Raw genomic sequence first — 60,948 nt, 5'->3', positions numbered from 1 at the left:
GGGGCTTTCTGACAAACTACAAATCACTTGACAAGAGCTGACAGGGAACGGAGAAATGCAAAGAAGGAACTGAAATCTCCATCATGTGTATCATACATGACTGGCCACGCCCCATCCTCCCCTTCAAAACTGCACTTCTAAACCATTTCTGATAAAGGTTGTTTGAGTGGCTACAAACTAACTCCTCTGAAACCAACTGGAATCATGATTCTTTAAGTGGTTATTTATGGAAGTAGATCAGGTAAGGAGATTTGCCTCACTCCCGCATATCACGCATTTGGTGCTAAATTTAGACACATATTAATACGAATATTCACCCCTGGGGCTATGGGTGTGTGTGCTGTGTACAGCTGAGCAAAAATCTGCATGGATTCAATGGGTGGGGTGGGGGGGTGACATGTTTATGAAAGAGGGTCCTGTGCTGGATATTCTAGAAAGGGATGCTTATTATTTGCATTCATATCAATATCAGTAATGTTCATTGATTTATTATTTATTATTTGTAATAACTATTCTTGGATGTGGTTATGAAATTCCATCTTATTTAGTGTTTATATACATATTATTTTGTATTATATACTGGCCAGGTGAGACTGTCGAAGGCGGGAAGGCCTCAATGTGTGATTATAATTTGGGACAGATTGTGTTCATTATTTGTGCCACTCTTTTGCAAAACGGCCCTGCCCGCAAACTTTGGAAGTCAGTCATAGCCAATCGGAATGGAATTCATATCTGACTCATACATCTTACGCACTTGAGTCCAGAGATAATGTGTAGTTATTTGAGTTTGGGACAAAATATTGGACAAAGAAATGGTAGCAAAAGATTTCAAATATTTGGGGTAGAGGTTTTTCCTTAGCCTACGAGTCTGCATGCAAAAGTTTCATGCCGATCACTCCAGTGGTGCCTGATATTAGCAGTTCACAGATGGACACACGGAAGGACAGGGGCAAAATCTCCGGCCTTTGGCCACCCACGCTGATGGAGATCATTATTAGTTTGTCTACAAAACCAGCAAATAAAAAAGCGAATTTTCTTATCAAAAAAATAATTGCACAAGGAGCAGAAGTTTAAAAACATGTGATTTGCTCAAAATAAAGTGCTTATATTCAATTGGTGGTTATTCTCAATCAAACAACTGTCTCTCTTCCCTTTACAGTCACATTTATCAACAATGTCACGGAGGACAGAAGGTTATCTGGCCTCCTCCCAGGACTCTGACCGGCTAGAAGCCAACCTGGAGAGTGCTGACCCAGAGCTGTGCATCAGGCTGCTGCAGGTCCCTACTGTGGTCAACTACTCCGGGGTGAGGTGTCGCCTGGAGAGCTGTGACCAGACATGGATGGTCCAGTTCCTGGAGCTGAGCGGTCTGGATCTCCTCCTGGAGGCACTGGACCGTCTCTCTGGTCGGGGACGCTCTCGCTTTGCAGACCCTGACCTGCAGCTGACCTGCGTCAACTGCGTGCGAGCGGTCATGAACTGCTCGGCGGGCATCCACTTCATAGTGGAGAACGAGGGCTACACCCGCAAGCTCTCCCAAGGTTGGTCCATGTTAGCATCTGTTGAGCAAATACCAGAGGTGGCTCCAGCGGGGGGCTAGAGGGGGCTTGCCTGTAAGGTTAAGTTGTATTGCAATGGATATTTGGGGGATGGAGGCACATTTTGTACTTTGTAAATGTTTGAAAATTTGAATGATACTGTACAAAAGACAATAATGACAATGAGAAACAGAAAACCTAAAGCAGGAGGTTGGTTGGTATCGTGCCATTATGAGGCCAAATCGAAAGATTTGGGGTAGAGTGGCCTAGTGGCAGACACAAAGACAGGGGTGAAAACATAATGTCTACCTCAGGCCTTTGGCCTGGTTGATCTAACATCCATCCTTCTAAATAGAGTAAGAGCAAAAGAATGGACGCAAGTCACGCTACAATATGTTGTGATTCATTTTGGATACCTGTTCCACAGCCTTGGACACGTCCAACACTATGGTGAAGAAGCAGGTGTTTGAGCTGCTGGCCGCCCTCAGCATGTTCTCCTCAGATGGTCATCGTCTGGCTCTGGATTCACTCGACCACTACAAGGTAAGTACAATGACAAAATGGACCATCTTCACTTGAACCTGATTGGTGCAATATTCATTTTATAAAGTTAACAGCCTTTACACTTCAAGTGTCACTTTCACTGTCTCATTCTTGATTACAAGGTTTTTGTGACTGATAAAAGCTTTACTGGTGCCCTCTAGTGTTGGACTGTGTGCATTAGTTAAGTCACTCTCACTTCTCCACATGGATATTAGGCTACATTCATAAAGTGACATGGATTGTTCTCCTCAGGGCATGAAGACCCAGCAGTATCGCTTCAGTGTGATCATGAATGAGATGCAGGCCACAGACAACGTGCCTTACATGGTGACCCTGCTCAGTGTTATCAATGCCCTCATCTGTGGGACAGACGACCTCAGGGAGAGGGATAGGATGAGGAAGGAGTTTATCGGTAGGCTGTGGCACCTTGTCTCCTTCACTGTTGAACTGCTGCTCAGCAATGTGTCAGCAATCGAGGCTCTCAACCATTAGCATCTGGCAGCAAGGTCAAGATGTGCTGTGCTGAATTAATTGTTAATGCAAAAGGCATTCTGCCGTGGTGAAAATCCATGTGACTGCAGAGGACAATGTTAAAAATACATCTGTCACTGGTTCTGTCTAAGAATAGATCTGATAACCTCGTTCTCAATTAGGTTTCAAAACACCAACCTCACCTTTCCAGTAATGCGTCTTTGTGGGGACATCATGAACAATGACAAACTCTACATCATGGAGAGATGAACAGCAGTTTTGCTGTTATTAACCTGTATATATTTGCCTAACTTGGCTTTTCTATCATATGTTTATGGACATGGACATCATTATCCTTGTGAAGTCAAGTCATTCAAAGAGACATCACTACCTGTGCAATGTTGTGATTGGCCCACCCATTTTGAACTTATCAAACTGCGAAATGTTATTTATTTTTCATTGTCTTGCAGGACTGAAATTACTTGATATGCTGCTCAGATTTAGGTAAGTATTCCCTTCTCTCTGTTATCATATTGGTTAAATCACTTGGTTTCCTATTTCTATATCAATACATTTCATTGAATGTATCATGTATAAATGAACTTTTTAGACAGATATCTTCGTTTACTTTAGACACATTACATTTTGAGAAAATGTTCCCAAGTTGCTTTATTTTCTTTAGTGGTATATTTCTGTCCTCTGAGCTCTGAAGCCTCCCAATGCCCTGTTGTATTTCTGTGCATTTCTGGCTTTCAGTGACAAAAAGGACAAAGACTTGATTATTCAATGTGAAGTTTTTAAAAAGGCCAAGGCTGAGGACGAGGACGAGCTGTTAAGGATCTATGGAGACATTGACATGGGCAATCATCACCTGGAGGTAATTGTCAATGCTGTATCAAACCCTGGGCATTAATATAACTGAGAAAAACAGCACTTGTTGCCTAGATTCAACATCACTGTGCACGCTTTATTAGAATAACATGTAATGACCCAGGGATGGTGTGTGAGTGGGCCTCACCCACCCATGCTTGTAGTATCCCTGTTGGTACCCATGCTCCGACCCTCACTGTCTTTCATCGGTATCTGTAACTCCTGAGCAAGCACAATACTGTATTCAATACTGGTACCAGATACCAGACTGGTATTAACAGTCTATATATTCTATATTCTCCAGTGTGTCACATTGTTTAGCCCTCAGTTTTAACACTGAAGGTGTGGAAAAAAAACTCAAACACAAACATTGTATCCGACAGAGGGTTTTTTGATTGATTGATTGATTGATTGATTGGTTGATTATTTTATTAGACAAAAATGGAGAATAGTACAAGTATAGTCAATACAAGAAATGCAGTACAGTACAAGTACAGTTAAACACCCTTCCTAAAAGGAACATCCCCTTTTACGGTCTTTTTTTACGTTGGAAGTCCAATACACTTTCTGGGTCCATGCTGTATTAGAGTTTATACAACAGGTAGTTTCGACGAAGCCATCTGATTGGCCGAAATAGCTATCTACCCGTGATGATAATGAGCATTAGGGAATGGGTCTCATCAAACAAATAAATCAGCTGTGCCGGTCGCAAAACTATTGTTTCTGTAGGCAATGCCTTCTAAGTGGCTACGCTATAGCAGTTTTCATGTGAAGTTCAGGGACATAGTAGCAAAATCTGTCATTAAAGGATTACACATTTCTATCGAATATCTCAATTACACTGAAATGAAGTTGACATGTTTTTTTTCTTTCTTTTTTTAAGGGTAACTGTTGTATAATCGCAATATTACACTTGAGGGTCGTGCTTTATCATGATTATCGGCACTTCACCCTGAAATCACACCCAGCCATGAGATGTTAATCTAGCCTAGCCAATGTGAACTTAATTTGACCATGACATTACTTAACTCAAGTAAGGTCTAATGAGACCATGCACAATCATGTTATAATCTAAACATGCTGGTTGGCAAAAAAAACACCACAGGTAAAAACGGAGAGCATGTCACTTTATGACATGTGTGAATCAGCTGTTTTTGCTGACCACAGATAATGTTTACGTCATTGCATTTACTGCTATTGGCATTGTCATCTAATAAAACTACTCCATCCAATAAACCTGTCCATCCTACAGATGTTGCTGCATCTGGGGCATAATCACTGTGACATCTGGCAGGCCCTGGAGGCTCTGACTAACAGAGCCAACCTGCTGGCCCAAGACTGTGAGTTTACACATGCATTTAGATGAATACAAACGGAAATCCAGATTTGTATGGTTTGAGACTTTGGTTCAATTTGTGTTTTTGTCAAGTTAAGTCATAGATCATGATATGTTCCGATGTGGTCAACAGACGTATATATATATATATATATATATTGGCCATTATTCACATGATAGTGAAAAGCTAGTTTCCATCCCGATTGTAATTTAAGAGCTACATTGTCTCTGTGTGAACATTGTCAGAGAGTGGAGAGTTCCGGCTCAGATGGAATCCTCTGAGAATATCATGCATGCAACCCTTGTTCTTCTCCAAAAAAGGCGAGAGCGAGGCAGGTCTTGATGAGGTTGATGGCCAGCTGGAGAGCGAGGCAGGTCTTGATGAGGTTGATGGCCAGCTGGAGAGCGAGGCAGGTCTTGATGAGGTTGACGGCCAGCTGGTCAGGAAGACCATTCAGACAGACGAGTTGGATGGTGGTCCACCTCCACCAGCGCCCCCGCCCCCACGTCCAGGGGCGGGGGCAACAAGGTCAGGCCGACGCCCAGACAAAAAGATGAAGAAGCTCAACTGGCAAAAGATTCCTACCATTTCTGGTGAGTGTAGGAACCCTGTGCATTTTCGTAAACTCTTGAAATATCGTCAGAAGTACCGTAGTAGACAATTTGAAACGATTCATCGATCTAATGCAGGGGTCTTCAACAGGGGGTCCGGGACCCCTAGGGGGTCCTCAGAGTTACTACAGGGGGTCCTCTAAATCTTTTTGTGATAGAGAATATTTTTCTCCTTTTTTATATTTACCCTAGCGTCCATATTTGGAGAACTTTAGACAAAAATTGCAGATCTACAAGCTCAAAACGCCTCGCAGCGCGAGGCGTTGTGAGCTTGTAGATCGGCTATTTTCGGCAAAGAGCTTTGGTGTAGAGGGGAAAAAGAGATGACTAATTACAGAGTGAAAGGTCAAGTTTATTAAATGTTGACGGTTCAAGAATCCAAAATACACTGATGATTGTGCTGTCAAAAGATGAACTACGGTATATTGAATCTATTGACAGGTTGTGGGGGTCCCTGCTTCCTCTCTCTCAACTAAGGGGTCCTTGGCCTGAAAACGTTGAAGACCCCTAATGAATGATTAGTCTTATCACCGGGTTAGAGCTCATAGAAATATAAACCCTGGTGTTGGGTATAGGACTCCTACTAGTTGACATTGTCAACTCCTTTTTGCGCCTCAACACAGATCACTCCATGTGGGCATTGGTCCAGAAGGTCCCTCCCCTTCTGGAGCCTGACTACAGCAGCATCGAGGACCTCTTTCACCGTTTCCCAGTGAAAGAGAGCAAAGTCAAGGGGGCAGCTGCTCCGGTCAAGAAGTCTAAAAAGGTAGTCAACACTCAGCGCAGTGTCCCAGAGCTGCAGCACTCCAAAATGATGAGCGATCCAATGATATGATCTATTCTAAGTAGTTTCCCTTCATCCTTTTCTCCTTCTTGTGTAGACATTCTGTGATGATTACACGAAAAACTTGAAACTGAACATATTCCTGAAGCAGTTCAAGTGGTGAGATATTTTCCCAATATTGTTCACGTCACCATGTTGTTCTGTCCCTGGCTGAGTATCCCCACTCTCTCTCCCTTCTACCACCCAGCTCAAATGAAGACTTTGTAGCTATGATCCGGAATGGGGATCGGACAAAGTTTGACGTGGAGATGCTTAAAGAGCTTCAAAAACTCCTTCCAGAACAACAGGAGGTTGGCACGACGAGCACATTTGAATAACTTTGTAAATATTCTCATCCAGAAGGTTACTTTTCATCTAAACGACTCACGTTGTGAATCACTTCTGCTTCCATGTAGATTGAAAAGTTGAAGACTTTTCAAGGAGAGAAAGACACCGTGGCTAATTTCTACATCTCACTGCTCCCTGTCCCATGGTAAATGTTTTTTAATTTTTATCTATAGTCTCTGTCTATAGAATCTGTCTTAAATTTAACTATTTGGTTTCGTGTCTGCAGTCTCATCAGATGCATTTCCCTTCTTGCCTTTCCAGCTATGAGTTAAGGATTGATTGTATGCTAATTTGTGAAGAAACAGATTCAGTGATAGAGATGTTCAAACCTCAAGTCCAACTGGTGGAGGAAGCCTGCCAGTGTAAGTCAACAGTATTCTCTTAAAATACATTTTCCATTGCCGACGTCTCACACTGAACCTTCTGTCTAACATGATTATTCAGTCAGACTTTGAATTAATATTTTTCATAAGTCATTAAATTATGAAAAATTGAAAATACAACCAGTCTGACTTTTCTCTTATTAATGGAAACTCTTGCCATTCCCATGTTTGAACATTAGCAATATACATCTATATTTTCTCAGCCCTCAGGGACAGCAACCTCTTGCCCAGTTTCTGCAGGCTTATCCTGGATGTGGGAAACTTCCTGAACTATGTAAGAAGTGCTCAATTAGATGTAATACTCACTGACATTTCAACTGTGATCTTGATCTTAATAAGATGTCTGTCTACATCCAGGAAAGTCAAAAAAAGAATGCAGAGGGGTTCAAGCTTAGCACTCTGCCACAGCTTTCTGAGACCAAAGCCAACGAGGGTGGCATCACCTTGCTACATCACATCCTGGAGGTTGTTCTTATGAAGCTTTAGAAACCCTACTCCCCAATAATGTGTTTATAAATAAATGGCATATTTGCAGATTTTTAGCCATAATCCTAAATCATTCTAATGTGAGGACAAAGAACTTCCCAGTCTTTGCCAGCCTAAAATAAATAATTTACATGGGAGACTGATAGTGTTTCCAATGTCTTTGAGAGGCATAGAACACGTCTGAAAGTATGACAGTGCCTTGCACAGATTTAAGATTTTTCAAAAATAGCAGATCTACAAGCTCGCAGTGAGGCACTCGGTGCCGCGCTGTGAGCTTGTACATCTGCTATTTTTTAATAGTTAAATCATAATGTAGTGGGTTACAAATGATGGTTAAAATGTGTTTTAAATACCAAAAGTTCCACTTTAACATACTGTCTTGTGCAGAAAGCAGAGAAAAACTATCCACAATTGTTGGAACTGCAAGATGACATTGAGAAATGTGAAGCAGCAGCAGGGTAACCTAATTTCCAGCTACTCTAGTTTAGGTTTTCATTTTCACGGTTCATGGATCTGTAATTGCCATAAAAAGCAACTGTGCCACGATTGTATTTGTCTTCAGAGTTAAGCTGGAGTCTATCCAATCAAAGGCTACTGACTCACAGAAAGGCCCTCAAGAGCCTAGTATAAAGGAAATAATTAAGGCCTTACTAAAACGACTAGAGGACACCGCCAAGAAGGTCTCCAACTCAACCGAAAATGTGAAAAAACAATATGGAAAGGTCATCAAGGTAAGTACAGATGTTCTCCACCTTATCTGCATGGAGATGACAAACAGAAAACAGCCACAGGAATCCTCATGCTCCCCAAATCGTCCCTTTCCTCTTCAATAGGAAAGCATGGAGGCATGCAGAGCTTTAGAGGAGCAGTTATTGAAGATTGACAAAAAGAGAAGAGAGCTGGCTGTGTACCTTTGTGAAGATGCTGATCAGCTCTCCCTGGAGGAGCTCTTTGGAACTATGAGGGATTTCCGTAGACTCTTCATCAAGGCCTTGAAGGTTAGGAAGCTTGCTGTTGATGTTGTTCATGGCTCTGAACGATTTATCATTTGTGTCATATTACATGTGCTAACCCATTGCTGTGATATTGTTTATTTAGTTAACGGCTCCTTGGTGCATTGCTCAAACCACATGGCAACTGAAAAAGGTTTTCTGTCACTTTATTCTCAAACTGTGCAGCAATTAACAACTAGTCCTTGGTACACAGCTCCAACTCCACTGACAGAGACTTAAACTAAATCTTTGACGGAAATCATATTTGTGTGCAGATTACAAAGAAAGAAAAACATGTTGGGGCGGTGTAGTACAAGGGTGTAGCGTAGTAGGGCAACTTAAACAAAATAATGGAACAAACCCAACCCGTCCCTAACTATAACAACTTAACTTTCTTCGTCCTGCGGTCGGCACCCGGGCATGAGGATTGCTCCCCTCCAGCCACCTATGTTGACCTCCAGGATCTGCCGCAAATCAAAACTCTCCACTAAGGGTCAATAAAATAAAGAAACAGACACAGAGACCCTAATCGCCCGCGGTGACTCAGGGGTTTGCTTTTTTTCTCCTTAACCCTTGTATTCACATCCAAAATCTGCAATTTCAGTGGGGCCAAATGCTCCCTCTCCCTCTCCAGCTCCTACGATAGAAAGTGTGCTGTGTGAGTGTTGTATAAGAGGCCGAACACTACCTGCTTCAAGAAAGTATAATGTGACACAACTAGAGGTTCGCGGGCCTTCGGCCCGCTCACATCTAGAGTCCACGCCCGCTAAAAAAAATAATAATAATAAAAAAAAAAAAAAAAAAAAAAGTAAAAAAAAAAATTAAAAAAAAATTGGGGGGGGGGGGACTATTGTGGCGGAACTATTGTGCCGCAGCGCACGTTTCCGGTCGGACATATTTGACCGCCGGACGCACTCGAGAGAAGTGACTGTTAAGCCTCTGCTATTTCTCTGCAGCAGGCACATGCAAACACAGTGGTGTCAAATTTCCCTCTCTCTCTCTCTCGCTTGCCCGCACCCCCTCCCCTGTTGCCTCCTCTCTCTCGTGCTTAGCGAATGAGCGGACGGCATAGGGTTAGGGGCGGTACTCCTTACGTCCTAGACGACTACCTATGAGTTGAAGTCGATGTAAAGGGGGCGTGAAGTGGGATGCGGCTCTTAGAGGAATGTATATATAAGATAAGATGGGACGTTGGAAGGAGAGGTCCTTATATACCCCTAACCCAGCTGTACTCAGATGGTCTGATGGCCTGCACTGAGGCTGCCAGCTAGACCAGTGGTTCCCAACCTGTGACCCCAGGGGGTCCCCAAATTATATTGGTTGGTCCCCAGATGTTTAACTTAATGTGCAGTGCAACATTGTTTTCTCACTCAACAGTAAACAAACCAACATAAAGTTTGAGTCTATCGGGTATCTACACAAGTGACAATTTAAGGACTTTTCAATACCTCTAAAATGACAAGAGACAGAAATTGTGAAAATAACCGATCTACATGCTCAAAGCGCCTCGCAACTTGAGGCGTAGTGAGCATATAGATCGGCTATTTTCACTCTTACAATTCCAAAGTGCTCGTCCAGTGCTCCCCCAAGTTCAAATATGATTATTTTGGGGGTCGCGGCCTGAAGAGGTTGAGAACCACTGGGCTGTCACAGTAGCACATTTCAACAACAAGGCACTTTACTTGCCAGAAAATCCAGAAAGAAGACCTGTCCCAGACAATGAGAGCTTTGGATGGTTCATAATGATCATCAGAGGCACTTTAGAGCAGTTGTTCTCAAACTTTTTACATTTCAAGGTCTTCCCTTAACTCTGACAGTATACAAATGGAACCAAATGGACCCGTTAGGGACCCTTGAGAGTCGATGGAATCTACTTTGAGAACCACTGCTTTAGAGGCTACATGTTTCGAGAGAGTTTTCCTTGTCTGTTGCTCCTATTAATAAGATTGAAGTGATTAAATCATGTTTACTCTCCCACCCCCAGGAAAATGAAACCAGAAGAAAACAAGCAGCCAAGGTGGAGAAGAGAATAAAGCAAGTGACAGAAGAAGAATCCAACAGACCGAACGGAGAGAATAGGAAAATAAGTGAGCTCTCTCTCTCTCTGTTGTCCTTACAGTGCTCTACACGTGAAAGAAACATTAAAATGATCATTTATCTTAATCCCTCTGCCCTCTGTCCCCACCAGACAAAAGAGGCGTTCTGCCACAAAGCGACCGCATCGTCGACCATCTCTTGACAGGCCTCCTGAAAGGTGTCCCCCTCAGTGTGACACGTCCCAGATGTGATTCGGAAAGACTCCCCTCTAGTGGAAAACATAGAGATACTGGCACATCTGGTAAGGACAAGAGGTTGTGGCTTCCATCCACAACTCGATAAAGTAAATAGCACCACTCACTTCACACTAGGTGTGTCAATCTGTCATTGTTGTATAGCTAATTACAACAAGAGCTAATTCCCCGCGTGGGAATCCCTGTGTGGCTGATGTAGACATGGATGAAGAGGAGGGTGATGATGGGACTTTAAAGAAAATGGAAGTGGAGAAAGCAATTGAAGCTACAGAATGGGGTGAAGTTGTGAGTGGGGAACCCTCAGACCCCAATGATGCAGCAGTCAGTAAAATAATCCATGAAGGTAATCCATGTTTGAACTCAAATTAAAATCACATTAGTAATGCTAGTCTCTTCTTGGTGTGTTTTATACTGAGGTCCTTTATTACTGGTTTTGTTTTTATTGCATGTTACGCATTTGGATTTTACATTTGATATACACATTATCATACAATGATTTGTATTTTATGAGTACTTTATTTATCATTGAGTGTGAAATCAGTGTGCCAAACACATTGTTTTATTTGCTATTGTTTATAAAAACCTCACCACTAAAGTAATTTCATCATGGTGTTTCTTTGCCATTTTGTCTCTCTGAAACACAAGGTAACAGTGGAGGCGGACAGAGCTGTGTGTTACTGTGAGGTAGGTCATATGACACTCTAGGGCCCTATTATGATCCAGGTCTTATGCCTTATGCCTTAACTTCTTTGCCTTTTTTTACTATTTTGTTTTTGTTTTTTAAATATTTCAAATAGCTGATCTGCAAGTTCACAACGTGCAGATGTAGATCAGCATTGAAGTATTTAAAAATGTTTTTCAAAATAGTGAAAAAAAGGTAAAGAAGTTAAGGCATAAGGCATAAGACCTGGATCATAATAGGGCCCAACATGTTTAATGAGGACCATAAATCTATTGGCTCCATTGCTACCACAACGTTGTCAATTAACAAATTATCTGTTGGTCTAACTCGGTAGTTCTCAAACCTTTGAGAACCAGGTTGTTCTGGAGACTCTTCCTCAGAGGGGTGGTCTGAGGAAGAGCCTGGTGGCTCGAAATGTTACAACCATTAACATTTTGTCACCTTTTATTGTCGAGAAAAATTTTATTTTTGCATAAGTCAGCTCCTCGTGACACTGGCCACGTCTGGTAAAATCTCCATCTCCTAATTGAAAAGGATCATGCCGTTCCCACCCGTTTAGTATAATGGCAAATTCCCCTATAGTATGACTGGTCCAAAATAGCTGCCTATATTGTTTAACATAGGCCTACTCTACCATACTAATATTATGTTATAATTACATTTTAATCATTAAAATAAGCATTAATTAACAAGTCTTTTGACTGGATTTTAAAAAGGTGTAAAATTTATCTAAGTCTAACTCCATGGTTTCCCCAATTTACAGAGCTTTTCAACTTGTGAAGACTTCAAGAGGGTTGTCCTATTGCAGTTCTCAAAGTGGATTCCAAGGACTCTGTTCCTTTAATTTCTGGACGGTACACATTAAAGTGTATTACCCCCTCAGGCCGGGAACACTTTGTGTGTATTACAGTATGTAGTACAGTATTTTATTTTTATTTTTATTTTTTATATGAAAGCCAAAGGTGTAAGCTATCAAATATCTTTGGAATCTTGTTTCTTTCTAATTGCTACAGAAATCAGACTTAGGTCTTTATAAGGCTTTATTCAAATCGGACTTAGGCCTAAATGGGTTAAAGGGATATTCCACTTTAAAAATAACTTCAGTATTTAGATATTTGATAATTCATTTCCCCCCTTCCAGGACCTTCTTATACAAACCCATTATAACTTCAATCTCCATTCTAACCATTATAGATTCAATGAAAACAACTGTCCTTTTTCTGGTGACTCCTGACACCCTCCGAATATGTGAGCAGGCCGTGTTATTTCAATACGTTTTTACATTTATTTTTTATAATCTTTTATTGTATTTAATAATTTTCAATTCCCCAAAAGATTAATAGAAATCAATGAAAAAAGTCATCGAAAAAACACAGCCTGCTCACGTATATTCGGAGGGTGTCAGGAGTCACCAGAGAAAAGGATGGTTGTTTTCAATTATCTATCATGGTTAAAATGGAGTTTGAAGTTATAATGGGTTTATGTAGGAAGGTCCTGGAAGGGGTAAATTAATTATCAAATATCTAAATACTGAATGAAGAAATTCAAAAACTGTCCTGGGTGTTCCCAAGAGCCTGATTAGACGATAAAATGACAAAAGGTTTTTTTGAAGGTGAAATATCCCTTTAAGGGGGGTCTAAATTGACCCATACAAGTCTGTAACTCTGACAGCAAATGGAACCAAATGAACCCTGACAGGTTCATTTGGTTCCATTTGTACACTGTCAGAGTTAAGGGGAGACCTTGAAATGTGAAAGTTTGAGAAACACTGTCTTATTGTATCTCAGTGCTGTGTCAGTTTTCTGTCTGCCCTTATTTTGTAACCTCCAGTAACCACATACAGTAAATGGTACTGTTTAACCTAACAATATGCAGTCATGTGCTTCCTGAGAATTGTTAATCTGGCTCAGCTGAAAAGATATATGAAATATATTCTCTTAACTTAAAATGATCTTAAACTTAGCAACTTTTGTGTTTGATTATATGACATAATGGTTTACTTGTCTGCCAACTTAAATGCCTCCTTTAATGCAAGAAGTAACTCTAAAGGGGTTGAACTTTTTAGATCCATTCTATCTCTTCGTTTTTTATATCAAGAGGAAAAAGGAATACCAAATAAATAATGGTCTTAACAGTAATACGTTATTTACTGTAAACAAAGGATTACCTGTGTATAAGAGGATAATCTTTGATGCTTCAGATGTGATATTTTGTATAGGTCTATTAGTTGATTGTAAATAAAAACACGTTTTGTAAGCAAGCTATAGTAGCCTAGCTACTAGTAGGCCTATACCAAGGGGAAAATACAATTTGGCGACTTCTTCATGGGATCATTTGATATTTTCATATAAACAGCATATCAATTTGCTATTTCTAATTACATTAGGCCTATAATAAATTGTGATGTTTTAATAATTTCAATAAAAAGTGAGTTTACTCAGTAAATGACCATTTTGTTGGCATTGATCCTTTTTAGCATTGTGTGGCTATCTAGTGACTGTCACTAGATAGCTATTGAAATGCCTGGATCCCGAGGCTACTCAAACAGACTAGATTCTATATGTTTGATCTTTAGGTGGTTACAGTACGCGCCACCAGTCCAGACCATGGGGACAGTTACGCACAGTGGTGTAAAGTACATTTACTTACGTACGTAGCCTACTGTTATGAGGTAGGCTACTTGTACTTCTACCTCACTACATCTCTGTTTCAAATATTGTCCTTTTACTCCACTAAGTGTATTTGAACACTTTAGTTATACTTTGTAGAGTTGAATTATTATTACAAAAACATAGGCCTACATTACCACTTCAGCCCGGCTGTAGGCCTATACATTTATTTCATTTGAAAATAGCCGATCTACACGTTCACAATGCGTCACGATGCTTTTATTTGCATGACAAATAATTTAACTTTTGGTACTTTTTGGCTACATTTTGTTGGCAATACTTGTACTTTTACTAAAGTCAATTTTTAATTCCGGACTTTTACTTGTAAAAGAGTATTTATATTGCAGCTAGGCTATTTTTACTTGAGTAAACATTTTCGAGTAGTTTTTCCACCACTGACCATGGGGACAGACAGTCCGTTACGCACAGCGCGTCTGGCGCTGACATCACGGGCGAGCCTCTTAAGTTACTGATATGGCATCGCTATGCATGGAAACAATCTAGTCTTCTTTCAGACGACTTGCCTTTAAGCCACCATCATGTCGTTTTCCTGGTCGTCTAAAGACCACAAAGGCTATTCGAATCCACCTACAGCCACGGGGGTGAAGCGACCACGGAATGACACTGGGAACAAAGTGACCGTTGTGCTTGGTGCGCAATGGGGCGATGAAGGCAAAGGAAAGGTTGTCGATATGCTGGCGACTGAAGCAGACTTGGTCTGCAGATGCCAGGTAAGCCTATAAACGCATGATTTCATCTCAAAATCCACAGTAGCCTATGGTCTTTACTGGGGGGCGCTCTGACTATCTAATGTAAATGCAGTGGTGGAAAAAGTAGGCTTATACTCACATTTCTTACTCAAGTAAAAGTATCAATACTGCAATATAGAAATTGTACAAAAGTCCAGAATTCAAAATGTACTTGAGTAAAAGCACACAAGTATTGGTATAAAAATGTACTTAGTACCAAAAGTAAAAGTAGACCTACTCATTATGCAGAATGTACCATATTTCAGGTTTTCAAATGTATAACAATCTTTTGGAAATAGCAGATCTACAAGCTCACAGTGGGTCGCATCCCAACGCATTGTGGGCTTATAGATCTGCTATTTTTAAATTGCCAAAATGTATACAGAGCTGAAGTTGTCAATGCAGGCCTATATCCTATGTTTTGTAATCAAAATCTACAAAGTAACTAAAGTTTTCAAATAATAGTGGTGTAAAAGTACAATATTTGCCTCTGTAGTGGAGTAGAAGTAAGAGATATGGAAATATCTCAAAATTGTACTTAAGTATAGCACTTAAGTAAATGTTCCTAGTTACTTTACAGTGCTGTTTAAATGTCACCATACTGTGGTTTTCCCTGGTGCAACAGGTGCGAGAGAGAAAACATGCTATAGCTCTTTGATTTAGTGGGGATGAAAGTTTGTTTCTATTGGATTGTATCTGTTGTTATGGTGGTTACATCGCATGGGCTGTGAGTGCAACTTGTTCATCCGTACAACAATGAAAGAACAACGTTGGACCTTTACACCAGACTTCAAATGACTTGCCATGGGACGTGTTACAAATGCAGCAGCCTAATTTGTCCATTTTTAGCTGTTGTGCATGTAACATGAGCAGGTTGAACTTGATCTTTCTCTCAGAGGATTCTGTTAACTCAACAGGGAAAACTTTTACTGGCTGAACGATTCAGCTGCCACCAACAATATGTACACAAATATTTCTGAAAGGACTTACATACATTCGAATTACATCCAAACACTATATTAACAGATTCAGCAGGTCCAAAGAAGCAATGTAAGCATTCTTAAAACAAGACACTTGCTTTGCATTCACAGGATTTTATATAATATTCTTTTACCCAGGAAACCAGTCCTAACCTGGAGAGTGTGAAACCACTGCACAGTTGCTGTGTTGTATTCTCAACACTGACAGTTGGCACCCTGCGATACGGGGGCTTGGTCACCCCACCCGCTGAGCATGTGCGAGGTCACATTCTCAGGGTGACTTGACATGTGAGAAGGCCAGCTCGTAGCCAGCCCAGAGGGCAGAGAACGGAGGATACACCATGCACCAGCCAAGTCTGTTAAAATAGGTCCTGGGGGGGACATGTTGAATTAGGAAGAGGGGATTTTTCAGATGTTCATTACCAACTCACTAAAATAAAATAAATCAAGATCATAAACACACACACTGTTTTCATTCCCAATCGTTTTGTTGTGCTTGAAATGGAAATTGAGAGCGGGTTCCACTTCTTGGAGGGACATGCCTGCAAGGGTCCATTTGGTTCCCATAGCTGTCATTTAGCCGAGAACACCCTGGAGCCCCCTCGGCACGTTGAGAACCAGAGATGAAATTACAATGCTCATAAAACTATCACTATCAGACTATCCGAGTTTGTTCACACCACATCATGTGCTGTACCTATGTTCTGATTTGCAGGGAGGTAACAATGCAGGTCACACAGTGGTAGTGGACGGCAAGGAATACGATTTCCACCTCCTCCCCAGTGGAATCATCAACAGCAAGAGCATCTCTCTCATTGGTAAGGGCCTCAATGATATATTGTCTACAGCAGGGGTCTTCAACAGGGGGACCGGGACCCCTAGGGGGTCCTCAGAGTTACTATAGGGGGTCCTCAAAATCTTTGTGTGATAGAAAGCTTTTTTCTCCTTTTTCATATTAACCACTTCAACCCTAACGTCCATATTCTGAGAACTTTAGTCAAAAATAGCAGATCTACAGATCGGCTATTTTCTGCAAAAAGGTTTGGTGTAGATGGGGAAAAAGAGCACACTAAGTACAGAGTGAAAGGTCAAGTTTATAAAGTATTGACGGTTCAAGTGGTTACATATCTGATAACACAAATTTACATGAATCCAAAATACACTGATGATTGTGCTGTCAAACTATATGGAATCTGGGGGTCCCTGCTTCATCTCTCTCTCAGCTAAGGGGTCCTTGGCCTGAAAACGTTGAAGACCCCTGGTCTACAGTGGTCAGTAGTGCATATCTTTTTATACTGCCTGTCTTGAGTGATACAACTGCAGTTAACCTTACGTCTGTCTGCTCCCTAAGGTAACGGTGTGGTCATACATTTACCTGGCTTGTTTGAGGAAGGCGACAAGAATGACAAGAAAGGTAATTTGTCCAAAAACAACTGGACTTTAACATAAAGGTCACTGTAAAGATAAGACTGACGTCAGTTCACATGCCCCTTGTTTGCTTTCTCTTACCAGGTCTCAAAGGCTGGGATAAGAGACTGGTTGTCTCAGACAGAGCTCATCTTGGTATGTATACACAGTATCTAGTCGGCTATTTGATGGTCATTGAGAAACTAGAGTTCGGTGGCTTCAATGTGTGCAGGCTGAATAAGTCGTGATTGTTGAAGGTGACCCTTCATTCATTTGTTTTCTGTCTCCTGCGTAACAAAGTCCTGATTGTTGATTTAGCTATGAGAGAGTCCCTCTCAGAGTTAAATCAACACTTTAAATGCTATAAAAGTGAAACTAGCATCTTTCTGTGTCAGTGTTTGATTTCCACCAGGTTGTCGACGGTATGCAGGAAACCATGAGACAAGCAAAGGAAGGAATAAAGTAAGGGTATAAGAGAGACAAAGAAAGAAAAACAGTGTCTCTGTGTGTATAAATAGCCATGCATTTTTGCAACTTGCCAAGGAGCGAGAATTGGAAATATTCTACCAGTATACCAGAGATTTGCCCAAAGGTTTATAAAGCTGTTAGGTAGAACACATATACCAGAGTAAACCACTATACCAGATGAGATCATAAGTCACATTAGTTTATCTTTTGTTTCACAGCATTGGAACAACCAAGAAGGGCATCGGACCCACTTATTCCAGCAAAGCATCTCGCACTGGCCTTCGCGTGTGCGACCTTCTGGGTGACTTCAAGGAGTTCTCTGCCAAGTAGGCATGGTGGTAAACATTCATAGAATAATGACCCTAGTCCATGCACAAAGTGTGATTCACGAGTGTATCCGTGAATCTGTGAATCCTTTCAGATTCAAGAACCTTGTCCTGCAATATCAGTCCATGTATCCAACTTTGACAGTTGACGTTGAGGACCAGCTGAAAAAGCTCCAGGTACAAATTGAGCGCTACGTAATAAACCACTTAAATCCTATTTACAGTACCTACTTAACCAGAGTTACACAAAATCCTTTGCCCTCTTCACCATTGTTTCTCAAACTTTTACATTTCAAGGTACCCAAGCTCCCCTTAACTCTTGACAGTGTACAAATGGAACCAAATGGACCCTCGGGTCCATTTGGTTCCATTTCTATACTGTTAGAGTTACAGACTTGTATGGGTCAATTTAGACCCCTCTAAAAGAACCCACAGAGTCCCTAGAATCCACTTTAAGAATCACTGCTCTACACCAAATCTCCTTTGCCGAAACTAACTCAGCACAACACAACATGTTGTGAGCGTGTAGGGCTGCTATTTCTTTTCCTAATGTGCAGCTATTATGTCATGCCCAGAATATAGGGATGCTTGGGTCCTTGTGGTTAAGAATTGGGCTGCGGTATTTCTGTTTTCTGCAGGAGTACGGTGAGAGATTGCGGCCAATGGTGAAAGACGGGGTCTATTATATGTATGAAGCTCTCCATGGAACTCCAAAGAAAATTCTGGTGGAAGGGGCCAATGCTGCTCTCCTTGACATTGACTTTGGTAAGGCTTTTCAGTGGAAAGATTTGATGAGGTTTTTATTGTTTAGGTGCTGTGAAATGACATTTGAGCTGTTGTTATCTATATCCTCCCACATAGGAACATATCCTTTTGTGACATCGTCAAACTGCACCGTGGGTGGAGCATGCACTGGTCTCGGCATCCCTCCTGTGAACATCGGTGATGTATTTGGAGTATCAAAGGCCTACACTACCAGGGTTGGAATTGGAGCCTTCCCCACAGAGCAACTCAATGTAGGAGCCCACTGACTTTATACATACATGGCCTTTGTTAATCCTCAAGTCACCATTTAACATAGGAATTGGCCTTTATTAAATCCAAGCTGAACTGCGGTACAATATTGGGCTGTTTGTATATCTGGCCATGCTATTGAGTCCAGATATTGCCAGTGACCATTATCTGTTGTTTCTGTGTTTTGTGAGTGAGAACAGGACTCACACAGAATCACACTTTTAGTACATAAATGAATACAAACAAAAGAGATACAACCAATATATTTAAAATCACACCCAGTGTCAAGTGAGCGGTGCTTTTTATGAGTTCATTTCATTAAGCGTCCCGCAAAGTTTGGCCAATGAGCCAAGTGTGGGACATACATACATACATACAAACAGACAACGCCAGATGTAGGAGCTGTTAGCACTGCTCAAAAATGAAATCCTGGTACAATTTCTAATAATTTGGGGGAAGTGAATTGACTATTCATGTTATATTATCCTTGATAGAAGTTCTGTAGTTTAATAAACAACAGTAGTTGAAATAGGGTATTAAGATAAATGTACCAGGATTCCTTTGTTTTATATATTGGCATAATACACTTTATTTACATTTGTTTTTTTATGTTAAAGGTCTGATTTAGATACCCTTGTCTTTCACCAGACAATGTGTAAATGGAGTTACAGAAACAACAGATAAAGATGGACAATATTTGGAGTTCAGCATCACCCAAAATCTCTTCTTTGCTCATTTGAAATCATGTGACATGTATACTGTATGTAACTCATTGTATTGTCTTTGATATGTACAGGATAGTATGTTTGCCATCATGTGATTCAGATGAGCTGTCAGATTTTGTGAGACACATGCCCAAGCATTCTTTACCTCCTATGCAGATCACATGTTCACTGGGATAAATTTAGTACCAGAGGTCAAGAGAGAGGTTACATGTTTTGACTTCCTCAGCTGACATGAGAGCTGGCCAGAGTAATATAGCATGCTTTTTACGTAGTATCCCTCTCTCTTTATACTTATTATACTTTATACTTTAAGGCCTAGAATTATTGAATGCTTTAACCAGTGAAAAATAGCAGATATACAAGCTCACAGCGCGGCACCGAGTGCTGCGCTGCGAGCTTGTAGATCTGCTATTTTTGAAAAATCGTGAAAATTAGAATTTTGACCCGATTCTATAAGTGTCTTTTGAATCCTTCTAAGGTTTTTTTGAATAACCTATGTTTCTATGTCACCAATCCGGCTATAGCCATCGTCAAAGAAAAGGGCCTTTTCACTTAACTGGAGCTCAGTTAGTCTGTTCTTGACTACTATGTCAGAGACTACTATGTCAGTGGTTCTCAAACCTTTTCATGTGAAGGACCCCCAAACTGATATTTATTTGGCCATGGACCCCCATCTCAAAATATTTAGTTCCAGGGACCACCCCAGAAGCAAAATTGAGTTACAAATGTGCGCTTTAAAAATACATATATTCAAAGATTTGCACATAATTTTCACAACTTTTCAAAGATAGCAGATCTACAAGCTTGCAGCGCTGCAAGCTGCAAGCTATTTTATATCTGCTATTTTTTACTGGTTAAAGCATTCAATAATTCTAGGCCTATCACACACAATTTTAAAATATTTTCAGTGACTGGGTTGATTTGGATGAATGATTGATTGATAACCTTTCTATAGGCGGTAGGTGAGCTTCTGCAGACGAGGGGACATGAGGTTGGCGTCACCACAGGAAGGAAGCGTCGCTGTGGATGGTTGGACCTGGTCATCCTCAAATATGCCCACATGATCAATGGCTTCAGCGCGTAAGTGGATAGAGTGGATGGGATCAAATCCAATTAAAAAAAATCTCTTTATTATGTCAGACTCTTTCCCCTGTTTTATACTTGCTTGTGCAGACTGCAGAGCACACACGTGCACACAGACATCAAAGGGGGCTTGAGCCCCTGCCCTTTTACCCGTCTGTAAAAAGTGCTCTCTACAGGCCATGAATCCAGTTTTCGGTATGGTGAAAAAAACGCAATTGCCCTCTTTCCATGCCATACCTGAAGGCGGCATTCAAGAGAATTGCCTTGTCCAAATTCTCCTGAACTTGAACGCAGCATCCTATGTTGAAATAATTGCCCTCTCTGTGTAGAAATCCATGCAGTTACGCCACATTTCTAGTATTCACTTGATTATGCTTAGTTCAGTGTGGTATCAAGTACTGAAAATAGCCGACCTCCAAGCTTAGAGGTCTGCTATTTTCAATATTTTCACCAAAAGGCTCTTTTAGAGATTTCAGCCCCTGCCTCTCTAACATTCTCTGCACGTCCCTGCTGCAGAGTGTCACGCACCATCGTTTGCACTGAGCTTGCGTTGCTGTTTTCGGTTCACGGCACTGGCACACACAAGTATAAAACAGTCTTTAGAGTTCTTCTTTGACACTAACCGTTAGCTTTTCCCACATCTTTGTGATTCAATTTCATAAGAACGAGTAAGCATGTACATTAATACGTACACATTAACAGCGTTGCAACTTCTCCCATATAGCATTGCATTGACAAAACTTGACATTCTGGACGTGCTGGATGAAATCAAAGTCGGAGTTGCCTACAAAATCAACGGCAAACGAGTTCCCCATTTCCCAGGTATGTGAACAGAAGAAACTAGGGGAAACTTAGCTGCCTACCATGATTGTAGAAAACAGCTGCAGTTTGTGCAAGATATAGCCTCTTTTCATTGACTGATTGATTGATTTCATTGCTCCACAGCCAACATGGAGGTTCTGCACAAAGTGGAGGTTGAATATGAAACTTTCCCTGGCTGGAAAACCGACACGTCTGCAGCCAGGAAGTGGACCGACCTTCCACCAAAGGCTCAGAACTACATCCGCTTCATTGAGAACCACATCGGAGTTCCAAGTAAGTGTGATGCAACAGGCAGGTTTAGTTACTTGTGAAGAAAGTAGTGCACACACAATCGCACATCCGTGGCCCAGGTGCTAGACAAGCAGAATCATCAAGAAGGACATATAGAGTCTGCACACTGGTTAAGCTCCATAAGTTTATTGCTGGTCAACGTTTCGATCTTCATCAGTCCTGATGAAGATCTATTAAGATCTATATGTCCTTCTTGAGGTTTAGTTACTTACCACTGAGGGATCAGCGGCAAACATTTTACTTTGTAAACCTGGTATTTTAAGACAGTGGTTCTCAACCTTTTCAGGCCGCGACCCCCAAAATAATCGTATTTTAACTGGGGACCCCCCAGGCCCCCACCCTGATGAGCAGTAAGAGTTGAGGCATTTTTTATAACACGGTTCTATTGTAAAAAAATAGCAGATCTACATGCTCACAACGCCTCGCATCGCGAGGCGTTGTGAGCATGTAGATCTATTATTTTCATGTTTTTTTTATAGTAGTATAGTATATAAGTGAAAGCGGTTAATTCTGTCTGTTGGTTTTATAAATATTTGGAAAATGAAAAGTATAAAATCTTGTGAATAAATAATAATTAAATTGGATCCATTGGAATGCAGGTTGTCCATTTCCTAAATAGTTGCGCATTTGGACATACAAGCAATGTTATATAGAATTGCTTGTAGGCCTTTATACCCTTATCAAATTTTATGGGAGGAATCAAAGATCCTGTAGTGACATTTCTGAAATATCCAGTAGGTGGCACTATTTGATCAGTTACACATGTCATTTTGGTTACTGACAACATGTTCTTTCTTCCTTTCCCTCCAGTCAAATGGGTTGGAGTTGGAAAATCCAGGGAGTGCATGATCCAGATGTTCTAAGGGAGATACCTTCACCTGGCCTTGATGGAAGCACAGAGGATTTGGAATGATTCTACGCCTCTTCAATACATTATCTAGAACTGTTGAACAAATACAAGACAGCACAATTATGTGGCTGAATTCATATTGCCTGTGACCATAGTTTTGTCAGTGCCAGTCAAACAGAATTGTCCGCATATTTATTATAATGCCAAAAATGATAACAAGGTACTTGACACCCTACACTCAGGGCCCCCCCAGAGGATTATGCACACTTGACTGGCTTGATTTTCACAGATGACTACAAGACTGTCTCCTTACAAAATAAACATGACGGTGTAGACACCATAGCAGTTTTATTTATGATGTGATTTCAGATAAAATGAGTGAGTGTTTTGAGAGAGAAAGAGAGAGAGTATGAAGGGCCCATGCTCAAGTTCCCTCAGCCCTATGTTCCCTCAGCCCTATGTTCCCTCAGCTGAGGGAACATAGGGCTGAGGGAACATAATGACCTAAATTAAGCTAACAAAAATCACGATGAGCACTGGCAATTAAAATGTAAGGCACTTACTCATGCATTTATATATATTTTTCTCATCCTTGATTGAATACTTTATTTTAAAAAGTGCAGAAGTATACAATAATGCCAAAAGGATAACACAAAAAGGTGAGGGACCCCAATGCAAACAAGCCTAACAAGCCTAGCTTTCCTTGTGGTCTTTATCCTTTTAGTTGAACTTGTCCTGTCCTAGTTGTAGCCTACTGTCCTGTACTTTTTTCCTATGCAAACTTCTAATACTGTAGTATTCAATCAATTAATCGATCCTACATACAACAGGCCTACTATATTTCAAATATTTATCATTTTATATTTTAAATATTTATATTTTCGGAGAATTGAAATCCAATCTAAATAAAGATGGGGGGGGGGGGGGGTCTGATTGATACGTTCCCATTTGCAAATCTGAGATATTGTTTTTGGAGAGAGAGAACATAAATAGGCCTAACAAACACAAACTCACGTGGCACTGTTGTTATTTTGTGAACTAGAACAGTGGTTCTCAACCTTTCCTGGTATTTCAACTGGGGAACCCCCACCCTGACAAGCACTTGGGATTGTAGGAATTGGCATTACGTTTAGTTTGACTTGTGAAAATAGCAGATCTACATGCTCACAACGCCTCACAACGCGAGGTATTGTGAGCATGTAGATCTGCTATTTTCACAATTTATGCCTCTAAATATTTGACAATTTTGCCAATGTTTGACCAGCAGAGGTACTAAAAGGTCTTAAAGGAGTAGTTCACCCCCAAAATGACTTGTTTTCTATTGATTACAGGTAGTCACACCATGGAGACTTGAGTTCAATAAAAAAAAATGTATTCGTCGCATTCCTTAGACAAATATATATATAATATATATATATATATATATATATATATATATACAGTATTTTCCGGATTATAAGGCGCACCGGACTAGAAGGCGCACTAGTTTTTTTGAGAAAATTAAAGGCTTTTAAGTGCGCCTTATAGTCCGGAAAATACGGTAGGCCTATATATATATATATATATATATATATATATATATATATATAGTAGTACATTTACCCCACTGATTCTGGATGGGGACCCAAATGCATTTGTGTGAGAATCAATGGGGGTAAATGTACTTGACCCTTGACCCTAAATTTACCCCCATTGATTCTGACCCAGATGCATTTGGGTTCCCATGCAGGGCCTTGTATTTGGGTCCCCATCCAGGCCCATGCATTTGGGTCCCCATCCAGAATCAACGGGGGTACATAATCATTTTTGAAGCGGTGGAAACCGCTTCCAATGAATGGCTTTGTGTGTATCACGCCGATATATGGTCATTTCAGTCCAGAATGAACAGGTTTTTTCAAAAACAGAATGTCCGTTACCTCCAATGAATGGCTTTCTGTGTATCACGCCCATATATGGTCATTTCAGTCCAGAATGAACAGGTTTTTTCAAAAACAGAATGTCCGTTTAATTACCATGGTGATCTCAGTCCAGAATGAACAGGGTTTTTCAAAAACACAATGTCCGTTACCTTATGTCCATATATGGTCACTCCAGGCCAGAATGAACAGGTTTTTCCTGTCCCGTACGTGTAAAATATCAGTCCAGAATGAATAGGCTTTTTCAAATATGCAATAGGTCTCACTTATTGCATAGGTCTCACCTATTGCATTGGATTGGTGAAGCTTCACATGACAATTCAACCCTATAGGTAATAGCATGGTTCATACTAAATAATTATTAACTTTGCTATAGTCAGCATGGAGAGGAACATGTACAATTTGATCCTCTCATCAAATGACTTGGTTTCATGTGCTATTGGAGGTTTTATCTGTCCACCGCTTCACTTCGAACCGAGGTTCGTCTTGTTGTTTAACTACTCCTATAAAAGTCCTTAAATTGTCATGCGTAGATACTCTGTAGGCTATAGACACTTATATACTGTATGTTATATATATTAACCCACAAGCTAAACATCTGGGGACCCCCCAAAATAATTTGGGGACCCCCCTGGAGAGGAGGTCGCGACCCACAGGTTGAGAAACACTGAACAAGAAGAGGAGGAGGAGGTCAAGGTCAAGTCACGTGGGTGAAGGGGGAGGGCAGTGGCGTCAGTTCATAAAAAGCTAAGGTATGGCAACATGACTGGTGTCTTGTTGACCAGTCATGTTGCCATACCTTAGCAACAGGCATGATACATAAAGAATTCTATTTTTCCCCCCGTTTCTACGGTTTCTTGGGCTGGATATGGCAGCTTCTTCAAGTGCAGCTAAACTTGGCATGTTGTGCAGCTGACCTGCGGAACCTAGGATTATACCTTTTTGTGTGGAGAATATAATTATACCTTGTTAAAGTGCGTTTTGTTAAATTTTGCATTTGTAGTTAACACCATAATAACCAGAACAGAGAGACAAAGAGACATTCATGGATTTATATTTAAAAAAGTTTTTATTTCCCCTCCTGGACCCAGGGTATGGTAGCTGCTTACCTCTGCCATACCCAATATTGACGCCCCTGGGGTAGGGGTCACGTGACAACAGGTCAAATAGGGGATTGGCTCTCCGCTCCACCCGCTTGTTAAACACGAACATTTTTCCCGCAAACAACAAGTGACCGAGAGGGAAGCCACTCTGCGTGCCGCGGTATATAAAGATGCCTAAACGACCGTGTCCCTTCACCGAGACCTTCTCTTCACAGTACAAGACCCACGTCGGACACCGCGAGCTCAGCCACTGTGGCGTGTTTGGGAACAAGATACGACAAGAAGTCTTTGGTAAGAATATGATAAGATCATGATAAGATGATGGCGTATTACCAATCTGGCTGCTATGCTAGCCGCTAACTGTTATGTTTGGCTGTGTTGTTGAACTTGGAGTTGTTTGTGGTCAAGTCAAGACTACAACAAGCTGTTTGCTCTCTTTTACACAGCGTGTAGCTGTTGCTTTTATGCAACTTTAGTTCTATATCGGGGTTTTATGTCATTATGCGGCATGGGATAATATCGTATTTTTTTATCATTGCGATTGTCAGGTTTCCATATCAAAGGGGTAGGCTACTGTCACTTTATTGTCACTGTCACTTTCCATATTGACGGTTTTTTCCTTATTAAAAATAACAGATGTACAAGCTAACTAACAACGCGTCTCTTTGTGTTGTTGGCTTGTAGATCAGTTCGTTCTTTTTGGCCAGCGGTACCGTCGTTATACTGCGGGGTTCGCTTCTGTCCAATGCTATCAAGTAGCCTACCAAACAAACGGGCCTGCAAAACAAAGCAAAATAATTGTTAACACCTCCGAGGCTCCGACCAGCTGTCTGTCTGTATTCAAATTCAAACGTGACTGTTGACGTTTTTCTTTTACGCTGATAAGTCTGCGTTGCCTCAATCTGAAAATGACAAACATTAGCCTTGGATCAAGACTATCCTAGATGTATTCTATATCGAGTCTGCCATTTGCTTACGTATCTATGAAATCGTGGATGCGTAATCAAATGTCAGACTACCAATTCACCGAATACAGCTACGATAGTCTTGATCCCAGGCTACTATTAACATCTATCATTCTGAACCTATCAAGAAACATAGGACATGGTCATGGTCACCTGAAATGATCACTTTTCCTGCCATTGTGAAAAGAAACATGACACAGGTGTTGACAGAAGGTCTGAGGCACTTGCCCATCGGTCATTTTCTACTTGCCCAAAGGTTATGCCCACTTGCTTGAAAAGTAAATCCTTGTCTCTTGTAGACCAAATTAATGTTAAATCCAATCGATGACTGCACTGCAGTCAGTCACGTTGAAAACGGAATAAGTGCATGTTGCTAGTTGTAAAAATGTAGCATTGTCCTTCATGAAGAGCCAAATTGTCAATAATATTTAATGGAGACCGAGTGCACTTGCCTGTCAGTCAACCTGAAGGCAAATTCCACTTGCCCAAAAGTTTTATTTAAGGAGATGTCTGCGCGCTTCAGACAACAGTTGGTAGCAGGACTCGTCGGCGCTCAACAAGGACAAACCGAATCACAAAGAATACTATCTGGGCACTTCATAAATGACTACCCAAAATGAAATAATGGAGCACTCAACTGGTCTGCACATTTTTTTTTTTTACAGGGGTGACTGACGTTTCGATGCTTAACGCATATTCCTGAGAGTCTAGTTGGTGTCAACCCCTGTAACAAACCCCATTGTCTCCACAGCAAAGACCACCAGTTTGCTCTTCAGCGGTGCCAAAGCGGCCATGGAGAATGTTGTGAACAACGTGGAAGGAGACGAGGAAAATATGCTGCTGGGCTCCGATCCTCCACAGCCTGCAGTTCAGATTGTCCTGCCACCTGCATGCAGTCAGACCCTGCTGAGAGGACAGACGCGTATTGGCCTGGACGGAAGGCTGACCAAAGCCACCACCGCACAAGGTATGAGTCGGACCGGACCGGCCAGGACGCTTTTCACAGACGGTAAACCTATTGCAGTGTTGTGATTTTTAAACGCACACTATCTTGGTATTCTAGTATGGACCTACTGATCAGGGCTCCTTTTAGCCTAGCCTCCGCTCTGATTAAAATGTATTAAAGGAGAATTCCAGACTAGTGTTTTTCTTACTGTAATCCGATGTTGTTCCATTCGTTAACCGGTGGTAGAACGGGAAAAACTCAATTTCTAGCACTCTGTAGCTCTGAGCAGGGGGGTTGGGTCTAGTGGCCACGTACCACTTGTTCTGGGATGTAATAAAAAAGCAATATTTCCCATGTAAAGTAATAGAAGATCTTGAATAGCTCACTTTGCAATTGCTGTTAATTTGAGACATTCGAGCGGTTGAGTGTTATTGTATCGCTCTGTAAAAACGGCTGATCTACAAGCTCATAAGATGTTGCTACTTGATGAATTGTGAGCCTGTATATTGGCGATGTTTTGGGGGGCAGGTGTGAGGGAATTTCCCATATGACATGGCCCAAAATGGGAATGCTAGGTTGAAAGTGGTGTTCTTCAAGTTGTTGGCATGATATAGAGATGTGCAAAATGAACCATTGTTCAGTTTGGTCTACTTTGTAATATACAAAACGCACAATAGTGTTATGTATCAACAACAGGGAAGTCTCCCCTCTCTGCTTGTTGCATCCGCCTCCCTCTGTGTACTAGCTACACTCTGGAATATTCTGACGTGAGTCTGGGAGTAGTTGCGACCGTAGGTCGCATTTACTACCAAAACCTCCACAGGCTGTCTGTCTGTCAGTGAGTCAGTGAGTGAGTCCGTCACACTTTTGCCCTGCTCATATCTCCACAACCCTTGCCCCCATCCATGCCAAATTTTGCACACACACTCCTTGACTGCCAAACTACAACCTCCAAGGACCCCCGGAGCCCCAGGGACCCCCAGGTCCCTGGGGGACCCCCAGGTGTAAAAAATGACCAAATGTGCAAAAATGACCAAATGACCACCTTCAGGACGATTTTTACAACACATTTTTGGACACTGCTCCTACAGTTTTGCCCTAAAATCACGAATATCACTACACAGCATGTCTACACTCATGTCATCAACATGGATGAGGAAGATTTGGGAAAAACACATTTTTGCCCTATTTGTGGAGATAAGCCACCTACGGTCGCTTATCTCCCGATTAGGGAGTCTTACTGGTGGTAAACGCTAAAGAGGCTCCACTACCCAGAAGAACCCCTGCCTCCTTGCATACAACTCGAGTCCTGTGGGATTGTTGGTGCATTGGATATCTCCAGAGACAACTGGAATAATGCTTTCAGACAAATCCAAGTCTGCATTGGAGGGAAAAAAGTTTTAGTTAGAATTACCTTATTGCCCCTCTGGAAAGTGGAATGAATGGACCACTTCCAATCATTTCAGCACCCACCCTTGTCTTTTGCCCAAATAACACTACATTCCATACTGCTCTACATAGTCTACATAGAAGATTATAGGTTTCTAGTAGTATTTTCACTACTACAGTATGTGTACCATTTTCACTTTTTTCCCCCATAATCATGGAGCTATTCTTTTAATGTTGCATTTTAAAACCTGACATAAGCCGGGGTGTGACAATCAATACCTGACTGGTTAATGAATTATGTTGTATGGCCGTAGGTTCGACTGTGGCTTCCACTGGCTGCTGCGTGTGTCAGAGGAGCCAGGGGAGCAGGAGGCCGTGTGCCCAGTGTGAGCGTCCAGTCTGCCCCTCCTGCATCCAGCAGTGCACCAACTGCTCTAACTACTGCTGCTCAGTCTGCACCGCCTTGGAGTGAGTCCCACACCACATCATTTACACCAGTGGTTCTCAAAGTAGATTCCAGGGACTCTGTGGGTTCCTTTAGGGGTGTCTAAATTGACCCATACAAGTCTAACTCTGACAGTGTACAAATGAACCCTAACGGGTCCTTTTGGTTCCATTTTTGTACACTGTCAGAGCTAAGGGGAGTACCTTGACATTTGAAAGTTTGAGAAACACTGATTTACACTTAAACTACTTAAAGGAGCCCGTTTTCATCCATCTTCATAGAATTGGTCCTCAGTAATGCTAATTTATAAGATTGCAACTTTCGATCTACTATAATTGTCTCAGGAGGGCAGTGGACTGTTCAGAAACCTGCCTATCAATTTGAAACCAGATTGAATTCATGCAAGAACGATGGCTATTTAAGCATAACTTCCCAGGAAGAGAAGCTGTAGTAGTTTGGAATCCCCGTTCATGATGTCAATGGTTGGCAGGTTTCTGAACTGTCCACAGCCCACAGATGGGATTTAAAGTGACAAAAATTATCTTAAATGAACAAAGTCTTTGCTGTGCAGCATGAGAGCTGTTGTGAGCTTGTAGATCTGATATTGTCAAATTGGTAAATGGAATGCTAGGAAAACAAATAAGTGTCACAGAGTAACTAGGATGTTAGGTAGACATGTTGCAGGATGCCTCTAATCCAGAAACCTGCTCGGCCAGGAGTATTGGGAATGTGTTTCTCTGGACCGCTGAGTATTAATGACGTACGTTTTTTATGCATTTGCTTTTTCTTATGTACTAATTTTCCCTTCATACTAACCAATTTAAAGTTGCACTACATGATCTTGTAAATGTCGCTTCCTCTGGACATGTAGTGAAAGGGTGCGGAATTTGAAATTGCCCAGAATTCCTTTTTTCTTTTAATACAATTTTCATGGGTAGTCATATTTCACAGCGCTTCTGTTCCTGGGGGTGTGACCGTTTTACCCAAACCTGTGATAGATACGCTCCTTGCCAATGCGAGTCGCTTTTGATATTACTCTATATCCTAGGCTTCCACACCCTATTATCCATCCCATAGCCTGGAAGTGAGACAGGAACGATGCAAACAAGGGAAAATGTCCCTCTGATGAAAGTTGGGGTTGGAGGAGGTTGACAAGCCGTATTTTTACGACCTGAGAAACTAAAACTACTTAAACGTGCCAATTCCTTACTACTTAGGCTCTTGTTTGCCTAAAGCTAAACTTAAATCAAACACAAATGAAAAACTGAAACTAGTAATATCTCAGAACTACAATTGTTTCCCTGACATTCTGTTATGTCTCTGTAAGCAATGGTTCACTAGTGGAGTTGAGTTTATGATATTTTGTCTGGGTGTAGTTTTATCTTTGTACTCATTCTGCGCTTTCTCTCACCTCCACAGCTACAGTGGACGATATGACCAGGTTGTGTGTTGTGGCTGCTCATCATAACGACCGAAGGTGCCAGACGACTGGACAAGGAGGGACGATTATTATGCTTGAAAACATGAGTTGCCTTTGGACTAAACGAGATACAGAAACTACATTTTATACATGAAATTCTTTTTTGTGTCATATTAATTACAGATGTGTATGTGTGTGTGTGTGTGTGTGTGTGTGTGTGTGTGTATATATGTATTACATTTCCAAATAAATACTTGAAAGCTTTACTCTAGCCTGTCGATATGTCTTACATCTTTGATTCTGTTAGTGAGGGGAAAGTTAGCCGAGTGTTAGACCAATCTGGGAACTAAGGCCATGGCTACACAGAGCTGGATATTTCTGAAGCTAGACATTTTTTTTTTGGTGCTGTTGGGGCAGCCACATGAAGCTGGATATTTCGGCCGCGAAGCTGGATATTCTTAAAACCGGATAAATAAGTGCAGATATCCGATTCTCTGGATCCGTGTAGACGGGGAACCCGGATATCTCTGAAGACTTTACTGTGTGTGTGCTTGTTAGACCTAGATATCTTTTGTCGTGTGGACCTAGATATTTTTCTATGTGGATATCTGAAAAAACAGGATATATGAAGAATCCAGCTCCGTGTGGACCTATGTGGATATCTGAAAAACCGGGATATATGAAAAATCCAGCTCTGTGTAGCCATGGCCTCAATCAATAGCTTCCTTCACAAATGTGTTCATAAAGGTGTCTACTATCACCTCTGAACTTTGTCAAACCCGACTCCCTTCCCTTGACATACTTTGTGGGAGCCAATAAAAGTTGGGGGTATCCCGAGGGCCTGGGATTAAAGGGGGAAAAATAAAAAATTGCCAATATGAACGTATGAGGTGTTTTCAGTTAAAATGACTCCTTGGCCTAGTCATAGACCTGATGTCATTCAAAGTTCACCTGTGTCCTGTTGGTCCCTATGTTTTAAACCCTGTGTTTGAGTGTTCCTTGTCAGATTGCATCATGTTATCGTGTGTCATGATGTGTGCTTACCTGCCTGATCTTGAATAGTTTTCATGAAATCAAACCATTTCTTATATTGCCAATATTGTCTCATGGACACATAAGTAGGAGTGGCCTATTTTATGGCCAAGGAGTCATTTTTATTGATAACTAATGGTTCGAATGGATTCAGCAGCCCAAAAATACCCTAATTACACACCTCATACGCTCATATTGGCCATTCTTTTATTTTTTCCCCTTTAATATCAGGCCCTCAGGATACCCCCAACTTTGAATGGCTCCCACAAAGTATGTCAAGGGAGAAAATTCGGAGGTGATAGTAGACCCTTTATGAACACATTTGTGAAGAAAGCTATTGATTTAGATGTAGTTCCCAGATTGGTCTAACACTCTGCTAACTTTCCCTCACTGTCCTTGGTTGTGTTGTTAAACATATCCACCAGCAGATGGCGGCACACATTAAGGATTTTAATCTGATTAAATAATGAGCACTGACCAAATACCAGGGACCTGTTCAATTGGGTGATGTAGAAGAAATCTATTAATGTGTACTTGTTGTGGACACACATCTACTTGCAATCCACCATGCCTAGATGGCCCTTGTTCCCCCACTGATTATCAGACAGTTTTGACTGAGATATGAGAGTGAAATTCCTACCCAGTCACTATGACTTGCCTTGAGACTCCTCTGATAACCCAGTATTTGGATTTAAACTGGGAACATGCAAACAAGAGGTCGTCCAGAGTCTTTGTCGCAGACAGACTGCTTGGCTACAGTTGTGCCTACTGGTCATGACCTTGAGCTGTAGTCATCACTTTTCCTTGGCTCTGGCACATCACTGATGACTGCTCTTCAGGGTCATATGCTAACGCTCTGTGAGTAATTGTTCTCATTGGCGGAAGTCCTCGCCATGGCCCTTAAAGGAACCAGTCAATTTACTTGGTACTGTAGATCAGTGGTTCTCAACCTGGGGGCCCCCAAATTATTTTGGGGGGTCCCCAGATGATTAACTTAACGTGAAACATTGTTTTCTCACTCGACAGTAAACAAACCAACAAAGTTTTAAGTGTATAGAGGGTATGTGCACGTTTCTAAAGTGACAATTTAAGGATTTTTTAATACCTCTAAAATGACAACTAAACTGTCAAATATTAGAGGCAAAAATTGTAAAAATAGCCGATCTACATGCTCATTGTGAGCCCGTGAAGGTGGGAGGGTCCCCATTAAATTATCATTATTTTGGGGTTCGCGGCCTGAAAGGGTTGGGAACCACTGCTGTAGATAAGCGCTACTCATACCTTTTTGAGCGGTGGTAGACCGCTCCATAGCATGGCCGTGTGTGTGTCTGTATCCTGTACATGTCATGTTTTGCCATAGCATTGTGTGTGTGTGTCTGTAGCCTGTACATCCTAGACTTAAATCCTAGTCTGAAGACGTTATGCAAGCACGACCAACGCTCACTTCACACTGGGTGTGATTTTTTAATATCTCCAATGTTGGCTGCACCTTTGCGCCATTAAGAGATGTTTTAAGATTAAAAACTACACTGCACTCTGTGGAGGTGCCAACTTGCGGCTGGTGCACCTCTGGCCATATAAAGCCTACTTGTGTGCCAGCAGAGCATGCAACTACTGTCTGTGTTCATTGATGAGTGCTGTCTTTCTGTATGTGGGTGGGCATGTCGAGGTGCCAACTTGCGATTTGTTATATAAATCAGGTCCACTTGTTGGTGACTTCACAGAGACCGCTGCTCCCTCATTGGCTAAAGGACCTGCCTTTGTACTGTCGGACGGCACCGAACGCAGTATTTGCACGCTCTGCTGGTGCAAGTAATACGTGGGGATTCCCGTTCGGACTCCACTTTTAGAACCAGTGCTGTAGATGAGTTAGAATGTCAACAGTTTCCAGAATTGCAGATCTACAAACAGTGGTTATCAAGTGAGGTCCATTGACCCCTCAGGGTTTCTTGAGGGGGCTCCAAGTGGACCCTTAGAAGGTCTGTAACTCTGAAAGCGTTACAAATTGGCCCATAACGGGTTCACTTGGTTCCATTTGCGCGCTCTCAAGAGTTATGGGGGCTATTGAAATGAAAAGGTTTAAGAACCACTGCTCTAGAATAGATGTCAGACGAGTTGGAAGTGGAAGTGTGCATGAACTCCTGGTGTCAGAGGGCCAGGGGTGTCACACCAAATTCTAGGCCCTTGGGTACAAGCATTCACTGCGGGCCCCCCATGAATGTTCTTCATGTTTTGTGCTTTAACTATTGAAGAATAGCAGATATATAAGCTCACAGTGCCGCGCTGCGAGCTTGTAGATCTGCTATTTATTTTTTTAATCTTGAAAATTTGTTGTTGAAAGTCTTTGAATAATTATTTCAAATCCTTCTGAGGTTTTTTGAAAAACCCATGTTTCTTTGTCAGTGGTGCTCAAACCTTTTCATGTGAAGGACCCCCAAAATGATATGTATTTGGCCACGGACCACCATCTCAAAATATTTAGTTCCAGGGACCCCCCCAGAAGCAAGATTTGAGTTACAAATGTTAGCTTAAAAAAACACATATATTAAAGATTTACACACATTTTCACGACTTAGCAGATCTACAAGCTTGCAGTGCCGCGCTGTGAGCTTGTATATATGGTATTTTTTCAATAGCTAAAGTATAAAATAATTAAGGTCCCTCCATGGCTCCACCTTGGGCCCTAGAAACTCAGTCCCACTTTTCCCCCCCTTGTGACGCCCCTGGTCAGAGGGCACTGCATGGTTTCTGGCTGAGTGAACAGACAGCTGCTGGCTAGCAAGGCGTCACCATGTCTATACTTATATATGTTTTAAGGTAACATAAAGAACACAAAGAAAAGGTTCCGAGGAAGATGTTCGCTCTTCAAAGGACTTCCAAAGCATGTGAAGAGCATGTCATCATATGTCTCTTAGACAACAGCAGAATATAGGATGATCATACATAGAGTTTAGGGCTGACATTCAGGGGTGGAAAGTAACTAAGTGCATTAACTCAAGTACTGTACTTAAGTAAAATGTTGAGGTGTTTGTACTTTACATCAATTATAAAACTTACATTAACTACTTCGGCCATATACATTTGGGGCATTTGAAAATAGCCGATCCAAAAGCCCACAATGTGACGCTTTGTGAGCTTCTGCTATTTCAACCACTTAAAATACAATTTGATACGAATACTTTTGTACTTTTACTCTAGGAAATGTTGAATTTCTGACTTTTTCTTGTTTACTTGTATTTTTACATTGCAGTATTGATACTGTTAAACATTTGAGTACTTCCACCACTGCATTCCTGTCTGTCATCTGAAACGTTTGGAGGAGGTATTCATTGTTAATTTACTGGAAGGACGGATGGCAATGCCAGGGGTCCCCCTCTATAATGAAGTGATGAATCAACCACTTAAACCCTGTACACTTCTTTGACTGGCCAAAAATAGAGGATCTACAAACAAGCTCATAACATGTCACAACAAGGCATTGTGAGTTTGTAAATCGGTTGTTTTTGCCGAATGTTCATCCCAGAATAGGGACACTGCGGTTCATGTGGTTTAATGCAGTGGTTCTCAACCTTTTAAGGCCACGACCCCCCAAAATAATCATATTTTAACTGGGGACCCCCCCACCCTACAAGAACTAAGAGTTGAGGCATTTCATTTTGTATAACACGGTTCTGTTGTGAAAATAGCAGATCAACATGCTCACAACGCCTCGCGTTGCGAGGTGTTGTGAGCATGTAAATCGGTTATTTTCAAACTCTTTGCCTCTAATATTTGACAATTTGGCCAATGTTTAATTTATCCTTTTAGAGGTATTAAAAAGTCCTTAAACTGTCACTTTAGAAATGTGCTGATAACCTCCATACACTTAAACTGTTGGTTTGTTTACTGTTGAGTGAGAAAACAATATTTCACATTGAGCTACCGTAATCATCTGGGGACCCCCCAAAATAATTTTGGGGGGGTCCCGACCCACAGGTTGAGAACCGCTACTTTAATGTACCCTCAAAAGAAGAGCATGCAGCTGTCTGTGTCTTTAGCACATCTCCACCGTTAATGAAAAAAGGTCACACTGTGCGGTGCCTTCCGAGAATGGTCCTCGTCCATAGAAAAAGAAGCAGCCATTGGACTTCAGGCACACTCACTGAGCCAAGTATATTATATGGTTAAAATGCCTTTATTATTTTAGAGCCTCATTTACCCGGGCTCATGTGTGGCTGCAGGGTATCTGTGCGGAGAGGGGCCACACAGGCTAGATATAGTCAGGGGCGTCACAAGGGGGGGGAGAAGTGGGACTGAGTTACTAGGGCCCAAGGTGGCGGGGCCTTAATTATTTTATACTTTAGCTATTGGAAAATAGCAGATCTACAAGCTCACAGCGCGGCCCTTTTGAAAAGTCGTGACAATGTGTGCAAATCTTTGAATATATGTGAACATTTAACATTTAAAATTTTGCTTCTGGGGGGTCCCTGGAACTAAATATTTTGAGATGGGGGTCCGTGGCCAAATACATGTCATTTTGGGGGTCCTTCACATGAACATGTTTGAGCACCACTGACATAGAAACATAGGTTTTTCAAAAAGGTCTTTAGAAGGATTTGAAATATTCCAAGACTCTCAGATCTACAAGCTCGCTGTGAGCTTGTATATATGCTATTTTTTAAAGCACAAAATGTGAGTGAATCCTTGTACCCAGGGCCCAGAATGTGGTGTGCCACCCCTGTATACAGTACATATTACAGACTCCAAGACCGGGCCAACTGCAGCCGGCCAGCAGGAGCATGTGGCTTTGTCTTTCACCCATTCTTTTGGGGACCAGCTGTGGCCTGGAGTGTGAGCGTCGGGCCCAATGATGCTGCTGCTATAAATATGCGTCAATGAGTGTGAGTAAGTGACAGCTGTGCAGTGGACCAAGGACACAGTGTCTTGGCAGTCTCCAAACAAGGCAAGCCCAGTGTGTGAGCACTAGTTGATATGCATTTATGCACTTTTGGAACAACATAATGCCGTATATGCAATTCAGATGAAAGTTGTAAGATTGTGATCTTGAACTTGAGTGCTCCTTCTAGCGTGGATAAATAAAAGGACAAGCTGTCAAGGACACTGTCTTTGGATTTTGGTATATTCCGAACAATACACGTTACAGTACAGTAACTGGGTAATGATGGTATCTCTTTCCTCTTATCCTTGAGAATGATTCCTCTTATATCAGACTAGCATGAGTTTATTCCTGGGAGAAATATGATTGCAATTTTCTGGAAGACAAAATAATATGTCAACAGATAAATTACTTGAATGCATGTGTGCATGCATACACTATGGGGAGAGAAAAAGAAGAAAAGCTGAAAGTGGCTATGTGGGTGCACGTTTGCGTGCACATAATGTGTGTGCGTGACTCTGTTTGTGTGCCCTTTTCAAGTGTGACCACCTGTCTTTTGTTAAGAAATAAATAAATAAACATGGGCCACACCAGCTGTCCCTGGCAGTCCGTCCGTTCAGAGGTCAAGGGCTCCCACCGCTGGCCTTGTGAGGCAGTGGACACTTACAACTTTGCTTTCAACTTCCACCAAGTATATCGCTAAACGCTGCAAAAATAAGCCAGGCATTTAAGCCTCGGGGAGGAATGCCTTATTACACCATCCAAGTTACTCTGCACATATCCCAGCTTCTCATCCTGCTGCTAAGCCCTGTCACATGGCCTCTACTTTTCATTGCTGAGGTTTTCGGTCCGTAAGATTTCCACAGTTGCACACTGTAGGCCACTGGTTCTCAAAGTGGGGTCAGGAGTTCCCCCAAGGGGTCATTTTGGGGGGTGGGGGGCTTCCAGTGGGTCCCCAGCAGAATGAGGAACAGTTTAAACATTGAAGCCCTTTAACATTTTTCAACAATCTCTTATGGGGGTCCCTGGCACAAACTCTTTTCAAATAGGAGTCTGCAGCCAAATACATGTTCATTTGGGGGTCCATGACATAAACGTGTTTGAGAACCACTGCTGTAGGCACTTGTCGAGTTGTGCAGATGTGAGATGAGGATGGCGGCCGAGCGCAGCCTCCCCCAGTGGATGTTTACAGTACGAGGCCGGTCACAGCCTTGCAGAAGGCCCATATTTACCATGAGCCGCCGGGGCTGGTTCAGGGTGTTTATGAATGATCTTGAGGAGACATTGTTTCCCTTTAGGCCGGCTGGCGGGCCAGCGCCACTGTGTCGTCTTGTTTGTGCATAAAGTACGTGCTGCGGAGCCCGGGGGCCAGACAATAGCGTGGCTGAGCTACTACCCACACACACAATAGAGTGGTGGGATGAGGTCGAGGTTTGGGGCCGTGGTTCGGGGGGCCGGGGGCTGGGAGGTGGGATGGATGGGGGCAGGGATGGGTGGATGCAGCCCTTGTCTATATGGGGCTCCCATAGTGGGTGTGCTGGAATAGGGGGAGGGTGGTGGGAACCCAGAGCCATCCCCATTGGGATCACATAGCAGAGCAGCTGGATTGTCTTTACATGTGCAGCGGGAGAATAATTAAAAGTTGTCTCCAAAGAAAATGACCAGTGAATTGGCATGAAGAGCCCAATTAGACACACATATTTCTTTTGTTTTGTTTGCCCACTTATGCATGCATTATGTAAATTTATGAAAGTCTGAGCCATTTATGAGCCATTACACCAGGGGTGTTCAACATTTTCAGGCCAAGGACCCCTTAGTGGAGAGAGAGATGAAGCAGGGACCCCCCACAAAACAACCCATAGATATGATATAGTTCATCGTTTGACAGCACAATCATCAGTGTATTTTGGGTTAATGTAAATTTGTGTTTTCAGATATTGAACCACTTGAAATGTCAATACTTAATAAACTTGACCTATCACTCTGTACTTAGTATGCTCTTTTTCTCCTCTACACGAAACCTCTTTGCCATAAATAGCCGATGTACAGGCTCACAACGCCTCGCAGCGTGAGGCGTTGTGAGCTTGTAGATCGGCTATTTTTGGCAAGTGGTTAATATAAAGGAGAAGTTTCTATTACACAAAGATTTGGAGGACCCCCTGTAGTAACTCTGAGGACCCCCTAGGGGTCTAGGACCCCCTGTTGAAGACTTTTGCATTACACAATTCACTCATTGAATTTTTCGTATTACAATTGAATAACAGTCAAATAAGCACATTGTCCCAGGTTTAGCCCCTCTGTGGGGTGTTGGAATCTGGATACCATCTCTTATTATCACATTGTTGTTTATGTACACACAGTTGCAGTGGTGTCGACGACAACACGGTTGGTTGACTGTAACTGCAGCATAGACAACAGGGGCTGGTCTCCTTGGAAACATCTCTTAAGGTCAGGTGTTCACTTTTCTCTAAATTTGTTTCCACACTTCCAAGAATAGCAGAAAAATGTTCACCTAAAATGACATGCCCAAAATAGGGACACCATGTTGTAAGTGGTCGAATGAGAACCTGTGTTATCTGCAGGGACATGCTGGGCCCCTGATTCAGCCCGGGAAAAAGAGTTGGAGAGGCCCTCATTGCGCGCTATAGAGAGAGATCTCTCTCTATAGCGCTGCATGCTACTCAAAGATTTGCCATTTCAGATCATGACAAGTGACAAGCCAGTGGGCCAATTACTGTACATGAGTTATATTTCGTCGTTGTCGGGTGGAAACCTTCTATGTCCAAAACTATTTAAAAAATGATTTAAACTAGTGAGTTATATTTCGTCATTGTCGGGTGGAAACCTTGTATGTCCAAAACCATTTAAAAAATGATTTAAACTAGTGAAAACAGCCGATCTACAAGCACACAATGCCTCGCACCGCGAGGCGTTGTGTGCTTGTAGATCTGCTGTTTTCACTACTTTTGTGCAACGGCCTTGTATGATGAAGCAGGGCTTTGCTTTACAAAAACATTTATAAATTTGAAACTTGGAGATATGAGGTTTCTGCCCGACAGTGACGATTTACTTTGTTGACTGCCCAGCCCCCAAAATGGAACGAAGGCCGACATTGAATGAACCGGCCGCTCGGGAGTTGTCCCGCTTTTCCCAATAGCCAGCACGTCCCTGCATACAAAACTGAAACGTATATTCGTGCAATGAAAGAAATCCACACAGTCACAGAAAGTTGTTCCATTTTAATCTATGCATAATCTTAATAAAGACCTAAATCAAGATTGTCACATTTCCACAGCACGCACACACAAGCACACTCGGGGGAGAAAAAACGCAAACAAAAAGAAAATGCACATACAATTACAGATCAAACAAAGTAAATTTACCTCAAGATCTAATCAATGTCAATTCTGCATAAGATTGTCCCCTAATCTATATACACCACTAACACTGAAGCAATTGATTACTATAAAATATACCTTTCTTATTAAAAAATTATATTAAATTCTAATGGCACTTCTACAAATTCTATTAAAAAGATTTTCATTGACATTTAGAAGCTTCTTCTTTTTTTAAATCAAAATTGAGATACAGTCAAATGTTGCACAATTCAATAATAAATATTTCTCATGATTATACACAATTTCACAGTCGTAACCTGCAGTGGACAGAATTCCAGTATCATTGTGACCCTACAGTAATTTCTGACTCCCAAGAGCATACAGCATGAGTTAGGCAGACATAGCCCCACGAACCAAGAGCAACTCTCCCTGTTTCCATGGAAGTCATACATCGAAACCTCTGTTTCACATTCAACAATAATCTAAAAGGAACAGACTTTGTTAGTTCCAAATCATAAGTTAATAAAAGTCAAACACAAAAAAAAATGCTTGTCTTCTGTTTTACATGTACAAAAGGGATTTATTATTAACATAAACAAAATGGTCAAATTAAACCCCGTATCTCAGATTTCATCTCCAAAAGCAGCAAAGAAATAATGAAACTTCAATTTGTTTTGACTGATCGGAACATTTTGATATGACAGACAAATTGACCCAGTTGTTCTTCTTTCTCTCTATTGGGCCACTTGTAAGGTGGTATGAAAGCTACATAGTAACCTAAATGTTAATTTAACACTAAGGATTTTACTGTGTATCGCCTCAGTCTCTGGCAAATTAAAGTGTAGAAACAGGGCTCCTTCTGATTCAACATTTATTAGCGTGTCTACAAGGCACATTCTTGGATCGTCCTGGAGGTATAAATAAAGACCGAAACAGCAGAAAACAATTCTTTACATAAATGTTAGTTTATGCCTCTGTACATGTGAACATTAGAGAATCACCGATTCAACTGCACCACAAGAAATACTCCTTTAAAATAAATGCTCCGTTAACAAAAGAATAAATAAAAAGCAATGATACAAGTGACAAATTCTACATTCTTGTGTTTTGATTGAAATATCGTTCGCTATCAACACTACACGAAAAATCTATGCATCTGAAATAACTCACGGTCCAAAGTGATTCTGTTCTCAGGACATCAAACATGTTTTGATGTTAGTTGTGGAATCTTTTGAATTTCCTGACTGCACTTGTCAGCAGCTCTGCCAAACCGATATAATACTCCAGGTCACTACAGGTTATTATGGAACAGCATTGTTCACGATTTGATGTAATTTAAAGAAAAATGGTTCCCCTTTGACTTGCACTCATTAAATGCTGGCAGGAGGCTTGTGCCGATTACCAAGACATTAAAGCAGTCTTGTGAACACATTTGGATGGTCCTGGAAGGAGTCTGGTGATTAATAAGCAAGGCTTCCATAAATCCTAAACCCACCGTAAGGGGATTATGTTGAAATGGACAGGTAGGTTGAAAAACTATTCTAACTTTCACTGCTGAAACGTTTTCACAGTCAGGGCTTTGATAAGCATTGTCCGACGTTTGGAGAAAAGAATAGCTTTAAAAACAAATCTGGCAAAAAGACACTTGAGAAGCAATTCTCTGATAAAGATATCCCCCTGATAAATGTGCAATCAAATCACCACGGTATCTCCTCCATATAGGACAATGAAGCACTTATCTACTGCATTCTGGGATATGGGGGCCTGTACTTTGATGCCCCCCAGACAATGCACCTGTTTACTGTCTCCCTTTGCTAAATACATTTCTTGCATTCCGATGCCTCCATTCAATACAGAAAAGTGCAAAGGGAGACTCGCGGTGCCTTTTCTCCCCACAGCTAGGAGAGAGATACACAATGCTCCCTTGAGAAGTACCTGGGACACGGGGGAACAATGCCTGTATTGTGTGACTTCTATAGGTAGCCTGCACCGTGCCGTATCGGTGTGGCTGTGCTTGTGAACAACTGCCTCCCCCTGGCAGAACAGCAGTCGGAGCAGTGTTAACGGGATTCTGGTTTGTAGCGAGGCGCGGCCCAGTGAGGTGTTGAATATGGAAGAGAAACACAAAATAATCTCTGGGGAAGACATGCCACTGAGCTCAGAGACCACAGCCTTAATAAGACACCTTGCTTTCTCAACCCTACGTGAGTTACTAATATAGGAAACAAAACAAAGTTCGATAAATAGATTATATATTTACATTAAATATACACATAGTAAGAAATAGCAGCCTAGACGATATCAGTGTTGAAACTATATGCATGCTAAAGAACAAGTGCTTCTCTATGTTCCATGTGACAAATCTTGAATACTCCTAAGAGTTTTGTGTATGGTGTATTAAAAAATATTACAGTAACTGGATTTGCACAGCGAAAATTAACAGCCCCATACCAATGAAAGAGTACCAAGATAGCAAGGCAAGACGTCATTTCAAGCTTATAGAATTGAGATCACACCTACAGTAAACCCTGAACCAACTCAAAAACTAATAAATAATTCTGATCAAGTCTTCTCAGGACAGATTAAACAAATTCTGTGATCTTTTAGTGCCACCCCCCCCTGGTAAGAATCCACATAGCAATCTAATTGAATTCTGCAGTGAAGAAACCCATTTCACTGCCCTTAAACAGAACAGGCTCATATTTGCTCGTTTTGCTCAAGGACTCTGTCAGGATCAGTTCCACCAAAGGCGTCAGGTCTAAATTAATCAGTAGTATCGTACAGACAGACAGAAATAAAATAATAAAATAGGATACATGTATGAAAAATTCAGTCAATTCCAAGAAAGAAGAGTACATTCACCTCCAGCCAATGAAGCACAGCTGTGATGAAAATACAGTGCAACCAACAGACATCTACGGTTATGCTATCCCATACATAACTGAGGCACACAATAATGTAGTTCCATTGTTCTCCATCTCTTCTTAGCCTGCCTACACGAGGCATGCACTAAATGTTTTGTCAATTTGCCCTCTCTTGCCATAACAGGAAATAACAAGGTAATTTATTGCCAACCTATTTGCTTTCGATCAAATGGTTTCAATAAATATTTACTTGACTCAAAGCTCAGTTTACATACATTTGTTACATTCTCATAAATTATTTAATTAAGGACACTCGTGGGTCAACTGGCAATCCAGTGAAGCTTTTATTACCTCCTGGTATCTGGACAATTTGAAGTGAGAGGGCAATCCAGATTTTAAAAGCCAAAACAAGTTTGGATTTTCACAAGAAGGTATCGCAAATAGGTCCTATTATTTAAGTATTAGGTGTTTCAACAGGCACCGGTGTCACAAGCAGTGGCTGGAATTGTTCATATTGCTTTTTAGTGTAAATGGGAATTTTAATTTGAAGTTACTTCCTTCAATACGAACTCATAATTAATTCGAAACAATGGTTCTGGTAAACTCAGATAATAACTAGCCTGATCAACAACAGGCTAACTTAGGATCCATACCTGGTGAAAACACCACAAGGGCAATATGTTGTCTTCCATTTTAAGGAACATAAAACTGTGGCCAACTTCATTCCAACCAAGAGAACATTCTAGTTAAACAAACAAATGAAATATACTTCCAGTAGTCAAACTTCATTAATCTTGCTGCCATGTAATGGTTTAGTTGTTAAAGACAAAACAGGTCTAAAAAATAAATAATGAAAGTGTTAAGAAAAACAGAAATCATATTGCTACTCGCGGACGGCTCTGTTCTCCCATGTGCACAATGTCTCATCACTCATTCAAACGATTGTATTAACTTACGTTAGCATTAGCTGTCACTCTTCTGCCTTTATTCAAGATATCCAAGTTGGATACCTTTGTCTCGGCAAGAATATGCACCTGAATGAACTAAAACAGAGTGACACTAACGCCAAAGAAAGAAAAGAAAGAAAGAAGTGCATCATAATTCATTGATTCACCTTCAACACATCACCAGCTGGAGTCTTGACACACCCAGGTTAATCGTCTGATTTATACTCTGCGTTACCGACGTGCGCTGAAAATAGCCGATCTACAAGCTCAAAACGAGCTCGTAGGTCTGCCATTTCCTGCATGCGACACCGCCACGCGACAGAGCATAAATTAGACATTACAGCTTGTGCACACAAACACCTGCAGCAGCAGTCTGCCTCTGACCAGCACAGAATCCACTGATTCCAGTTATAAAGTCGCTACATCTCTTTAAACTTGAGAAACGCCCACGTGGGGGGGTAGAATTCCAAAAGGAACATGTCTCCGTGTGCAGACGCATGTAAGAAACATTTTCAGTAGTAGTAGTAGCAGTAGTAGTTGTAGTACTCGGTATATGAAAAGACGTACTCTTGTCCCGTGTCATGGCACTGTGGGGGGAGGCGTGTTTTATCCAATGGCAAGAGTCTTGACGAGGCCACAGTGAAACTTCCGGATGTGGCGATAGAGGTCCCCCGACTGGGTGAAACGCCGCTCGCACCACTTGCACGCGTGCGGCTTCTCGCGCGTGTGCACCACGGCGTGCCGGCTCAGGTTGTGCGAGTACTGGAAGCTCTTGCCGCACGTGCCACAGGTGTACGGCTTCTCGCCGGAGTGCGTGCGCTCGTGGCGCTTGAGCGTGTACATGCAGGAGAAGGTCTTGCCGCACTGGGAGCAGGTCGGGACGGAGCCGTCGGGCGAGAGCTTGGAGCGGGCGCCGTCCTTCTCCCGGAAGTGCGAGCTGAGGTGCAGCTGCAGCACGTGGGGGCTGGGGAACACCTTGCTGCAGAGGGGGCACACGCACACCTGTTGCCCCGGGGGCAGCAGCACCCCGCTGGACGTGGAGATGTCCGAGGAGGCCAGGTCGTCCTCCTCCTCCTCCTCCTCGCTGTCGCCCAGCAGCCCCCGGCCCCTCCTCTCCTCGCCCTCCCTGCCCGGAGCGCCCTCCCCCCTCCCCCCCCTGCGACGGTCCCCCTCCTCCTCCATCAGGTCCTCCTCCTGGGAGAGCAGGGCGGCTGTGGAACCGTTGTTGCCTGGGAAGAGGGCAGCGAACCCTGTCACCACTGAGCTCCTGGCACTATTCCCAAAGCGCTGGCTCTCGGGGCTCATCGGCTCACTGTCCTCCTGCTCTGACAGCAAGTCGTGTTCGTCTTTAACAAGTGGCTCAGTGCCCTGCTGCTGGCTGTCGAGGGCCAGCTGTCCCGAGACATAGGAGGGGTGTAAGGGATCTCTGCTAGACAGAGGCTTGAAAGACAAATCCAGTGCGCAGTCCATGTCATCTGAAGCCCTGGACCTCTGGGATAGCGATACGGTGGAACTACTGACATCAGCTTTTGTTTTTCCAGCTGTTTGGTCGCAGGGCTCGGCCTCTGCTGACACATAATTGACACCTACAAGGTCCAGGGACCTGCCAGAGTGACCATTTGCCTTCTGCCTGCTCTGTGCAGACCTATCACAATCTGTGACAGCCAGCCTGACTTCACCGTTGTCCATGTCAAACTCCTCCTTCGGGGGCGCCTTGAGTGGCCCGTGGGCCTGTGTCTGGGGCTGTCGCCGGCCCAGCCGCTTGCCGCGCAGCTCGCCGTCTGAGGAATTCTCCCTGTCCAGACAGCCCAGCCCCAAGCCCTCGCCCATCTTTTCATCCAAGGGGCACAATTCCTTGTCTTTAAGCTTGCCTTTACACACCTTAACAATATCATACATGTGGAGGTAGCTGGCGGCGGCCAGGACATCCTCCACTGGCAGGGAGCTGAATTCCAACTTCCCCTCATACATAAATTCAAGGAGCAGACTGAAAGCCGGGGCCGTCACAATGTCACTGTTCAGATGCACAACGTCCCTTTTGTCCAGCTGGTCCCTGTAGAAGAGATGGAAGTACATGCTGCATGAGGCCAGCACGGCCCTGTGCGCTTTGAATCGAGCCTCCCCGACGAGAACAGTGCAGTCACAGAGGAAACCTTGGTGACGCTGCTGACTCAGACACTGCAGCAACTGGCGGCTATGGTCTGGGAACTCCATTCTTCCCTCATAACCTGATGAAAAACAGGAAAAACAGGATACTGGATAAGCGAAATGCAGCCATTTAGAGGGCGCCCCAGAGATAGCAACGCATAGGCAGTCAAGAGAGGCACAAAGTCAGCAAAACCCAAAGATATGCAAAAGTTATGGATGGTTAATTATTCATGTTTAGGCAAATTATCTAAAAGTAGTAATATTTGCATTTACAATATTATTGCTAAATTATATAAAAGGTCAGCTCATAGCCTATGAAAGTTAAAATAATCAATGTAAAACTCAAACAAGTAGGAAATTATCTCGAGGAAATTAAAAGGGACTTAAAGAAGCAATCTAATAACTTAAAACTAGAAAACAATTAGCAGGATACGGTTTCTCGCGCACCTCTGTATCACTTCTGTAAACGAATCCTCCAATTAGCCTACCCCACCTGCCAATTATTAAAAGTATGTCCTGTGTTAGGGTATAGGCAGCAGCCAGCCTATACTTTTTGCGGTTCGTGGAAATGCGAAACGGACCGACTGTGTGGGGCACACACACACACACACACATACGCACGCACACACACACACACACACACACACACACACACAGTTGCACGCACGATTCCACACGCCAAAAGAACAAGAAAAGAAACTCTCGCTGCTCAGCTGTTGTTCGCGTTTACTGAACGACCAAAAGGGAGAACTGTCCGTTTATATAGCTACTACACCACACAGCACGCAGACAAGACAAGAGAGCAGCAGCAGACCGCGTTGTGTTGGTGGTGTTTAGCGGATAGAAGGGCAAGGTTATAAGGAAAAGGCTGAGGAGACTGGAGTGAATAAACTGGTGCTCTTGTGTTTCTCAAACCTTTGCGTTTCAACGTTTCCCCTTAACTCTGACAGTGTACAAATGGACCCGTTTGTATACTGTTAGAGATAGGACTTGTAGCTATGGGTCAATATGGACCCCCATAAAGGAACCACTTTGAGAACCACTGCTCTAGCTGTCAGTGCCAGTAGTGGAAAGTAACCAAGTAGCCTACATTTACTCAAGGTCTACTTGCCTGTAGCCAACGTAAGTTGAGGTATTTGTACTTTACTTGAGTATTTCCAATATTCAATACTTTTACTTCTACTCCACTACATCTCGGGTGATCCAAATATTGTATTTTTACTACACTGCACGTTTATTTGAAAACTTACAAGTTACTTTGTAGATATAAATTACAATATTATAAATATATAACCACTTTTAGCCCTATTTTATACATGCTGTTCGAAAATAGCATATCTATCTACAAGCTTGTAGATATGCTATTTTCAAACATTTTATACATTGACTTTATTTGCTTTAAGTAGGCTACATTTTGACGCCAACACTTTCGTATACCTACTTTTACTCAAGTGCATTTTGAATTCCGGAATTCCACTTGTAACAGAGTTATGTCTACATTGATCGCAGTATTGATACTTTTACTTAAAAGTAAAATAAATATGTGAGTACTTTTATTCCACCACTGCTCGCTCGGTGTTTGCTGATCGCACTGCAAGCTGTAGAGTCAGCTGCTCTGACATCACCGCAATGGAAACGCTACCTCCAGCTGTGCGACGCTTTTTGCCATATGTTATACCACCACCAAAAGACACACAACTTCTTATCGTGCGCGCACATTTATCTACGGTATCGTATATAGCTATTTCCAAGATTTACAGGCGGGCACGCTGTCGAACTTTTAAAGAATTTAACTTTAACGCCAAACGCAAACTACGACCCGATAAATAGCCTTCAACTAATAAAAAGAGAAAATAAAATAGAAAACCCGATCGCTCTTTTAGCGCACTGGTCACATTAACTGCGAAATGTGAAGTTTTCTTATGTTCATTGAAAATTACACCGGCAAAGATCACCTAGAAATAAAACGAAATTTGCATTTTAGATAAGTTAATTGATCGTCGAGTCAACTGTACATTAAGTTTGATCTCGTTTATAGAAATACATTCGCCAAAATAATTAGTTGTAAAAAAAAAAAAAGGCTGGGGGAAAGTGCGTGCACGAGGCGGGGTGCGCGGAGCTCCCATGTCCGTGTTTGGGAAACGCATTGGAAGCCTTTTAACAGCAGAGGAACTCACAACAGCAACTGCCGCTGGCTGAGCCAAGCCAAGCCAAGCCAAGCACAAGCAGCCCCAACTAGCGCTGAGCGAAGCAGCGAGCGAGGACAGACCGATCGCTCACAACTTTCGCTTTCTACATTTCTAAATAACCCCGGGCTGGTGGAGAGAAAAAAAAAACGAAACACTTACATTTACATGCGGCTCCGTCGTGTTTTTCCTACGAGCTCCGACGTCCTTTCATGATGTTGCGGCCAGATGTTCGCTTCTTCTCCCCGTCGTTTCTTATGGGCTTTTCCAGTTCGACCCTGGCAGGCTGGCTCGCTGCACTCAGCAGCGCTGTGTGTGTGTGTGTGTGTGTGTGTGTGTCAAGCAGGTTGATAATGGAGCAGTCTCGCGATAGTGAGCGCCCCGCAGACCACAATAAGTTGTGTCTGTGTACTACTCGGTGCATTCACACAGTGGCAGCAAGTAGCAGAAGAACCCTCGGACACATCAGTTGGCTCACTTATAGAAACACCTGTCCGGGACATTGATTGACGTAACAACATATGGACAGATGCCATATGTGCTGTTGTGCCTAAACTTAGTAAAGGGGGGTAGCCTACCAGTCACCCCCCACCCAAACACACGCACGCACGCACGCACACACACACACACACACACACACACACACACACACACACACACACACACACACACACACACACACTCCCCTGAAATCCTTTCCTCATTCAGAAGTCTTTCAAGTCGATAATATTTTATTTGCCTTCTTACTACTACTCATACATCTGAAAGTTAAAATTACCATTTATAATTTAGAAATTTGATATTTTATAGTGATCTGCATCATCATCTGCTATAGGGTGCAATGGCTAAGGAGGGTTGCCAGTTTATTTATTGGTAGGCCTATGATTTGTATTAATATGAATATCCCGATATATACAGTACTCTATTGATGGGGAAGTAAATCATACGTTCAGATTTCGGGGGACGGTGGGGTGCTGAGAACTTGTGAGGACTGTTCCGCCTAATCCCCGTTTGGAGTGTGGAATTCCCTGGCACCATGCCACCCAGTACCATTGTTTATCCAGGGCATATCCAACCCTATGGCTGTAAAAAAGAAAGAAAAAAAAAGAAAAAGAAAAAAATGGTTTCACTGTCACTCTGGCTCCTGAAACGGAATTATACATCTTTGAAAAATAAAATCATGATTTAATGAGCTATAGGTTGAATTTCATAAACACCCCTCGCAGTATTACACTAGTAGGTCTGTGGAGAGAAAATGGCTGTTCTGTAATTGCAGTGGCCTGCGATGATGGCAGCACAGTGGAGAAATAGGGGCTTGAGGGCTGCAGCTGCTCGTCTTGTGCCCCCCCCCCCCCCCTCCCTCCCCCCCATCCCCAACTGCCTCGGTCACCTTTGCCCTGTGTTCCAGCTGTCGTGTGTTTTGAAAGGGCCATTTGCAGCTCCTCGCAGCCCCCTGACACAGAGGGGAGTGAGCAATGTGACGGGAGACAGCAGCCACTGGTCGGAAAGGGGCCACGGGCGAGGATTCTTATCCACTTACCTCTTTATTCCATTTTTAGTCTGCCAGTGACACAGGGTAGGCATCCATACCTAAATCCTCTGTGAGGATTTGACTGTGTACACAGAATGACTATATGCCAAAACCACAGGCCTGTCAGCCTCTGTCTTTCTGTTCTCCTCTCCAACTCAAGTTAGGTATACTGTATCTGCCATCACATGCTCTAAAACCTTTTGCGACCATGGCACACAAATGGAAAAATAAAAATCTCGAGGCACACCTGTAGTCATAGCAGGGGAAAAATGGACGATCTATAAACTCAAAACATGCTACAAGCATTTAGATATGCTATTATCACAACTTTTGAAACTATTTTTTTTTTACCTATGCCTAAAATAGGGATGCCAAGTTGAAAGTGGTTAAAATAGGCTATACAGTATATTTTTAATGTATATAATTTCCCCCTGTATTGGGAAATGAGTGCACAAAAAGTACTGATATACCGGTAGTAACCTTTTGTATATTTGTATATATTGCAATAATGTAACAAAATCCCAAGGCACACCTGGACTTGCATCGCGGCACACCATTGTGCCTCGGCATTTGGAAACCATTTGGAAACCATCGCTCTAAAACAACCTAATACTGGATCAATCGTTTATTTAACAGGAAGACTCCAAAATAATGGGTGACCTCATATGGACTTGAACGTTTGCGTAACACCAGCGGCGATCAAAACGTTCCGATGGTCCAGAGCTTCAGATGTGTGTGTGCCATGTAAACAATCATACCATTCAGCGCACACAAAACCATGCGAGGAGGAGCAAGCTATATGGATAAGAATAGGACCAGTAGGGCCCTATGTTTCCCTGGCCCTGGCACACGGTACCCAGTGGAGGGGGGAGGTTCACGGGGCAAGACAAAGCAGTGGTTGTGCCCAGGGACTGTGGCCTCAGAGAGCGGCTGAGCCCGGTGAAGGTTCTCACACACAGAAAAAAAAAGATAGAGAGAGGGAGGGAGAGAGAATGAGAGCAGGGCAGGGGCGTCACAAGGGGGGGGGGGGGGACTGAGTTACTAGGGCCCAAGGTGGAGGGGCCCTAGTAAGTAACTTTAGCTATTGAAAAAAAAGCTCACAGCGCGGCACAGAGTGAAAAGTCACGAAAATTAGTGCAAATCTTTGAATATATTATATTTTTAAGCAAACATTTGTAACTCAAATTTTGCTTCTGGGGGGGGGGGGGGGGGGTCCCTGGAATATTTGGAGATGGGGGTCCGTGGCCAAATGCATATCATTTTGGGGGTCCTTGACATGAAAACGTTTGAGCACCACTGACATGGAAGCATAGGTTTCTTGCTCACATTTTCACGATTTTTCAAAAATAGCAGATCTACAAGCTCACAGTGCAGCACCTTCTCAATAGTTAACATTCATGAGGGGGCCCTCAGTAAATCCTTGTACCCAGGGCCCAGAATTTGGTGTGACGCCCCTGGGAGCAGGGTAGCGAGGAGGGAGAGAGAGACAGAGAGAGAGAGAGAGAGAGAGCGAGAGAGAGAGAGAGAGAACACTTCCTGGAGGTTCATTCTTCCTCTCTGCAATCATCAATGGCATTCTCCCCCTGACCCACTCCTCACTCCCGGCAAACAAAAGGCCCCGCATTCCAGTGCAGTCTGACCGCCAGCCCAGCCAGCCACACAGTGAAACCACATCACTCTTCCCACTGGACCAGTGGTCTCATCACAGGGATGGGCAGCACTGAGCTGTTTATTTGAGGCCGTTTTTCTTTTTTTTTAAGGTTTTCTTTTTTCAGTTCTTGGGTTTGGGTTTTGTTGTCATCTGAAGTCCTTTAAAGCAGTGTTTCTCAAACTTTTACATTTCAACGTCTCCTGTTAACTCTGACAGCATACAAATGGAACCAAATGGACCCATTAGGGTCCATTTGGTTCCAGACTTGGTTCCAGACTTGTATGGGTCAATTTAGACCCCCATAAAGGAACCCAAAAAGTCACTAGAATCCACTTTGAGAAACACTGCTTTAAACCATCTTGAATTGGTTTATGTAGAACAGTTGTCTGTTTTGTTTGTTCGTCGGCGTTGATTTGTCAACCTCATGGTACAGTAAAAAAAAAAAAAAAAAAAGATCACGTGGCTAACACATTTGAAACGGTAGTTTCCCAACTTCTAAAGGAACCTGTCAAGAACTGAATACAGCTAATTAACTAAAATAGAAAAGATATCCTACTTATTTAACATATATTTGGCCTAGGCTGCACTTTTGACCTGACCTCATTTAGCACTCCACTTTAGTTCTGTGAGAGCAGCGGTGTGAGTGGTTTTATATTCACCACAATAATGACTACACCCACACCCCCCCTCCCCTGCCTCCCCCTTCCCCATACTGTCTGTATCCCTGTGGTGCCATTAGCCTACAGAGATACATGATGGTTTCTTGAAAAAGAAAAAGAAAACACTTAAAGAGAAGGCATTTTCATCCGTTTAAAACATCCCAAACGAAACATCGCACGAAAGGCTGCTGAACACTGCCCATTTCCAAATCAACAACCCAACTTCTCTGCAATAACAAAACGATTTCCTGCTCTGTCACTCTTTGTTAAGAGTTGCCTTTAGCTGAGGTTTTGTGTTTTCCTGTGCTGCACTGTAATTCTATTGATTTATTTTTCTGTTTTATTTTAACGTTTTCTTATTTTCAGTTATTTTTTCTTATTTTCAACTCCTTAATAACCTTTTATGATGTGTGTCTATTACTGTACATGTTTGACCACTAGCAAGTTGACAGACTATATGGAAGAACTCATGTAGATGCACTTGATCTAATAAATGCTCAGTCATATGAACTTATGGCTTGAAGAAAATAAGTATTAAATGCGAGGCGACGATGGGCGAGTGACACGGCCGTAGGATTATGTATAAATGACCTTGCTTTGAGCCAGCCGAACACATCAACAACAACATAACACTAGACCAAAGAGAAGCAGTGAGTAGGAGGAGTGCAAGCACCGCTGAGAAACGACAACAACAGCATTTATGGGCTATCCTCCGGTCAGCCCTGTTTGTTTGTATGACAGGAACAGCTTAGCAAGGTTGAGGTAGGCCCTACTATAGTAATGGTTCTCAACCTTTTCAGGCCGCAACCCCACAAAATAATCATATTTGAACTGAGGACCCCCCCCCAAAATAATTATATTTGAACAGGGGACCACCCAAAATAATCATATTTGAACTGAGGACCCCCCAAAATAATCATAACTGGGTACCACACAAAATAATCATATTTGAACTGAGGACCCCTCTAAATAATCATATTTGAACAACCAAACTTGCAATTTCCAATTGCATCTTTCTAGTTGTTATATTCATTATATCATTTGACAATTTGGACAATGTTTCATTTCTTTTAAAGTACTAAAAAGGTCTTAAATGGTCACTTAACTGTTATCTGCACTGCCCCCCCCCCCACACACACACACAAATCATGTGCCCACACAGGTTGAGAACCACTGCTATATGGCAGCAGTGAGAGAGGAACATGTTGCAGCTGCAGTGATAAGGGGAACTGGCAGAGGTGAGGCCTCATCAAGAGGAGATGTGGCATCTCTACATCAATTAAAAACTATGTTTTTCATGTCTTATAGTTTACATGGAGAGATCATCATGAGAATGCTTGTCTGCTGCTATCTTAACCTCATGTATGTATATTATAAATAGTATTTCCATAGATAATGCATTGGTGACTTCGGTTCCAACTGCTAGAAACCTTGGTGTGGTCCTGAACAGCCCGCTATCATTCAAGGCACACATTGCATCAGTCACCCGGTCCTGTAGGTTCACACTCACCCTTCCTCACCCAGGAGTCAGCCCAGCTCCTCATCCAGACATCTGTCATATCAAAACTTGACTATTGTAACTCTCTCCTCACTGGCTTCCCGGCATGTGCACTAAGCCTCTCCAACTGATCCAAAATACCGTGGCACGACTGGTCTTCAACCAGCCAAAATTCTCACGTCTCCCCCCTTCTTCGCTCTCTCCACTGGCTCCCGGTTGCGGCCCGCATTGAATACAAAACACTGATGCTGACCTAAACCCATAGCACTACTGTAACACTCCCCTTCCCTCGATGACCATACACGAAGCTAGATATCATTTTTAGGTTTTAGAAACGTTTTTTTTTTTTACTGATTAGGTGCGTGGTCTACCTATGTTATTGTTTTTTTCTAGATTGATATTCCTATGCATTTGTTATATTGTTGCTGATGTACTGACATATTATCTTGCTTATTATACTTATTATCCACCTGTTTCCACGGGAATTTACTGGAGAATGTTTTGCACCACACTGCACCACACTTCCGGTTAACAACAGACATACAAGCTCACGTTGCGTCTAGGGCTGCGAATCTTTGGGTATCCCACGATTCGATTCAGAATCGATTCTTGGTGTCACGATTCACGATTTTTTTTCGATTCTTTCAAATCCAAACGATTTGAATTCAGAAACGATTATTTTCCGATTTAAAAACAATTCTCGAAACGATTCTCTATTCAAAATTATTCTCTATTCAATTCATAGGATATCAGGATCTACTCCAGTCTGCTGGCATGAAAGCAGAGTACATTTACGTAGCTTTTATAATCGTAAAGGTTTTATCAACTTATTGCAATAATGTAAACACACAAAGGTAAATCCAAGACAACATGTTTGATTTATTCATGCTTACACACATTCTTTTAACTTGTACAAACACAACATAATATCTAATAAAATATCGTAATAAAGAAAATCGATTTTTGGAAAATGAGAATCGATTCTGAATCTTACCATGTTAGAAACACGATTCGAATTCAAATCGATTTTTTCCTGCACCCCTAGTTGCGTCGCAGATGCAGCCGTTGTGAGCTTGTAGATCACACTCGGCTGCGGTGCCGGAAGCTCTGTCCAATTTCTGCGCAATGCACGATGGGATGTTGGAAACACATGCAATACAGAAATATCTATGCATGCAAGAGATTCTCTCAGTGTGTGTGTGTGTGTGTGTGTGTGTGTGTGTGTGTGTGTGTGTGTGTGTGTGTGTGTGTGTGTGTGTGTGTGTGTGTGTGTGAATATCTAACTAAATTATTAATTTACCGAATGTCTGTCCATCCGCCATCTGACCGTCTGTCTGCATGCTGACATCATTGATACTAAACAGTGTCGCCACCATGGTAACAATGCCCAACTGACATCAACAAAACCCAACTGACATCACTGACTGACATCACTACAGTGCCCACATTTGGAGATGACATCACAGACTGGCCTGGACACTGAACACCATATATGGCCAGTGCCAGCTAGCCAGACAGACGGATACAACGGGTATTGCACAACTGGACATTGATGGTGACTATTCTGCCCAACGGGCACCGGTCTGGGTTCTCCAACATTACTTCTGAGACTCCTACATTCAATCCCTCACCGCAAACACCCGGACGCAGGACTAGTTGCGACCGAAGGTCGCAGTTTACCATGAGAAATGTCACAGCTTGTCTCCGTGTGTGTACACATTTTTACAGTCTATGGATTGGTTCCCTTGACACATCACTGTGACATCACCCGTGATATCACAGGTGACATCACCTATGTAAAAGTCCATATATGGGTATTCCCCAGAATCCCTTTTATGCCCATATATGAAGATCCCTGATGTCATCGATATATATCACTGGCCTGATGGCCAAGACATGGCCCATATCTGTGTGGCTGGTTCAGATAGGGATCTCCATGTATGGGCATCAAATATATTGTATGTTGTGATCACTCTAACAGAATCCCTTTTATGCCCATGTATGGAGATCCCATCACTGTCACTCTGTGCCACATCACCGTGACTCGTGACATCACAGGTGATATCACAGGTGGCATGCCCATATTTGGTAATGCCCAGCATGGTTTGACATAACATTGTTGACTATCATGTATCATATTTATATATATATATATATATATATATATATATATATATATATATATATATATACAGTATATACAGTATTTATATATATATATATATATATATATATATATATATATATGTATATATATGTATATAATGTGTGTGTGTGTGTGTGTGTGTGTGTGTGTGTGTGTGTGTGTGTGTGTCTGAGCCAGGCAGCCAGCACGCATGTCACCACTACTAACACTACTACGGTATTTACACATTACATGCCTGTCACACAACAATCGTCACAACAACACGGCGGCAGCCAGTCAGACTAGACAGGCAGCTCAACTATTATGACTCTCTCTCTCTCGCTGTCTGAACCTGGTCGAACCGACAGCCAGCCAGCCAGGGCCGGCCGGCGCTAGGACCCGGGAGGACGCCTCTCTTCGCCACAGAAGCATTGCAGACAGAACGTTGGGGAGGTGTAGTGGAAGAAAGGCGAAAGAGAGAAACGGAGTAAATGAGAGGCACTTTTTTTTTGCCTGGTCCACATTATTTCAAGGGACTAAAATCAACTCAATAAATCGCCGAAACCCAGCTATTCCCTTTTAAAGAGAATGCCACGGACGCACTGTTGAATTTCCCCGTCCCACCGGGTTGAAAAAAAGAAAGAAAACGCCTGCGTTTTCCTGCTGGTGGCAACAACTACACTACAAGAGGTCGACACTACAACACAGCTAGACAGGGTAGGTCCCATTGTACTACATGGGATGATGCGGTTCTTCTCTCTCTCTCTCTCTCGTGCCTGACTTGATGATCATCATATACGCCGCGTCGTCGTGCGGCCGGCGGTGTCGCGCTGGCCCCGAGAACGGCAGATCTACAAGCTCGCCGCGAGCTTGTAGATCTGCCATTTGTTGTCGGCGGGGGCGACACCGTCGCGCGATGAAGTGTAAACGAACCCCCGGGCTTCACCCAAGCTGCCCTGCTAGGCCCCATATCCTCCTCCTATCTGTCTGTCTGTCTGTCTGTCTGTCTGTCTGCTCTGTATAAAAGCTAAAAAGGCAAACCTTATGTTTTTATTATTATTATTTTTAAATCATTAAGTGCTTTAATTACTTCAGTTCAGGTGCATTTATCTTTTTTTTTCTTCTTTCAAAATCTGTTGGTTAGCTTGTGCCACAAGTTTTCTGAAATTCAATTAATTTGTTGCTGTTTTCTTTTCTTTGTTTCCCCTTCTTTTGTATTATTATAAATCTATATGCCTATATGAACAAAGTGAATAAGTGTGTTTCCTTCCAACGTTAACCATTTTGGACAATGACCACCACTAACAACAACAACAACAACAACACCAAGTCAACAACAACATGATAGCCTTCAGGCCGAAATAGCTACTGTCTTTTATTTTTATTTTTATTAAATTCGTTGGTACATCTTTTTTCCTAACATTGCTTTTTATGAACATAATCACCAGAGTGCAACTTCTATTGCTATTAAGTTTCCTTTGAGCAAGTGCGTGTGCCCGCCCAATATTGTTATGTACAAGCATTTAAGTCATTTCAGGCTGAGTTTGATTGTAAGCTTTTTAGGAAATGACTTCGTGGGAAACCACCACCATCACGTTGATTTCTCGCAGCATCGTTGCAAATACCAAGAAACTGAATGATGATGCATAGTAGGCCTATATTAGACATACACACCACCACACACAGTCAAAATCCTCTGTGTTAATAATCTGACCTCTGTCTAAGTGCACTCCCAAATGGACACTCAGTGTTAAATGAGCAGTGACAAATCTTTGTTGTGGCTCCTCGTCTCGCCCACTTATGACCGGATGTCCCACTGACAGCATAGGTCAGTCAGTCCACTGTGCATAGTGCCACTGACTGACATCCGTGACAATAATGTCCTCTGAATTGTTGCTACTGTATACTGTGTATATATATGGGGTCTGCCAAGGATGCTCATTCCTCATTCCACGTTCTGTTTCCCATTTTAAAACAATGTTTGTTATGTTGTTCTGCGCTCAGTCATCATCTCCAAGGTGTTTGTTATGTTTGCGTGAAAGAAGAAAAAAGAAGAAAAAAAGCCTGCTGAGAGGATAAAAGGCATTTTGTCTCCCTAGTGGCTTGGCACTTTGCAACCTTTATGCCTTTAGTGCAGGGGTCTTCAACAGGGGGTCCGGGGCCCCTAGGGGGTCCTCAGAGTTACTACAGGGGGTCCTCCAAATCTTTGAGTGATAGAACATTTTTTTCCTCCTTTTTTATATTAACCACATGAACCCTAGCATCCATATTATGAGAACTTTAGTCAAAAATAGCAGATCTACAAGCTCACAACGCCTCGCACTGCGAGGCGTTGTGAGCTTGTAGATCGGCTATTTTTGGCAAAGAGCTTTGGTGTAGAGGGGAAAAAGAGCAGAGTGAAAGGTCAAGTTTATTAAGTATTGACGGTTCAAGTGGTTAAATATCTGAAAACACAAATTGACATGAACCCAAAATACACTGATGATTGTGCTGTCAAACAATGACGCTATATGGAATCTATGAACAGGTTGTGGGGGTCCCTGCTTCATCTCTCTCTCAACTAAGGGGTCCTTGGCCTGAAAACGTTGAAGACCCCTGCTGTATGCCTTTAGTGTCAACATGCTGTTTGTATGAGTCATGAGACTAGTGTCCCCATCCTTAGTGTGGAGCGTGTGTGTGTGTGTGTGTGTGTATGTGTGTGGGTGGGGGGGCAGCAGCAGCATGTGACACCAGAAAAGACACAACAAACTGGCGAAATGATGCATTTTGACCCTCCCTGTTCTATTTAGAAGATGCCAGTCAGTCAAAACGCCGCCACCACCACCACCGTCATGCTGCCCGTCCCCATTGCTATGTGAAAGGACTTTGAGTTCCTTAGCGGCTCCGTTGACGCAAATGTGCCACCAGTTGCGATGCTAGAATTCGAGGAATGCCGTTTGAAATTTGCCTTGTACACAGTCAGACCTATTGTGCCCATCCTGAAGGCCTGTACGCCGCAGGAATTAAGATGCGTTATCACTAGTGAGGGGTTGTACACGCACAGCGCCGGCCCTTACGCCTGTTATCACGTGACCTTTTTCCTTCTCACTCTCTCTTGTTGTTTCACAGAAGAAACGGTCTAAACCAGAGGTTTTTAAAGTGGGTGACGGCCGGGCACCCTGGGGTGCCGTGATGCCAGTCCAGGGGTGTCGCGAGATAATTTGATAATATTTGGAATTCATCAATATCACTGCATCAATATCACTTCATTAGCTTAGTAAAACAGACCTGCTTTGCACTTTATTTGATGAGTTATTTTTCCATCTATGACAACTCTCTTCACCAAAAACAGCCGATCTACAAGCTCGTGTGAGCTTGTAGATCAGCTATTTTTTGGTGAGCCTTCCCCCCAGAATAGGCATGCTGTGGTTCAAGTGGTTAAACGTCAAGTATAACGTTATTTTCAGTCAGTTCTGATGGAAACAAATATTTCTCCAATAGGAAGTAAGATTCTAAAAATGAACAGTGTAATTCAGGAGTGCCGTGGATGAAAAAGTTATTTTCAGGGGGGCCCTGAGTCACAAAAGTTTGAAAACCCTTGGTCTAAACTCCCTGCTGCTGCATCCAAAACTTCACGTTGACTTTAAAGTTGACCTCCAGCCGCGAAACCCCCAAACTTGTTTGATGTACAACCTAATGTGGTCCAAAGGAGACTGGTGGGGGAGTCCACCATTCATATCTCTTATGTTCCGTCCGTTACAGTATATCCATTTGCGTGGGGGAAAAAATGGGGCATTTCGCCATTAGTTTACATTTATCTGGTTGCTTCATCCTGCAGATATGCAAAATTATTGTCTCTGTGGTGGTGTGGTGGTTTGGCAGGTTCGGCTGAACTCTGTTGATTATGTTTGCATTCCCCTCTTTGTTTTGATAAATGGGAGAGGTTAAAACGTGGGCTTGCATCAGCGATGCTTTGTCGGTTTGAGTCTCCCAAGCGAGTTTAGAGTTGCCTTTAATGTAAGCCATCTGGATCACTTATGGGTTGCTTTTCGTGTCAAACATAGAATCCGTACGAAACAGTGACCGTGTTGCTGACTCGCCAGGTTACAGTAGCCGAGGTGAGAAGCTCAGCTGCACCTAAAATATTATTATCAGTAGTGATTCCAGCACTTCAAACACTTCCAGCGTTTTCAAGGAAAACACTGGATCTTTTCAGTGGATCAACCTGTTTTTTAGGTTTACATATTACAGATCTTTTCTCATTGTCAGCATGCTTGACTGCTTGTGGAAAGTCCAAACCTAAAAAAATGTCCTGCAAGTATGATCCATCTTGCCAAAAACAAGAAATAGCTAATATCTGGAAATCATAGAACTCAATTGTTGCCCCAAAACCCGTAAAAACAAGTCACAGAGCTGTACTGTTGCTTTGGTCAGTATGCATTGTGTCATCATTGCATTGAACACGGGCATTACGCAACTTTATGGAATGATGGCATTAGCTGTTGCATCTCCCTTTTAAAATGTAAACAAGGCAAATTAGTAGAGCTCTGCCGATGCCAGATCTTTGAGGCTGATCCCAATTGTGTCCTAGAGACCACTGATTACCAATGTTTTGAATGGTAATCTTGTCATCAATGTTCTAATCTATTTGGAAAACCTTTATTTTCAATTTATTTTTTTATTTTTCTATTTCAGAACATGTAACTTATAACCAAACAAAATATAAAATACACACATCTTTTTCTTATTATGTTTTTACTTATGAACATTATAATGACATGCTCAAAATAAGGACAGCAGATTGAAACTAGTTAAAAATCAGAACACATCGGCTGCGTAATTGCCGATACCGATTTATCCACAAAAAGTCAAACAATGGCATATAGATTGGCTTGACCGTTATATCGCTCTCATTATATCGTTTCTTTTTTTTTTTTTTTTTTTTTTGGGTAATGCACATGATGCCAGGAGACTGAGATTGAAAAAAAAAACATTCACTGTCACTTCATGAAGTTGTTCCAGCCAGGAATAATGTCATTGTCAACGATACTGATCATAATTAATTTCATTTGGATATTTGATCGGTAGTCTGGGATCTGTAGCATTTTCGGGTTTCTGATCTGGTCAGGAGCGGAAACAACCTACGTCATGTTGTAGTCATAGATGGACTA

General features: G+C 42.3%; 5 protein-coding genes across 6 annotated transcripts in view; 4 read left to right on the top strand and 1 right to left on the bottom strand.

Moving 5' to 3' along the window:
* Positions 1-1,174: 1,174 nt before the first annotated feature.
* Positions 1,175-10,641, top strand: inf2 (inverted formin 2; the record flags this gene model as incomplete). The annotated part of the gene is made up of 19 exons (XM_080750866.1): positions 1,175-1,541; positions 1,966-2,081; positions 2,334-2,493; positions 3,023-3,056; positions 3,309-3,429; positions 4,675-4,762; positions 5,080-5,352; positions 5,994-6,136; positions 6,252-6,313; positions 6,402-6,504; positions 6,610-6,686; positions 6,803-6,903; positions 7,128-7,198; positions 7,282-7,389; positions 7,798-7,868; positions 7,973-8,141; positions 8,244-8,408; positions 10,387-10,440; positions 10,591-10,641. 19 exons carry the CDS (start codon positions 1,175-1,177, stop codon positions 10,639-10,641), a joined length of 2,334 nt encoding a protein of 777 aa, XP_080606992.1.
* Positions 10,642-14,583: 3,942 nt separating this feature from the next.
* Positions 14,584-22,772, top strand: adss1 (adenylosuccinate synthase 1; the record flags this gene model as incomplete). The annotated part of the gene is made up of 13 exons (XM_080749985.1): positions 14,584-14,775; positions 16,489-16,591; positions 17,125-17,187; positions 17,286-17,336; positions 17,576-17,642; positions 17,867-17,974; positions 18,070-18,151; positions 18,613-18,739; positions 18,836-18,990; positions 20,669-20,793; positions 21,521-21,618; positions 21,742-21,891; positions 22,720-22,772. The coding sequence occupies 13 exons, from the start codon at positions 14,584-14,586 to the stop codon at positions 22,770-22,772; spliced, it is 1,374 nt and encodes a 457-aa protein (XP_080606111.1).
* A 3,144-nt stretch (positions 22,773-25,916) lies between these two features.
* On the top strand, positions 25,917-31,080 carry siva1 (SIVA1, apoptosis-inducing factor). 2 transcript variants are annotated; one of them, XM_080750644.1, is made up of 4 exons: positions 25,917-26,069; positions 27,495-27,710; positions 29,393-29,546; positions 30,943-31,080. In XM_080750644.1, exons 1-4 carry the CDS (start codon positions 25,949-25,951, stop codon positions 30,989-30,991), a joined length of 540 nt encoding a protein of 179 aa, XP_080606770.1. In that variant the 5' UTR covers positions 25,917-25,948; the 3' UTR covers positions 30,992-31,080. The 2 variants fall into 2 exon arrangements, with proteins under 2 accessions (XP_080606770.1, XP_080606769.1); XM_080750643.1 differs by having other exon boundaries at positions 27,495-27,752.
* Positions 31,081-44,606: 13,526 nt separating this feature from the next.
* On the bottom strand, positions 44,607-48,570 carry zbtb42 (zinc finger and BTB domain containing 42; the record flags this gene model as incomplete). The annotated part of the gene is made up of 2 exons (XM_080750021.1): positions 48,497-48,570; positions 44,607-46,228 (listed from the first exon to the last, which is right to left on the bottom strand). Exon 2 carries the CDS (start codon positions 46,212-46,214, stop codon positions 44,607-44,609), a length of 1,608 nt encoding a protein of 535 aa, XP_080606147.1. The 5' UTR covers positions 46,215-46,228; positions 48,497-48,570.
* Positions 48,571-56,398: 7,828 nt separating this feature from the next.
* akt1 (v-akt murine thymoma viral oncogene homolog 1) overlaps positions 56,399-60,948 on the top strand; it is a 79,632-nt gene continuing 75,082 nt past the window's right edge. The window contains exon 1 of the mRNA XM_080750033.1: positions 56,399-56,515. The gene's annotated coding sequence lies outside the window, so the exon portion shown is untranslated. The remainder of the gene's footprint in view (positions 56,516-60,948) is intronic.

This window comes from Nannobrachium achirus, assembly GCF_963921795.1.
Source record: "Nannobrachium achirus genome assembly, chromosome: 20".
Taxonomy (NCBI): Eukaryota; Metazoa; Chordata; class Actinopteri; order Myctophiformes; family Myctophidae; genus Nannobrachium; species Nannobrachium achirus.
This window is presented reverse-complemented; position numbering and strand designations above follow the sequence as displayed.

Excerpts from the sequence above, each read along its gene's own strand:
- siva1 (XM_080750643.1), top strand. The coding sequence starts at position 25,949 with ATGCCTAAACGACCGTGTCCCTTCACCGAGACCTTCTCTTCACAGTAC. Across the intron at positions 26,070-27,494 it reads GATACGACAAGAAGTCTTTG|CAAAGACCACCAGTTTGCTC; the intron begins GTAAGAATATGA and ends TTGTCTCCACAG. Across the intron at positions 29,547-30,942 it reads TCAGTCTGCACCGCCTTGGA|CTACAGTGGACGATATGACC; the intron begins GTGAGTCCCACA and ends TCACCTCCACAG.